The sequence below is a fragment of the Phocoena phocoena genome, chromosome 13 (genome assembly GCF_963924675.1).
Source record: "Phocoena phocoena chromosome 13, mPhoPho1.1, whole genome shotgun sequence".
NCBI classification, from domain to species: domain Eukaryota; kingdom Metazoa; phylum Chordata; class Mammalia; order Artiodactyla; family Phocoenidae; genus Phocoena; species Phocoena phocoena.
The window spans coordinates 90,458,843-90,530,931 of record NC_089231.1 but is presented as its reverse complement, the minus strand read 5'-3'; the positions used below and the strand labels follow the sequence as shown (position 1 = coordinate 90,530,931).

The following is a 72,089-nucleotide window of genomic DNA, read 5'->3' as shown; positions in this document are numbered from 1 at the left end:
GGGGCCGGGGCCAGCTCCGGGGGGCTGGAAAAGGGACAGTATCAGGACAGGCCCTTTTCCAGGCCCTGTCTGAGGCTCACGCTGTTTACTGTGAGCGCCACACCCTGAGAGCTTTCTGCCCATCAGAAGCCCCTCCTGGAGCTGGACTCTCTTTTGGGAACGGCCTCCTCCTGCAGGGCCCTCAGGTGTGCAGGGTGCTGGAGGGGCCTGTGTGACACCTTGAGCAGGTGGCTCAGGTAGTCAGAGAGCACATCAGCACAGGCTCACAGAGGGCGGGGTGGTAAGCAGAGGCGTGAAGGGAGAAAAGGAACAGGCCTGAGGTGTGACGGAGCCCAGAGGTCCTCAGGACCAAATCCGGGGTGGCGGCAGGGGACGCGGATGCAGCCGCTCGGGACAATATCACGCGGTCCCTCAAAGTCAGACCACACTCACCCTGCGATCTGCTCAGCCCACTGCCACGTGCACTCCCCCCAGAGCCACGAGGGCAAACACGCAGGCCACCACGCGTCGGGAATGTGCACAGCAGCCCCAAACCAGGAGCTCCCAGAGGCCCGCCAACAGATGGCGACAATCCACACCAAGGGCTCAGCCTCAGCCATGAAGAGGAAGGGGTGCGGACACACACGGCAGCAGGGGCAGGTCTCAAAGGAGTCAAGCTGAGTGGAAGAAGCCATACCCCAAAAAAGAGTCCACACTGTATGAGTTCACTTATATGGACGCTAGAAAACGCAGCTAAAGAAAGCAGGCCCTCGTCCTGGGGTGGCAGGGGTGGGAGCAGCCCTGCGACCCATGACTAGCAGCACAGCTATGGTTTGCAGGAGATACGTAAGTCACGCTCGGAAAACTGTCCTGTGCACCGTCTAAACATGTTGCTTTACTCCAATGAAGCAGTTTTTAAACAAGGAATCAAGGTCACCAGATCAGAGCAAGGATGAGCTGGGGCACTGGAGTCCAAGGGTGATACAGCCAGTGGGGAGGCCCAGCAGGCCATGAGGGGCCCTGTGGCTGCTCTGTGTGGCTCCCGGTCATAAATGGAAAAGTGAGTCCATCAGCATGGTCTGGATTTTCCCACCATCTGGCTGTTTCCACAAGCAGAGCCTCTGACTTGGGAGGCTCCTCCCCTTCTCTCCCATGTCCCCCAGTAATTCTTCCCTCGCTGGGCACCTGGCCTTCTGCTCCCAGACTTGGGAGACCCCGAACCCTGGGGACCCTGTCCTGCGGTCCCCATCGTAGATTCCCTCTCCACCGGAGGACCCCTGGCCCGACATCGCCTCCTGTGAAGCCTCTGGACGCTGCCACGGCTGTCCCAAGCCCCTTTAAAACTCCAATTTGGAATATACAATCAGGATCTTGATGCTGTCCAGAAGCTAAAAGTCTTTGGGGAAAAGAAAATGCCTGAAAGAGGCTGCTGGGGCCCAGGGAGAGCTCTGGGGACGCGTGAAGGCCTAAGCACCACCCACAGAACGGACGCCCGTATCTGCTCCAATGCTTGTCTGAGGGAGAGACTACCACCTTCTTTCGGTAGATGTAGGATGGGGGACTGTTGAGGTTTCCAGAAATCCACAAGGAAAGGACGCACTCTGCACCGTTGGTGATGATGAGTCTGTGCACCAGGCACCCTGCCCACGGCCCGTAGGAAGCGTCACCTGAGCCCTGTGGCTCTGCAGCTTACCTCTGGGTGAGGGTGAACTCAGGACCCTGCAGTGGAAGCCGGGGCACCAGGAAGCCGCTCGCCTGTGGCTCCACTTGGCCACCGCTGGTACCTGGACCCTCTTCCAGGTATGTGCTCCGGGCGTTGCTGCTGGGAGGGTCAGCGAATCCTGCACGGGAAGCAATCCCACAACCCAGTGCTGGGGGAAGGGAGCACAGTCTACATGCAGCACAACACAGGCCTCCGTGGAGAGGCAGCCCCCAGCCTCGGCTCCCGCGCGGAGGGAAGAACAGCCACCACTGCTGACCTCAGTGGCCTCTGCAGGCTCCCAAAGACCAAAACAAGGTCAAGTTTTGCTGACCTCAAATTTCTCTTTGTCTTTCTAGATCTCATGCCAGCCCCAGTGCCAAACAAAGAGACTCAGCACCCCAGTCCGCCCTACGCCCACCACGGCTGTCTGAGGAGAGACCCCGCGGTGTCCCCCGTTCACCACAGGCTGGCCCAGCCCACGGCCATTGCCCTCCCCTTTCACCTTGGGTTTCACCATGATTTCACTGCAGTGCCAGGTGTTACTACCTTACCTTGCCTTTTCTCTCTACTTAAAATATTGTAGAAAATCTCTCAGCGTGTCTGTCTTTCACCCTAAAAGGCAAGCCCCTGTGGACGTGATCAATTCTGGGTCGACAGACGTTTAGGAGCAAAGTGAGCTAAGAAGGAAGGTCCATTGCTGCCCTAAGTCTATCTGGGTGGTAAAACTAGCATGCATCCCCGATCTCAGACCCCAAACAACAGTCCTCCCTCCTGTCTGCCAGAGCCGAGACCTTCCTAACCATTTGGTGCATGACTCCCCCTCCGCCTTCTGCTGTTTCCCCTTTCCTGCAGAACTTTACAGATAGTCTGAGGTCCAGGAAATATGGTTAACTGCTAATTTGAACATTTCCAGTTTACACAGAATAGATCAGTGTGTTTTATCTTCTTCCTCCAAGAAAAACAGAAATAAAAAGCCCGAAGCCTAGAACAAAGGGAGTGTCATGGGAAGGGTAATTGGCAGGTGAGAGATGTCCATGTTCTACAGATGCAGGGCACAGGTCTGATCCCATGGTGGGGGCTGTCTGAAGGGAAGCTGGGGCATAAGCAGGGGCCAAGGACCCTGAGAGGTTTGCAGGGAGGGAGGGAAAGCAAGGTGCTCAGGCAACCAGCAGGGAGCTCTCCAATTCCCAGAGAACACACCCCTCACATAGGCTGGACATGGTGTAAAGACCAGCTTCCCTCCTCCCAGTATGAGGCTGGCCACTGCCCATCCCAACTCCAGCCTTGTTAGTAAACATGGACAGGGAAAGGTCTCTGAAATCAAAGACCAATTCGATCAGATGGAAAAGCTGCCTCGGAGAAATGAGTCTCCAGGCTCTTCCTCTTTGGGGCACCTCTTCCTCCTCTGTTCAAGGAAGGGCCTGAATCCACAACCCCAACATTCCCCCCTTCAGGCAAGAAAGCACATTTTCTGAAACTACTAACTAGGATACTCTGAGAAATATAAGATACTGCATCTATAAAAAGTAATGCAATCGGGGCTTCCCTGGTGGTGCAGTGGTTAAGAATCCACCTGCCAATGCAGGGGACACAGGTTCGAGCCCTGGTCCCGGAAGATCCCACATGCCACAGAGCAACTAAGCCCGTGCACCACAACTACTGAGCCTGTGCTCTAGAGCCTGCGAGCCACAACTACTGAAGCCCATGCACCGAGAGCAGATGCTCTGCAACCTCAATGAGAAGCCCGCACACCACAACGAAGAGTAGCCCCCGCTCGCCACAACTAGATAAAGCCCGTGTGCAGCAACGAAGACCCAACACAGCCAAAACTAAATAAATAAATTTATTTTTAAAAACTTATTAAAAAAACAAAAACAAGTAACATGATCTATGAAGAAAGGAAAATCAGAAATAAGAAAAGAGAGCTTGGGGAACTTCCCTGGTGGTCCAGTGATTAAGACTCCATGCTCCCAATACGGGGGGCCCAGGTTCAATCCCTGGTCAGGGAACTAGATCCCTCATGCCTCAACTAAGAGCCTGTACGCGACAACTAGAGACCCCACGTGCCGCAACTAAGACACGGCACAGCCAAATAAATAAATAAATAAATTTTTAAAAAAAAGAAAAGAGAGGTTGGAGTTCTCTTAAAATGTATAATTGTCAAAATATCAGAAGACAAAGTTTAAGACAAAAGCACATACAATAAAAAAAGAAATTTTTTAAAAAAGGTAAGCATTTTGGGAGATTGGTCCAGGATTTCCAACATCCAAATAACATTTGTGCTCTAAAGAGAGAACTGGAAGGAGGAAACTATCAAAGAAAATCACAAAAAGTGCCCAGAGCTTAAAGAATACCTTGTTCTCTGGTTCTTTAAATTGAAAAGCTTAACAACAAAGTGAATTCAAAAGACTCACACCTGGGACCATCACTGTGAAATTTCAGAACACCAAGACTTCAAAAATAAAAAGCTCCAATAAAGGAAAAATATGTGAACATCAGAATGACATCTAACTTAAAATGACAACATTGGATGCTATAATTGGATGCTATGTTGCTTTCAAATTTCTAAGGTAAAAAGTATTTTAAACTCAGAATTCTGTCCCTGACAAGTCGTTAATCAAACTTGAGGGCGGATTAAAGACAATTTCAGAAGATGCAAGGAAACAGACACTACCTTGAAGGCACCCTTTCTTACAGAGTTAATTAAAGACATTCTCTAACATAACAAGAGTCAAGAAAGAAAGAACAAGACTTGCAATTAAGGAAACGCTGAAGCAAACCCAGGGAAGCAGTTAAAGGTGCTCCTGGGATGACGGCTCCACACCAGACTGGGAGCAGGAAGGAGGCCCTGGCAACAAGTCTTCAAAGGGGCTGCTTAAGACACTGCAAGAAGTTAGGGATGTGATAAAGCAGACAATGTAAGAAAAAAGGGAGGCAATGACAAACTACAAGACGACCTGTATGGAACCACAGAAGACTAAGAAATTCAGGTGACAGGCTGAGTTCAGTGCCAACATCCTCCTTGGAAGCTGGGATGTCACAAGATGCTATCGTGTTTGGTGCACGAAATATATACCTGAATACGTATTCTTTAAAGGTATTTATAGCGACAGTTACAACTAAGGAAAAAACTAGGAAGAGAGAGCTAGAGGTCTGAACAGCTCAGCCCTCCTCCGTTGTAGCAGCTGCTGACTGGTTAGTTACAGGGACTGGAGTACAGGGGTGGCAGTCATTTCATTTCATTTTAACTCTTTCCTCACCATCTTATTTTTTTAGTCACGTGCACATTTTATTTTGAAAACAAAAATAAAATGAAAACTATCCAGGCTGTTGGTGGGAAAAGCCTGTTCCAACTGCACTGGTTTGGGGTCTAATCAAATATGAGAGATTCAAGCAGAAAGTCCTGGCCCCTCAAAATTCTTCCCCGTCAAGTAACATACAAGCAGTTGAAGCATCTGATGTAGAAACACATGGTCTGTCTAGCGTAGACCCACCTGTGCGGCTGGCCTCACCAAGGGCGGTGATGGACACAGCCAGAGGAGCATCTGCAGGTCGCATCGTGAGGTCCAGCCCGTGACTGTGGATCAGTGGCCTAGTCTGGAAGGAAACTTCCTTGGAGGATTCCAGTGCAAGAGACGTCAGCCACGACTCGGGGGCACCCAGAGAGGGGTCCAGCATGTCGCTGCCAGCAGCCAGAGGGCAGAAACCAGAGCCAGGGAAGACGGGAGGAAGAGTGGCAGGATCGTGGCTAGGCCCCTCCTGGTACATCTCACCACCCTGCAGAGACCTGGGGAGCAAAGTGAACACCATCCCTCAGGCTGGGGTAGTGGGGCCTGGGAGGAGATTCCAGCCCAGTTTGGGAATCTGGGCTCCGGACTCAACGCAGCCACAGATGGCTGTGGGGTCCACCCCAATCACGCTGCCTCCACAGTTCTCCCTGGGGCTGCAAGGGTTCCAGAGACACAAAAAATACTAGCCCTGGAAACCTAAGATACGTTAGCAGTTTATTTACAAGGGCCTTCAATGGAACATTGCTCCACAATATTGAAGGCTGAAAATGATTAGCAAGAACCTAATAGGTGAAAGATTAAATGAAGGTGGATCTTAAAGGAGTGCTAGGCAGCAGTTATCAATTTAAAGAATTAAAATATTCCCCAAATGCTCCCTGTGTCTCAGACGGTGCTCCTGGGCTTCTGTTAACAACCCCCCGCCCCTGTAATCTGTGTAATGACATGCGTGGCAGGGTCCATCACTATCCCCATTTCACAGGTGAGAAAAAGCAGACACTGAGAGGTCACGGGAACCTGCCTAAGGCCACACACCTGGGTAGTGCCAGCCTGGACGTGAGGTGCCAGCCCAGGTAGTGTCATGAGAGATGCTTAAAACACAAGTGTAAATGGAAAAAGTGGGCACAGCTTGATGTTTACGCAGACGTGGACCTGGTCCCACACTCAGACTCAGTCCCGCTGCGGCAGACACTTTCCTCACAGCAGTTTGTGTGGCACCACAGGGGCAACAGGGTGAGGGAAAGAGGTTAGGCAGGGCCTGGTCTGTAGCAGGAACTCAAGAAATGTTGGCTGTTACTAACCTAATGATATACCAACCATACCAAATGCTAGAGAGAAGCAGACCATGAGGACAGTGGGTTTGCCTTTAGGAGATAGGTCTGCATGTTTTTCTTTCTGTTTTCCCCATTCACCAAAATTTACATGAAGTCAGGCTGTGAGTCCGGCTCCAGGGAACAAGTTTGGAGTCCATGACGTGGGCTCCTTGCCAGTGGCTCCCCTGTACCTGGGGTCTCAGCTGAATCTGCCCTCCGCCATCACTGAGCAGGTCCCAGTGCCCGGCAGGCATTCCTACGCCCACTCCAGGCCTGGTCTCCCACTGAAGATGGGGAATTGAACAGGGAATGGTCCCATGGGCCCACGTGGGTGGCAGTACCTGGGAGCCAGTGACTTTGGCATGGTCTCGTCTCCAGAGAAGTCTGGGGCCAGGACCAGTGGCTCCCACGGCCCTTGGGTGGTCTCCTGGGTCTGTACAGACCCACTTTCCTCAGGTCCTGCTAAAAGCCGATCAGACAGAAGGGGAAGCTGGGTGATCCTCAGGGTCCCAGCTTCCTTCCCAGCAGGTTAAGAACAGCCATGCTGGCTGCCCAGTATTCTTTGTTTGTCCCCTGATCTGTCTTTGGTCTGAATCAACACCCATAATTAGGAACCCGGAGCACCCTAAATTCTAGTGCTTGGCTCCCTTCCCACTGACTCCTGGCCCTGGCCGCAAAGTAACCTCTCAACGCAAAACGCTGCTGCAGCCCCACCTGGGCCCATCCTGAGTCCAACCTGACCCTCAGCTTCAGCGATCTTGCTTCCCACAGGGTGAAGTACCGAACGTGCAGGCAGGGGCTGGTGGAGAGGACCCTGTCCTGTAACCAGTGACCCTACCTCGGCCTGGCCCTAGACACAGGTTTTGGGAGAGGGGCCACTCACCCAACCACTGAGGCCTGTCCACGCACCCAGAGCCAAGGTGGGGCTGGCCTGTGGGCTGCGGGGGGATCGGGCCGGCCTCCCTCGCGGTGCGGTCCTCCGCCGAGTCCCGGGCTGGCGCCGCACGCTGCACAAGGGCCCTCTGGCGCCGCCGGTAATTGGCGAACCAGTTGTAGATCTGCTCCGTGGTCAAGCGCGTCTCCGAGGCCAGGTCCTCCTGCGCCGAAACAACACGCCGCTTGCCCAGCCCGCTCCTGAGACGCGGGGCCGGGACACCAGCGGGCCGGGACACAGGGCGGCCGGGGCATCATGCGGGCCGGCGCCGCGGCCTCTGGCCTTGTTCCTCCTCAAGCCGCCGCCCGGCCGACGGCCACTCGCAGCCAGGAGGGCTCGGCAGGGCTTGCAAACCGGACCCTCCCGAGGCGCCACCAAACCACTGACCGCCCGCCCGCCGGGCCGGTGCGAGAGCGCGTCGGCCTCGACCGACCCTGTGATCAAGCACCTGTCCTTCCTCAGGAGCCGGATCCGAACCACCACGGGCCACAGCACGGAGCTCCAGGAGGGCCCCGCTGATTGGACCCGGAGAGAAGGGGCGGGGCGATCACTGGGAGAGCCCCGCTGATTGGACCGGGAGAGAAGGGAGCACGCCAGCTTTATGAGCGGCAAGGCTCTTACTGCTGCCCCCTCCACCTGCTCCCTCCTGCTGGAGTCCCGGCCGCGGTGAGTGCTCAGTGAGCACCTGCTGAAGCCACACTGGATGACGGGGTATTAAGACTCCCGTGATGAAACTAACCCCGCCACGTGTTCAGGCGGCTGCCAGCCAAAGAGTGCCGTCCCCAGGGCAGGCGGAGAGCGCCAGCGCCCTGGCAGATAGGCCACTGGGGAGGCGGGGAGGTGCGGCTGAGGATGCGGGTCAATCCCCTAAGGGTGGTGATGTCACCTAAGGGTGGGAGTCCCCTAAGGACCGGGGAGGGTAGGCTAAGGGGAGGGTTGCCGGGCCTCGCTCTCATCTGCTCTTACCCGCTCGGCCTTACTGGGGTTGGTGCTCACACCCGAAGCAAACTCCTGCAGCTTCTGGCGAACTTCTCTGGGGAAGTTCCGGCTCTTGAGGCCGTCAGGGCAGAGGGAGGCAGGCGGTGGGTTCCTGGATGAGAACAGTGAGACCCCCAGCTTCTTCTGTTGTACCTGCTGTGCTCCCCTGGACTTCCTGTCCTTTCACTGGCCACCTCCCTCCCCTGCAGGACTGTGTGCTGCAGTCCCCGGGTCCATCCCCTGAACAAGGGTGGGGTCTCGTGTTGCCTGGGCCCACACCCCACACTTTCACCAGGGTTTCCAGTACCACTCACTGACCAGTGGCCATGACTGTTAAAGCTGGGGGATGAGGGTAGTGAGGTTGGTTATGCTACCCTCTTTACTGAGTGTATACTGGAATTTTTCCAAAAGAAAAAAAGTGACATATAAGCAAACAGCACCGGTCTATACAAGATTTGCTAGCCAAATGCCAATTGAACAAACCCCCATGAACATCGAAAACACACCCCACACATCCCAGTGGAGCTCAATCTCCCGCTCCCCACACCGTCCCCCAGCCCATCCTGTGCATCCCAGGGAGAGACCACCACGTCCCTGCCAATCAGGCCAAGAGCCCTGCAGCCAGGTTTTTTCTCTTTACCTTCTCCAGTACATTCAACCTGTCGTTAAATCCTCTAGAGTCAATCCTGACACAACCCTTTCCCCAGCCATGGCCACTCCCAGAAACTCCAAGAACCTCCCACCTCTGCTCCTGCATTAACCATCTGCTGTGGCTCCAGTGCCCCCCTCCTTATGCCCAGAGCACGCCTTCCCTGTGCTCAGGCTCCCCCAGGCTCAGCCCTGTGCTGCAGCCCGACCACAAGCAGAGGGCCAGTGAGTCACAGCCCTCTACTGAACGAGTTCCGTCTAGCATTCCTCGCTCTAAATTATGGGATCTGCTTTGTTTCCTGGTCTGCTGTCCATCATCCACACCCGCGGGCAGCTCCAGGACAGCAGGGCCCCAGCACCTCTAGTAACGCGCAGCAACCAGGGGCCTCTTCACAAACACTGCATGCTGGTCCCCAAGGCATTTACTTTGCTGAGCTACCCCCTGGCAGGCTGTCAGAGCCTACATGGAGGGACCTGACTGCATCCCTGAAGACCTCAAGGCTGACTAACTGCTGGGCTTTGAGGGCATATCTGGTGCGCACCATGAGAAAAATTCCGTCTGATCCAAAAGGAATCCATCTCTTCTTCCATCAACCAGGCCCATGGCTCAGAAACTCCTGTCACTTGGGCTTTCAGGAGCTCAGAGCAAGACCTGCAGCTCCTCCTGGCCAGTGGGGGACACCCAAGGTCAAGAACAAAGGCTCTCCAGTCTCGATGTCTACGCTGGAATCCTGCCTTTGCATCTCTGTAGTGTGTAACCAGGCAAGTGACTAACTTTTCTGTGCTTTGGTGTCCTCATCCACGAACGGTGATGATGGTAATGATGATAACTAGTAGTCGTAATGCGTACTTAGTGCTGATAATGGTCATGGTGGTAATTGTTATCAACATCCATCCAGCAGCCACTGTGTACCAGACGGCCTTCTAAGCACTACGTGTATCTCATGTGGTGCTTGCAGACCCTCACCTTTCTCTCTCTCTTAAAGGTCCTGCAGCCCTGAGGGGCCGTGCTGGGATCCGGGCCAGGCACCTGCAGAGCCTGACCATGGGCATTAGCTGAGCTGAGGGGCACCCATCCTGCAGGAAGCGAGCGAGGTCAGGGTGCCCACCTGCCGCCTCCCTCACTGCAGGGCCCTCACTGACAGGCAGTGGCTCCTGCTGCAGCTACAACTTTCGGCCTGGGTCCTGGGAACAGCTCCCTGTCCTCGCCCTGTGGGCACAGGTCGGAAAGCGTCCCCACAGCCAGCCGAGCAGTGGAGAGGAGGGCACCTGCTGCTGTGGAGCTTATTACCCTCTGTCTATCACTGCTTCCTCTTATCTCCCTGCCTCTACTTCACCTAAGTCCTTCTGTGGTCTTGGAGGGCAAATCCCTTGGGAGCCCCGGGGAATAAGCGCCAATAAAGGCTGGTGCATACCTCTTCCTGCACCGGAACTTCTGCACCGGGGTCAGCGTGTCCACGCCGAGCCTCTTCATGACCAGACGGTAGTGGATGTCATTCCAGAGCTGCACCAGCTTCAGGCTGCCACCCGGCACCCGGCATCCCTGTGGACAAGAGCCTGCTGAGACCCGGCACGCTCGCCTGCCCCGGAGCCCCGCCGTAGACCCAGACTGACCGCTAAGAACATCCGCTCGCTGGTTCCCCACGGCGAGGGCATGAGCCCCATGGCCGGGTTCCTGCCCCCAGCAGGCCCTCCCACGAATGGGAGGCGGGCACAGCTCTCCCTCGCCTCCCAGGTGAGGGCCAGGCAAGGGGAAGGCCAACTCCGGGCTGTGGCCATAGCACCCAAGAGGCCGAGCCGTGCTGAGAACCACATGCTCAGGTCTGAGGGGCCTGAGGCTTGATCCCCGTCCTGCGTGAAAGGCCTTTCTCTCCCACCAGCAGGGCGGGCCCCTAGGGCTCAGTGAGTTCAATCTGAGCTGAGGGGGATGAAGGGGTCCCGGTCTGTGCCAGTGACAGCTCCCCAACCCAGTGTGGCTTGGTCACGTAACCAGACTTTAGAGCTGGCCAAGGACGCTGAGTGTGGGCCTCCCCTGGACACAGCCCCTGTGGTATGTGGTTCGTGCCTCTAACCCCAGTGTTCTCAGGCCCATCTTGGTGAGGGAGGTGCTGAGAATCATTTAGCTTCCTCTCAACAGCATCAGAAAAAGCCCATTTTGCTGGGCTGAGGCCTGCAGTCTCCTGCTAGGATGCAGACGTCAGCACAACTGTCAGACAGGGAACCCACTTGGAGCCTCCCCACCTGCAGGAGTGGCCCTTGGTGGGAAATGCCCTTTCTTGATGTGGTAGCCCCATCCTTTCTCTCAGGTCTCAGAACACATCGCTTCCTCAGAGACATTTCTGGACCATCCTGAGTTATTCCCATCCTGGGAGTTTTCCATCACTGATGTCACGCTCACATTCCATCACTGATTGCCTTCACGGCAGCTACTTCAACTCTGTGTATTCACCCCATTTATTCTGACATTTGGAAGGCTGAGCCCTCTTATGTTCCAGGTGTTATGCTGGGTGTTGGGGATCCTTTAATGGGCAGAACTAACACGCCCCTGCTCCTGGGGCCTGCAGTGCAGGAGGGGAGACGGATCACAGATCGAGAAATAGACAGGTTTCTAACCGTGAGCTGAGGAAGGAGCCACAGAGGGGGATGAGGGCTCCCTTAAGTCCTAGCTCGATGGGGTGACGTTTAAAGCAGAAACCAGACAGGTAGGAAGGCACCAGCCACACAGAGTGGTGTCCAGCCTCTGGCAGAGGGAACGGCATGCACAAAGGTCAAAAGACAAAGATCTCGGGAGTTCCAGGAGAACGGCAAGCAGCCAGCACAGCCACCGTGCGGGAGCCAGGACGGGATGGCAGGCTCTGGACCCGCGCCTCGGTGCGTACCGTGGTCCCATCTGCAGTTTTAAAACTGCCTCTGGCTGCTACGTGAAGACTAATAGAGGGGGCAGGAGAGGACACGGTGGTGGGGCGTGAGCGCCAGGAGGGTGCTGCAGGGCTTGGGGGAGAGGGAGCAAAAACAAAGAACTGGGCAGAGTTCAGTATCTTGAAGGTAAACTCAGCATGAGTTATGCATGGACTGTATTATGGAGTGAAAAAGGGAAACACAGGCCCCCAAATCTCTTATTAAAACCTTTTGATCCAGATGTATTTTGGAATTCAGAATTCCTCACACTTTAGGAAGTAACACAGGTATATACTACATAATTTGCACTATCCCAGTACGATCTAGGGCAGGAAGCATCCTGCAAGCAAACACACCAGGATTTGGGTAGCAAAACGTATGGCAGTAACATTAAGTGAATAAATAAAGACAAAAATAGTTTCCCATCAATGCAGCTCAGGTTTGATGCCAACTGAGTTGAGGTTCAAAGTACCACCGGAGGAGTGACAAAGATACTTGTGGTCTCAGAGTTCCCGGATGCAGACCCGCAGCTAAGGGACTGCGGTCCTGGGTCTGTTTGATTGCTTGCCTCACTAACTGGAGTGCCAACTTTCCAAGCCAGGACCACTGGTCCAGGACCAGAGGGATCCGACAGATGGTCAGTTCTGTCTCGGGTTAGCAGGCAAGTTAGAACCTAGTACAGTGAGAGTGGACGGCCCTGGCTCGGCTTATAGCAGCTCTCCCCAGGCTCCTGCTGACTCCTGGGCACTTCTGTCGTCTTCAGGCTGCTGTGGGATGCTGCCCCTCTCCCCGCCCCAGCCCGGTCCTACCTCTAGCAGCTGGCAGGCAGCCCGGTTCTGCTCCTGCTGGGCCAGCACGCTGGCGCACACCAGGGCCACGTCCGCGTTGTCCAAGAGGTACAGGCGGAGCTGGCTGTCCAGCACGGCCGTGACCAAGGTCTGCACCTGGGCGGGGTCGTCCTGGACCTCCCGGCACAGCCTGCCTGCGAGGGTCACCAGGTCCGCCAAGGGCAGGCCAGCACCTCCGCTTCCCCTCAGCAGCTGCAGGAAGCTCTGCATCCCGAGTCGGGTTGGACTCCTCTGCAAACAAGACGAAAGTCAGGACCACCACCAGCGCTGATGGGCTGACTGCACATCAATCCTCAGACCAACAATGCGAGGCCTCTCCCGCCACAGGTACTTGTATCGCGGCAGCAGTGAGAGAGGGCGGCGCGTCAGGGCCCGCCAGACTTTCCTTGTAGTCGCCACAACAGCGTAGACCCTGGGGGTGCACCAAGGCCCAGCTCGCTGCTCTCGCTGCCAGACTTCTCACTCCGCAGGCCTGGAACCTCTATCTGGTGCCCTCGTGCCCCTCACCCGCCGCACCACCTCTCTGTTTCCCCCACTTCTCACACCGCTTGTCACTGCATTTCCTCCTTCGTTCTCCGGGGTCTATGGGGGACAGGCCCACCTGCGCTGGGGTCATCAGATCCCCCCAGCATCTGCCAGACGGAGAGCAAGGCCTGGGAGCGGGTGGGCAGAGCCGCGGGCCAGGGGTTGCGCAGACGCCCTAGGCGCTCCTTCGGAGGGGAGTCAGAGGACCGCTGAGGCGGGACCAGCAAAATTCGCTTTTAACTATTTTAATTTTGGGGGAAAAAAACCTTTATATCTGAAAACCACAAACATTTAAGGGTTGCTCTAGTCCGAAAAATTAATAAAATTAGAAAGGGAAGGGAAGAAGGAAAGAAGGAGGGACGAAGACAAGGAAACAGAGAAAGAGAAAAGGAGGGAGGGAGGGAAGGCACCCAGACAAAGAAATGAACACGTGCCGGCCTCCGGCACAGTCCTGCTGGAGTTTGGGCTCCCTGCCCTCACACCGCCTCGGGCACCAAGCTTCCCGCTCTTCCCGGTGAGGGCACAGGCTGAGAGCTGAGGTAACCTGCAAAGGCCCGAGGGCGGGGGCCTGGCCAGACTGGCTTCCGTGCGGCCCGTTGCACCCCAAAAGCCCGCTCTGCCGCCCTCCCACCCCGACACAAACAAGGTGAGCCACGGCAAGCTGGACCGAAGGCTTTGCAGTGTTCTAAAAAATGACCGTCTAACTATGCAAACAGACACCAAGTTTTAACAGCAGAGGGAGGTTTTTTTATGGCGATACTCAGTCGGGCCAGCACCGCAGGCATGACTCCCGGTCTGCGCCGGGTCCTGCAAAGCACCCGTGCGAGGCGCGGCCATAACGGGCGCCGGCAGCTTGCCAGCCGCGGCCGCCGAGGCGGCTGGCGATCGCTTTTTCAAACAGCACGTGCAGACCTGTGTCCACAACTACCTCACTTCTGTGGAACAGGCTCCTGGAGGCGAGGGTAAGGGCGCGTTTTCGGTCGATGCTGCCAAACCGCTGTCCGCAAAGGTTGAGACAACCTGCGGAGAACTGCCGCGCTCCCGGCGGAGGGTCTGGCCTGCTTCTAGCTCTTTCCTCCCGGCAGGGCTTCCCGGGCGCCCGCCAGGGGACGCGCTCTCGCCGCCGCTTCCGAGCCTCAGCGCCTTGTCACGGGCTCCTGCCTCGGGGCCCCACGTTTCTTCCCGTCGCGACTGGCAGGAGGCCCGCGACCCCGCACCCTTCGAGCGACCCGGGTGTGCCCAGCGCCGACAGCCCCGCCCCACGCTGCTCCAGGAAGGGCGGGAAGGAGGCCAAGGGCCGAGCTCATGGAGAGAGTCCTGGAGTTCGGGAAGGAAGTGGGTTCGGGGGGCACCCCGAACACTGAGGGGACCCGGCCCGGCGGGGACAGAGGGGGCGGGGGGCAGGCGGCTATGCCCTGCGTCCTGCCCGTACACCTCCGTCTGGCCGTGGCCCTGCGCCGCCGGACCTCTCCCGGCGCCCTTCTCCCCGCGGGGCCCGAGAAGCCTCCCCGGCGGCCGGCCCCGGACGCGGGACTCAGTCACCGTCGCCCGGACGACCCCCTCGTTCACTCACCTTCATCCGCACGCCACCAACACACCCCAGCCAGGCGCCCGGGGCCGCTTCCACGTTCGGCGCGCACGTGCTCCGCCCGCACGTCCGGGGAGGTGGCGGGAAGGCGCGGTTGATACAGAGTATCCAGGCCTCCGCCAATCCCTGCAAGGGCCCCGCCCGATGACCCCCGCCCGTGCCCTGCGCCCCCTAAGTCCCGGGGCCTGCGGTTCCGCCCACCTGGGTTCGGGGCATTCCGGTGGTTCTTGGGGAGCCGAGAGGTTCTCGGGGGTCCATGGCATTCGGGGGGCTGCACGGGAGCCGACAGGTGGGGGGGCGAGGGCGGGGCATCGGAGGCGCCATCCAGCCTGGTTCTGCGCGTCCTCAGGCCCCAGAAGGAGCAGAGCCGGGGTCCTGGGGGTCCTGGGCTGGGGTGGAGGAGAGGGCGCCACGACCCCCGCCCCTGAAGCAGGAGGAAGCTGTGACCCTGGATTAACCCCACGCCACCGCCCTGGAGCTCTGCGGAGACAAAGCCCGGCTGGGGTCGTAGCCCTGGGGGCAGACACCCCCGCCCTTCCCGTGCCCCCGCAGCTCCAGCCGGAGGCCCCCGGTGATCCCACCCCCGCCTGACCCTGGGGCGCAGCTGCGCGCGGCGGAGAGGCCTTCGCGACGGTGGAGGCCTGGGGACCCGAGTTCTCGGTGACCCTGGTCAGCCACGCAGGGGAAGCCTCTGAAGTGCCACCGTCCTGGCTCGGACACGGTCTGGCCTCTCCCCTGTGCAGTTTTTAGTTTGGAGAGATGTTGCACACAGCGAACCGGAAGGCGCTCTAGAGAGGAGACCAGGAGGGTTTCGAGTTGCTTTTGAAAGGGTGGTCAGGGCAAAAATTCTCTGACGTCAAAGCTCATGCCTGAACGTATGCAAAAGACTTAGGCAGAAAGAGAAACATTTCAGCGTTTGTTCACTTGAAAATCTGGAAACGACCCAAGAGTCTGGTGGAATATTGCTAAACACATCACACTTCAGAAACAGGATGGGCTCCTGGAGGGTAATTAGTAGTTGCCGGGAGAAAGAATGCTTCCTGACCGGACTAGTGATACATTTTACAATAAAAACGGCTGTTACAAAGCAGTGTGGGTGAGACGAGCCCATTTGAAAAGTACAGACACAAAATGATGTATGCCACATCGTTAAACCCTGGTTGCCACCGGGTGACAAAATTATTGTTTTATTACTTTTATTTGGCTTTTAAATTTTCTTCTTTTGCTTATCCATGTTTCCCAATTTTTATACAAAGATAATCTTCTGTTTTTCTCGTTTTAAGGTTCTTTTCAAGAAGTGAGAGAAAAAACATTGACAACAGGGTTGGGGGAAGCAATCCCCACCGTCCAAGTATACTAAGGCGGATATGGGTGAACAGAGAGGAAATTGGAGATTTGCTGCAGGAAACCCTCCTGTTGTGGGAATGTGATCACAGGCCCTTTCTCCAGGACCGGCTGGTGCTCAGTGAGAATATTCCTGGTTGCACTCCACCCATGAAGCATCAATGAAGTTAAAACCTCAATGGAAACCAAAATGTCCAAGTACCTACCTTACTAAATTTAAATGTAATTCAACAAATTTTATGTTTCTAGTTCATTGTTATAAAATCAGTTACTTTTTTTGGCTGCCAGGTGAGAAGTTACTGTTTACACACATTGTCTTATTTGAGCCTCCCAAGCCACCTCTGAGCGAGTTATGTTCCCTTGTTACTAAAAAGGAAATAGGTCCAAGTGCATTTAAAACACTTCCAACCAATAAGTGGCCTCCTTTAACTGTCAGACACAAAAGCATACATTCTTAATGTAAGCACATAATAATTCCAAATATTCTAAATCAGGGCAAATTCTTCATAAGCTTCATTTTTTTTTTTTTTTTTTGCAGTATGCGGGCCTCTCACCGCCACAGCCCCTCCCGTCGTGGAGCACAGGCTCCGAACACGCGGGCCCAGCAGCCATGGCCCACGGGCCCAGAAGCTCCGCGGCATGTGGGATCTTCCCAGACCTGGGCACGAACCCGTGTCCCCTGAATCGGCAGGCAGACTCTCAACCACTGCACCACCAGGTAAGCCCCATAAGCTTCATTTTTAATAGAGGTCTGATCTTCCAACAAAAGGTAGGCCAAAAGGTGATTATCCAATACCCACTGTAAATAGAGGCTGCCTCTCTCTTCCATGCTCACTAGTCTGAAATGCAATCATTACCACATAAAGCACCCTAAGGCATACTTACCTGCTGTTTCCGGATTTTCTATTCTCTCTGGACCCAGGCTACCTGGGGCGGACTCCCAGTTTAATTGCTTAATAGCTGTGTGACTTTGGACAAGGTACTGATCCTGTACCTTCTCTCCTCTTGGTAAAGTTTATGATTTGTAATAATAACAGGCCCTCTTTCCTCTTTGGTTTGAGATCATTAAATGAGTCAGTACTCTGCACGCGCTATCTTCTTTACCATTTTGTTTCTTACCGGCGTTGTTCACTTTTAACACATTCAAAATCTGGGAACTTCCACCTTAGTCCTAAGGGAACTTCCGCCTTAGGACTTCTCCTTTTCAGAAATGTCCTGGCCACTCATGTACTTTCCCCCATAATGAGTAGCTGAACACATTTTTAAAAATCCCTGATCCACGGAAGGCTGCAAGCCCATCTAGATACAGCCTCCTAAGAACCTCTGCTTCACCCTGAACCCCTCTTCCCTCCAGGGAATTACCTTCGTTCCCAGAGGTCCCCCTGAGGGAGTTGCTCGCCCACCTGCACTGCCCCAGGAAGCCTTCTCGAAGCCCAATCTGTCTGTATATTGGGGTGCTTGTAGCCATGGGAGACCAGTCCTTTGGGCCGTTCGTGGGTTCACAGAACTACGGGGAGCAGGCCGTCTGGGGAACACCCTTGGGAAACCGGTGCCTGACAGAAAAAGAGAGAGGATGTGTGACGTCTTGGGTACAGTGCTGAGAAGGACAGAGGGAACGTAAATAAGAGCTTGAAAGAGTGACTCAGCTGTCCTTCCTTTCTTGGAAGATGGCAGATGCAGGTGGGGCAGGGAACAGGAAAACCCTCCCAACATACTGACCCAGAGGCACTAGGAATGCTTTTTTTTTTTCCTAGAGAAAATATTTAAAAAAATTTTTTTAAAGATGAGATGAGTATTACCGATTTCTCCTTCTGCTTCAGGCTCAAAGGTGGCTGGGCAGTGGTGCTGGGCCCAAACAAGACCCACTTCACCTGCTACAAACCTTCGTTCCCTCTGGTGGTAGGTCAGGTGCAGGGAGGGGGACAGGGACTCAGAGCCCAGGGTCTATTTACTGAGCATACGGGACTCTGTGAAGTGGGTATTTTGCCATCATTCCCATATGACAAGATGCCCATCAGAGAGGTTAAGTCACTGGTCTAGTCACAGAACTGGTAGAGAGTGGGTTTGAGGTTAGCCCGCTCCCATCTGGCCCCCAAGTGTTGGTTTTCACGTCACCCAGCAGCACACTGACTCGGAGGGTGGGAGAGGAGGGAGGTCTCGCTGCGCACTACATTATCGTTACTCAGTAACCATGCTTGTTACACTCCAGGTCCAGGCTGGACGCTGACATCACAGATGAGTGAGTGTCCCTCCGTTTGAGGAATCCATCCTCTCAGGACCTGTTGATTGCCTACTCTGTGAAGAGCTGGAAAAAATCGATCTATTTTGTCATTGAAACAAGCCTAAATAGATACTTAACCAAAAGCATTTTAAATTAACATAATATTACATGTGAAAACTTGAACAAACATACAAGTCCAAGAAAATGAAAGCACGTTGTGTAAGTTCTTGATGAATTTGATTTTCTGTCCTTGTTACATAAAGTGCACAGATCTTTAGGGTTTACCTCTGATTTTCCCATACATGCAGATACTGTGTCCTCACCGTTTCCAGCATGCTTCAAGGCTCTCTCATGCTGGTTTCCAGTCACTATCCCCCCACGGTGACCACGCTGGACTTAAGTCACCAAATGTTAGCTTTGCCTTTTTTGCACTTGATCTGCCTTCTCAAATGCTACAAAATTTCCCCCATGAAACCTTCTAGAAGGTCTATTTTTTCCCCCTTTACATTTAGGTGTACAATTAATCTGGAAATAATTTTAACTTATGGTACGAGGTATGAGTGTGTCAACCCCCCACACACCCTGTAGGACATCCAATTCACCTGATTTATTGAAGAGTCTTCACCATTGCACTACAGTGGCACTTTTTGTCTTAAATCAGATGATGGTACATGTGTGGGTCTGCCTCTGGGCTCTCTGATCTGTTGTTCCATTGTTCTGTTTGTCTAGCTTTACATAAAACTATACTATTTTAATCATGGGATAAGTCGATATTCAGTGTGTATCCTTCAATTTTCCTCCTCTTTGTCTTTGCTATGCTTCACCCTTTGCATCTTCACAGGAATTTCAGAATTGGCTCGTTAATTTTGACAAAAATGCATATACTAGGACTTTGAGATTGCACTGAATTTATAGATCAATTTGGGAAATTTTTAATATAAATTTAGTTAGTTAGTTAGTTTTGGCTGCCTTGGTTCTTCGTTGTGCACGGGCTTTCTCTAGTTGCAGCGAGTGTGAGCTACTCTTCGTTGTGCTCTGCAGGCTTCTCATTGTGGTGTTTCTCTTGTGGAGCACGGGTTCTAGACACGTGGGCTTCAGTAGTTGTGGCACACATGCTCAGTAGTTGTGGCTCGTGGGCTGTAGAGCGCAGGCTCAGTAATTGTGGTGCATGGGCTTAGTTGCTCTGCAGCGTGTGGGATCTCCCCAGATCAGGGCTCGAACCCATGTCCCCTGTATTGGCAGGCAGATTCTCAACCACTGCACTGGGAAGTCCCTGGGAAATGTTTGAGAACAATATTGAGTCTCCCAATCCACAAATACAAAATAGATCTCATTTATGAAATTTCAAGCAATATTTTGCAGTTTTCTGTATAGAGGCTTTTCACACCTTTCTTTAGACTTATTTCTAATCATTCAATATTTTTGATGCTATTGTCAATGGTATTTTTAGTTCAATTATCTAATTGTTTTGTAATATACAGAAATACAGTTGACTTTTGTATACTGACATTCTACCTAGCAACTCTGCTAAATTCACTTAATTCTAACAGTTTATCTTCAGGGGGTTTTTTTTTTTTGGTATTGTAAGTACATAAACATATTGTATAGGAATGGATAAGTTTTCTTTCTTTCTTTCCAATGGTGAATTAAAGAGGTAATAGTGTCATTTTTTCTATTCTTATATGCAAGGAGAGAGCATTATTTCACCTGAAATGAAATCATGGTGTGTCTGCAACATGAAGTGTCTGTGATAGATTTCTTTTGTAAATATGCTTTATCAGATTAAGGAAGTTCCTCTCTATTACTAGATTTAAGAGCTTTTGCTATAAATACCTGTTTAATTTCATCACTTACTTTTATTCTGTGTCTCGGGTTGGTTTTTCTCCCTTATTCTGTAACTGTGATGGATCTCAGTGTGTGTGGGTTGTTTGTTTGTTTGTTTTAGCTGCACCATGGGGCATGTGGGATCTTAGTTCCCTGATCAGGGATCAAACCCGTGCCCCCTGCACTGGAAGCGTGGAGTCTCAACCACTGGACCACCAGGGAAATCCCCTGTTTTTGGGGTTTGTTTGTTTTTGTAACATTAAACCATCCTTGCATGGATACAATAAACCATACTTGATCATGAAATAATTTGTATATATCACTAGATTCCATCTGTTAATTCATTGTCTAGGATTTTTGCATCTCTGTTCATGAGAAATAAATGTCTACATTTTCTTTTTTTCTAGTGTGTTTGTTGAATTTTGGCACCAAAGTTATGCAGGTCTCAAAAAAAGTATTGGGAAGCATTCTCTCACTTTTTCTATTCCCTGGAAAATTTTATAGAATTGGAATTATTTCTTCTTTAAATTTTGGAACAATTCACTAGGGAAGGCATCTAGACTTCAAGCTTTCTTTGTGGAAAGGTTTTTAATTTTGGATTCAATTTCTTCAATAGATTTAGGACTGATTTGTTTTTTATTTCTTCTTATATCGAATTTAAGTTGTGATTTCTAAGGAATTTGTCCTTACTATCTAAACTGTCAAATGTGTTTGCCTATTGCATAACCTTCTTTTACGTTTACTTTATTTACTTTCATGTAAAATCTGTTGTGATATCCCATTTCATATTGGATACTGGCAATGTATTTTTTTTCCTCTTTCTTGCTTTTTCTTTCCAGTATTTTAACATCTTTATTGGAGTAAAATTGCTTTACAATGGTGTGTTAGTTTCTGCTTTATATCAAAGTGCATCAGCTATACATATATATATATCCCCATATCGCCCTCTTGCATCTCCCTCCCATCCTCCCTATCCCACCCCTCTAGGTGGTCACAAAACACCGAGCTGATCTCCCTGTGCTATGCGGCTGCTTTCCTGTCTTGCTTTGTCTTGATCAGAAGTGAATTTTATTAATCAAAGAATCAACTTTCAGTGGCAATTTCTCTTTTGTACATTTGGTTCCTATTTAATCAATTTCTGCTCTTCATTATTGCCTTCCTGCTACTTTCTCTGAGTTTAATTTGCTTTTCTTTTGTGGCTTCCTGAAATAGAAGACTAGATAATTGGTTTTCAACCTTTTTCTTATTACATTAAGGCTATACATTTTCCTTCACTTTTTACCATTGTATTTTACCATCATTTATGTAAAAATATTTCCTAATTTCTGAAATTTCTCAATCTAACATTACTATTTTTGTAATTAAGAAGTATCTGAAAGGAAAATACTTTGAGACTAATATTTGTTCCTCATAATACTTTTGCTTACAAGTTTTAGTACTAATTCCTGCCTGAAACAATCTTTACTATAGTGGCTGCCTAATGACAATTTTCTAATTTCATCATTTCTTCTACATTTATCAGTTGGAATTCACCCACCATAAATGGTTTTTCTCCGTCCCCCTCCATCATTTCAGTGTAACCTATTTATATTTACTTTTTTCTTCTGTGTGGTTCTTCTTTCAAATAATTTCTTTTGTAATTTAGGCTTCATATTGTTCCAGTTGTTACTTTTATATCTTCTTATAGTGCCCTGAATCCCACTTTTCTCCATCTGTTATTATCAGCCTAAGAGTTAAAGTGGTATCCTTTGCTTTCCTCCTAATATCAATGGCAGTATCTTACTTCCCCCAACCCTCTTTCTTCTTATGCTCACTTCATATTCTTACTTTACCAGAAAATATCTTTATATAGTATTCTTCCATCTTTGCTCAACCCTCATTTTAGTCTTAGATGTAAAATTAAATATATTAAATGCTCACCATCAGCCCTTTAGCTGGAAGCTCAACCTCTAGTATATTCCTCAAAAAATTAATTTTTGTATATGGTGTAAGTATAGACCAAGACACATATTTTTCTCAAACAGATGTGCAAGTGTTTCAGCACCTTTTTCTTTGTAAACACTATTCTCTTTCTAATGAATTGATTTTGTAATTTTGACAAAAATCGGTTCACTATGTAGTGTGTAGTTTTATTCAGGAGTCTCTTCTGTTTCACTAATCTGTATGTCTGTCCTTTCACAATACCACATTGTCATAGCTGTTGTAGCTTAATGACAGGCCTGGAAATCAAAGAGTATATGTCTTGCAACTTTGTTTTTCCTTTTCAAAATTGCGAGTATTCTAGTTCCTTTGCTATTCCACATAAATTTTAGAATCAGTTTGTCAGTTTTCACAGAAAATCTTCCTGGGAATTTTATTGGAATGGGATTGAGTCTAAAAATCCGTGTGGAGAACACTGACACTTTAACGACATTGAATCTTCCAATCCATTAACAGGGCACCTCCTCCCATTGTCCAGGTCATTATTATTCCCTTCTTCATTGTTGTTCTCAGCATACATTTCATGTCACTCACATTTAACTATTCCATGGTTTTTGGTGCTATCATAAATAGCTGTGCATTTTAACCCTAATTTTCCATTTTATATTGCAAGTATGTAAAAATAGAACTGATTTTTGAATATTGATTTTACATTTTGCTGTCTTGCTAAATTGACTTGTTATGGTGGCTTTTCTAGTGTGTGTGTAAAGTTTTAAATGGAGTTTGAGTGAAGGCAGTCATGCTGTCTCTGAATAGTTGTCGTTCTTCCTTTCCAATCTGTATCTTTTTAATTTCTTTTTCTTGCCTTATGCAGTCAGCTAAGTCTTCCAGTACAATGCTGAAATAGAGTGGTGAGAGTGGATATAATTGACTTGTCCTCAATCTTAAGGGAAGCTATTCACTCTTTCACCATTATGACATTAATTGTAGACCAGCGGTCCCCAACCTTTTTGGCAACAGGGACCAGTTCCACGGATGACAACTGTTCCATGGACCAGGGGGTGGGGGGGATGCTTCAGGAGGTAATGCAATTGATGGGGAGTGATGGGGAGCAGCAGATGAAGCCACGCTCACTCGCCTACTACTCACCTCTTGTTGTGTGGCCCAGTTCCTAACATGCCGCAGACCAGTACTAGTACTGTGGTGCCCCCTGGGGGTTGGGGATCCCTGCTGTAGACACTTTTCAGATGTGCTTTATTAGTTTGAGGAAGCTACTTCCTATTCCCAGTTTTCTCAGGTTTTTTTTTTTTATCATGAGTGCTGTGGAATTTGAACAAATGCTTTTACCACACCTGTTGATGTGACCATATGATTTTTATTTTTTAGTTGGTCAGGTATGAATTAGTGATTGGATTTTGAATATTGAGCCAGCCTCAGCTTTGTATTCCCAAGATAAACTCAAATTTGCCTTCATGTATTACCCTTTTATATATTATTGGATTTAATTAACTAATATTGAGGCTTTTTACATCTATGTTCATGAAGAACATTTGTAGTTTTTTAAGAAATTGTAGTTTTTTCTTTTAATCAGTGTGACACTGATTTCATAAAATCGGTTAAGAAGTATTTATCATCTATTTTCTTGAAGAGTTAGTATAGAATGGCTATTACTTCTTTCTTAAATGTTTGATAGAAATCACCAGTGAAATGATCTGAGCTTGGATTTTTCTTTCTTGGGAGAATTTTAACTATGAATTTAATTTCTTTAATAAATGTAGCACTATTCAGGTTACCCATTTCATATTAAGCTTTGGTGGTTTGTGTCTTTCAAGAATTTAGTCCATCAAAGTTGTCAAATTTGTTTTGTGTTGCTTACCCCTTCCACTGTTTTAGTTTCGCTGGTTTCTGGTCTTATCCTTACTATTTCATTCCTTTTTACACTGGGCTTTACTCTTCTTTTCCTAGTTCCTTAAGGTAGGACTTTAGATTATTGATGTGAGACCTTTATTCTTTTCTAATGTAGGTATTTAGTGCCATTAATTTCCCTCTACACGCTGCTTTTTCTGCATCTCAAAAAATTTGATATGTTGTATTTTAATTTGTACATGTTGTATATAATAATTCAAAATATTTCCCATATTTTTCTTGAAATTTCTTGGAGCCATGAATTACTTAGAATTGTGCTGCTTAATTTCCAAGTGTTTGTCGATTTTTCTGTTCTTGTTGCAATTGGTTTCTTGTTAAACTGCACTATAGATGGAAAAAATTTTGAAAGGTTTCAATTATTTAAAAAATGTTAAGATTAATGACTTAGGACATGACCTGTATTGATGAATGCTTCACATGTAGTTGAAAAGAATACATACTCTGCTGTTGGATATTCTAGACATGTCTACCAGGTCTACTTTATTGATGGCATTATTCAGTGCTTCTATAGCCTTGCTGATTTTTGGTCTCCAACTTATGTTACTGAGAAATAACTGTTGAAGTGTCCAACTAAAATGGTAGAGTATATTTCTCATTTCACCCTGTTTTTGCATGATTTTGAAGCTTTCTTGTTAAGTGCATGCACATTTAGGATTGTCTTTTTGGCAAAATGATGCTTTTCATTATATAAGGTACCTATATATTCCTGATAATTTTGTTTGCTCTTTGAATATATATTTACTTCCAGAAAAGGGTACATATTTTCTAATGACAGCTCTTAGGCTGGGAGATAAGGTGGGGCTGAATCAATCTGATCTGTATTTCAACTGACCGAGCTTGGTTGAAGCTTTTGGTTGATTTAGTGCAAAACTGCCTTCAGATATTTTGAGGGCAAATCAGAATGTTTCCCTCAGCAGGGCCTGGAATCTGAGCATGGAGACGTTGTAGAGATTTGCTTGTGCTCACAGCCAAGCTGCCAGCTCTCAGAGCTGTGCGAAACAACTCCTTGCCTTACAGCCTGTAGTTTAAATATTTGCTTGTAGTTTATTTTGGTTTTTCTAAATAGACAATCACATGTGCAAACAATACGATTTTTGTTTCTGCCCCAAACCCCAATTCCTTACAACTTTCTGTTCTCACATATTGGCTAGAACTGTCATTATATAGCTCAATAAAATTGATGGGCATTCTTTTTCTTAATTTAAAGGTATACATTTACTGTTTTATCATTAAATATGACATTTGTCAGTTTTTGGAACATACTCCTTGCAAAGTTAAAGGAGTTAACTTCTATCTCTAATTTAATAACATTTTAAAATAATCTATGGGTATTATAGCCCATTAAATGATTTATCTACACATACTGAGATATTCATATGGCTTCTTTCTGGTAGTGTGGTTAATTTTACAAAAAGAATTTCTAATATTAAATCTTCCAAACACCCTAATGAGTTTTAATTAGGATCAGGTTCAGGTGCACATAACAGAACCAACTCTCCTCCCAACGAAAAAAGAAAAGATGCCATGAACAAGACAGTTCATCTCTCTTTTGTGTAAAAATATGCCCAGACTTGGTGGTCTAAGGGCTGGCACAGCAGCTCCATCATTACCAGAGAGCCACATCACTCTTATCTCTCTACTGCACTCAAGCAGACAGCTTCCACCCTCAAGAGGAATTCAGGTTCTAAGATGGCTGCTGAGTCTCCAAACATCCAGCATGTTGCATATTAAAAAGAAAGGATGAAAGCACACTAGGGGGCTTTCCCCACTTGTTTTCCTTTTGAAAAACCTTCCCATTATCCCTCTCAGTAACTTCTATGTCCATTTCATTACTCAGAATTAGCAGCAGGATCACACTTAGCTACAAAAAGAATGGAGAAATGCAGCTTTTTAGCTGAGCACATCACCATTATGAAAAATACAATGATACTGCTGGTAATGAAGAAATATTGGATTCACTACTAACAGTCTACTACACTTAATAATGTCATGACTTAAAAAAATAAAAACTCTACATTACTAGATGCATTTTTGCTATAATTCCATTTAGAATTTTTAAATCTATGTTCACAAATGACTTTGTCATTTCCCCCCAAAATGTCTACTTCCTGTGAAATATTGTAAAATGTTAGAATTATCTTTCCTTTAACTTTCCTGAAAATTATCAACTATTACTGAAAGTCTCTGGAACCTCTTTCTTTTCTGGGGCTGGGGCAGAGTTAGAGGAGCTAGGTAGATTTTCAAGCCAGAAATTCAATTTTTAACTTTCCTATTGTTTTTTACTGGTTGCTGATCTACTGATTTTTGTTAAGTTTCATTTATCTGGAAAATTTTCCATTTCATTTAAAATCAGACCCAATCCATCATTATCCTTTCACACAGTATTTGATTTATGCCTTCAACATTATGCTGACATCTCTGGCTTCTACTGGGAGAGGCTGAATGTGGATTTGCATCACACAATACAGAACCTTTAAAATCTAATTGACCCTGGATGGTAGGAAACAGAATATGTGTTTATTCTTTATTTTGTGCATATATCTTCCTTGGAACATCAATGACAAAATACATATTCAGATTTTCCAGGTTTAAGGGACAGACTGTAGCAGATATCTGAAATTCTTTCCTTATGCAAGCCTTCTCTTCCCTTCTGTAAATCATCATTCTTCACCCCAGGTCTATTAACATTGGATAATAATAATGAACTGAACACATAAGGACTTGGGATTCAGAAATCATTGACTACGTCCTTCAAGGAAGATGCAGTTTCTTTGGGTAAGAGATGGGATTCCCCACTGAAGTAAAGAGCACAAAGTAGTGGGTGTTTCAGAAATATTTGCAGTTTTGAATCCTCATATTCCTCCAAGATAGCCTAACCTAATTTTCAGATTAATGCTCATTCACATAAGGTAATTGGTGAGGCTGTGAAAAAAACTGACTTTGTAAGTAAGCAACTGGTAGAATGACTTTTCACCGTCCTGAATCTATAGCTATACATACACATTTCAGCAGCATCACTTAAAGGTATCACTTAAATGTACTGAGAGGATACAAGATAGTTCAAATTAACAGAGAAGTGAACTAGGATTAAAAAGGGACAATAACTAAAGCTATTCTGTGTAATCTATATAGAAGGAACTAATTAATACTAGCAGTAAGATGCTACCTGAGAACAAAAGCTAAGTTTGATTTACTGTACTAAGGAGTCCATTAAAAATTTATATTCTGAACTATCTCAGCCAAATCCTGGCAGGGCACCTTGAATGATGATCCCATCATGACTGCATACACTGTGAATTCTCTTAAAGGAAATCAAGGTGTTCTAACCAGAGAAGGTAGAACAGATTGCAGATACACAATCACATGAAACTATATTGCACTATATTGATTATATAACTAAAGAGGTAGCTTTCAGGACCATTTACAAAGGGTACAAAATAAAAGGTTTAAAGTATGGAAATGCATTTTAATGCCATATTATTCTAGTAAGAAGTTGTATTTTTAAATAAGAATGTCTCTATGCAGAGTAGAAACCCCTGGAAAATGGTATTGTTATCTAGCTAATTTATCTATCAAATGCGGCATTCACAAGAATATGCAAAACTACACAAAACATATTTTATAGTACAGAAACGAAGATAACACCTAAATCTCCCTGCAGGTCTTATGATGTCATCCTTATTGTTATCCTGATTGTTACATTTATTTACACAGATTAAAAAATCTTTATGTTGTACTATGAACATACCCATCATTGATAGTTGAATACTTTCTCCAATTGTTTCCTAAAAGTTTGGAACATTTGGAACATAATTTCCCTTAATTTGTAAAGGAAATTATTTTTTTCCAAATGAATCAAAATAATAGTAAATAAACCTTCCTGCTGAGGCTTTACCCCATCTGAAATATTCATAGATCTTCATTCATTCAAATTTTTTCTTTTTTTTTTTTACTAGAAGTTTGTCCTTCTAGACGAAGAATTTCCCTAACTTATAGCATGGTTTCTCCAAGGTATGAGCTTATGATACCTGCAATTCATTCATTTATGTTTTCTCTCATTAAAATCCTAATTCTTAGTAAACTATGAATTTCAAAGGACTGTATTCTATATTCATTTGCATTATGGAATTTCCTCTTTGTGGATGTTAGCATATCAAAAAATGGCTTTCTGACATTCATTTCATTCATAATGTTCCTCACCTGCACAAACTTACAAGACTTCCTGCTAAGAACTTTCATAGGGTTCACTGAATTCAGAGTCCCTTGTGCACATGTACTGACTTTTTTGTGTGTATAAAAAACAGAGTTCCACATGCCACATATACATGGTGTACAATGAGATGATTCCATTTACAGAGTTTCTCTTCTGTACAAATTTTCTGGGAATTCCTGTGACTTGACTTTTGAGAGAAAGTTTCTTACATTTACTTCACCAATATGTTTCTCATCTGTGTGAGTTCTCTGATGCATAATGAGCTGTGACTTCCAACAAAAGGCCTTCCCACATTCACTGCACTTACAGGGTTTCTCTCCTGTATGAGTTCTCTGATGTGCACTGAGAATTGATTTCTGAGAGAAGGTTTTTCCACATTCACTGCATCCATAGGGTTTCTCCCCTGAATGAGTCCTCTGATGTACAATGAGCTGAGACTTCCTAATGAAGGCTTTTTCACATTCGTTGCATTCATAGGGCTTCTCTCTTGTGTGCATTCTCTGATGTACAATGAGCCGTAATTTTCCACTGAAGGACTTCTCACATTGACTGCATTTATAAGGGTTTTCCCCTGCATGAGTGCGCTCGTGTACAATGAGTAGCGACTTCCAAATGAAGGTTTTCCCGCATTTGTGGCATTCATATGGTTTCTCTCCAGAATGAGTTCTCATGTGTATAATGAGGTATGACTTGCTACTAAAGGCTTTCCCACACTCACTGCACCCATAAGGTTTTTCCCCAGCATGAGTTCGCTGATGTGAGATGAGCTGATCTTTTCTATTGAAGGCTTTCCCACATTCACTGCATTCATACGGATTCTCCCCCGTGTGAATTCTCTGATGTACAATAAGTTGTGAATTGAAACTGAAGGATTTCCCGCATTCACTGCATTCATGTGGTTTCTCTCCTGTGTGAGTCCTCATATGTATGATGAGGTAGGACTTGCTCCTAAAAGCTTTCCCACATTCAATGCATCCATAGGGTTTCAACCCTGTGTGACTTCTCTGATGTACAATGAGCTGTGACTTCAAACTGAAGGCTTTTCCACACTGATTACACCCATAGGGTTTCACCCCAGTGTGTGCTCCCTGATGTACAATAAGCTGTGACTTGAAAGTAAAGGATTTCCCACATTCACTACAACCATAGGGTTTCTCTCCCGTGTGGGTTCTCTGATGAACAATAAGATTCGACTTTGTGTTAAAGGCTTTCTGACATTCACTGCATTCAAAGGGTTTCTCTCCTGTATGAGTTCTCTGATGTATCACGAGCTGTGACTTCAAACCAAAAGTTTTCCCACAGTCACTGCATTCATAGGGCTTCTCCCCTGCATGAGTTCTCTGGTGTGAGATGAGCTGGTATTTCCGACTGAAGGCTTTCCCACATTCACTGCATTCATAGGGATTCTCCCCCGTGTGAATTCTCTGATGTACAATAAGTTGTGAATTGAAACTGAAGGATTTCCCGCATTCACTGCACTCATGTGGTTTCTCTCCTGTGTGAGTCCTCATATGTATGATGAGGTAGGACTTGCTCCTAAAAGCTTTCCCACATTCAATGCATCCATAGGGTTTCACTCCTGTGTGACTTCTCTGATGTACAATGAGTTGTGACTTCAAACTGAACGCTTTTCCACACTGATTACATGCATAGGGTTTTACCCCAGTGTGTGCTCCCTGATGTACAATGAGCTGTGACTTGAAAGTAAAGGCTTTCCCACATTCACTACAACCATAGGGTTTCTCCCCCGTGTGGGTTCTCTGATGTACCATGAGGTTAGACTTTGTATTAAAAGCTTTCCGACAATCACTGCATTCATAGGGTTTCTCCCCTGTGTGAATTCTTTGATGTATAATGAGTTGTGATTTCAAACCAAAAGCTTTCCCACAGTCATGACACCCATAGGGTTTCTGTCCTGAATGAGTTCTCTGGTGTGAAACAAGCTGGTCTTTCCTACTGAAGACTTTCCCACATTCACAGCATTCATAGGGATTCTCCCGCGTGTGAATTCTCTGATGTATAACAAGTTGTGAATTGAAACTGAAAGTTTTCTGACAAACACTGCATTCATGTAGTTTCTCTCCTGTGTGAGTTCTCTGATGAACAATGAGGTAGGACTTGCTGCTGAAGTCTTTCCCACATCCATTACATTTGTAGGGTTTTTCTTTTGCATGAGTTTGCTGATGCACCACAAGGTATGACTTGCTGCTGAAGGCCTTCCCACAGTAACTGCATTCAAAGGGCTTTCCTCCCATACGTATTTGCTTGCATATGAGCTGTGACTTTCTGTTGGCAGTTTTTCCAGATTTATTACTTTCACAGTATTTTATCCCAATAACAGCTTGCTCATGTTTAGAATGGAAGGACGATTCCCTATGTGCATGAAACCCATTAGGATTCTTTCTGGAATAATTATTCCCGAAATCTGTACTATATTTCAAACTCTTTCCATTTGTGACACATTTATGAAGTTTTTGTCTTGAAGAAACATAATTTGTACTAAGAAGACATAGTTTTCCAAATGCAGTACACTGATAGCCTTTTGACATACTTCTTAGCTTGCCTTGATTTTCCTTATGCCATTCCATATGACCATCAATTTCCCAGACTTCGTCTAGAAATGAAAATACTCATGTTATAAATAGTAACATGATCCTAGTATAGCATAAAATTGCCTTAAAAAATGCCATATCATGAGGTTTTTCTTAGTTTCAGATATCAGTTCTGAATGTAAATAAAATCTCAAGTGTAAATGTACCCAAACTCCTGAGCACTCAGGAAAACAAAGCAAATCAAAACATGTATGAGGCAAAGGGAACTGACAATAAATAAAGGTAGTCTTGAGTTACAAAATTTTGCAAAATGCCTTCTTTAGAAAGCAAAAGAGAAATGAGCAAAACAGAAAGAGGTGGGGCCTTCCCTGGTGGCACAGTGGATAAGAATCCGCCTGCCAATGCAGGGGACATGGGTTCAAGCCCTAGTCCAAGAAGATCCCACATGCTGCAGAGCAACTAAGCCCATGTGCCACAACTACTGAGCCTGCGCTCTAGAGCCCGTAAGCCACAACTACTGAAGCCCATGTGCCACAACTACTGAAGCCCGTGCACCTAGAGCCCATGCTCCACAAAAGGAGAAGCTACTGCAATGAGAAGCCTGCGCACCATAAGGAAGAGTAGCCCCCGCTCGCCACAACTAGAGAAAGCCTGTGTGCAGAAATGAAGATGCAATGCAGCCAAAAATAAATAAATTTATTTATTTATTTTAAATATATATATATATATATAAAGAGGTGGGAAAGGATCTCTGAGCATTAGCTTCATTCAACGAATAACCGTTAAATATCTATTATGTGCCAAACACTGTGCCAAGCTCAGGAGAAAGAGCAGAACCACTGCAGATTGGTTTACAGTCTTCTTGGGAATAAAGTTCCACTGAATACCCAAATAGATGAAAATAAACTCACAAGAAACATCATCAAGATGTTTCAGAATGCTGACAAGCAGCAGCTAATAAAGCTTCCAGAAAAACCAAAAAAGTTTCATATAATGGGTCAAAATTTAGAGTAGATCTGACTACTCATTAGCATCGCTAGGAGAGAAAAAACAGAGCATTCAGGGGTAAAGTATAAACATTTTCAGTGGCACATGTCTCAAATTTTATATCAAATGCACCCTTTCACAGGAAGCTACTATGAAAGGTGTTCCTTTCACAGGAAACTACTATGAAAACAAACCAAGAAAAAAGATGACACAAAAAAATAGAAAAGAAAATCTGAAAGGAGATTCCAGGTTAAAAACTGTACAACCAGGTCTTGAGAAAAATCAGCTTACACTGGAGCAAGTCAAAAGACATGGGAGTGATGTCACCAGGAAGATGAAATTGACAGAATCACTAATTTAGCTGAATGTACCAAAAGAATATTTAGACATGTGAAGAAGAGTCTGGGGTTAAATTAATTATAAATACATTAATGATAACACAGAAAACTGGGCACGGAAGTAATACAACTCAAGAGAAAAAATGATTTATGAACGAAAACTAGCCATTGTAAACTTGCATGATTTACCTGTAAACAGAAATTACATGGTCGTAAAGATATAAAAACTGAAGACTGATCTAAGTATGAAACAGCTTGATTAGGATGATGGAGGTATGGAAAGAGACAGTGTGTATATCATGGGGAATATGAGGGAAGAAGGATGAAAGAGAATTAAATCTTTACCCTTCACACTAAGTAATTAGGAGGAAATCAAGGTGCAAGAGAATAAGTTGGTTATTTAGAAAAACATGGACGTAAATACCATAAGAAAGAGCTAAAGAGATGAAACTGGTTTTCTCTGAGGGGAATGAAAAACAGACGGGGCAGGGTGGCCAGAATGCTTATAAACATAAACCCAACCCAACTCCCACCCCCCAACCAAATTCCAAAAATACAAAGTGGATAGGGAACTAAACACAAGACTAAGTCCTCAGTCATAATCAGAAATATCTGGAGGTTGAACAGAAGAGAGAATGGGGAGAGTTGACCTAGATGTCCCAAAGTTATTGCTGACCAAGGCAATGGACAAAAAAGTGTATTAAGAGAACACAGAAGCAGGTCAGGTTTGAAGACAACAATATCACAGGATCTTAACATCCCATTTCAGGTTTCCCTACATCTTAAATCTGAACCCTCTTATTCATTTTGTACACAACCTCCAAATTATATTTTCCCAAACATCAATTCCCAACTGGGACAGTACCCACCCCCATGCAGTGAGAAATGAACAGGAGCATGTTTGACTATTACAGTGGCTTTGGAGGGAACATTACTGGCTATTACTGGGTTGGCCAAAAAGTTCCTTTGGTTTTTAAGTAAACATAAAAGATACATTTTCCATTTTCACCAAGAACTTTACTGAACAACATATTAGCCATTATGGGTTTTTTTGTTTGCGGTACGCGGGCCTCTCATTGTTGTGGCCTCTCCCATTACGGAGCACAGGCTCAGATGCGCAGGCCCAGCAGCCATGGCTCATGGGCCCAGCTGCTCCGTGGCATGTGGGACCCTCCCGGACCAGGGCACAAACCCATGTCCCCTGCATCAGCAGGTGAACTCTCAACCACTGCAACACCAGGGAAGCCCTCGCCATTTTGTTCCACTACCTTCTGCCATATTTCAGGCAACTTCATAATTCCATCTTACCAAAAGGTTTTATCTTTTTGAGCAAAGAACTCTTCCAGGTGCCTTTTACAGTCTTCCAGGGAATTAAAATTTTTTCCATTAAGAGAATTTTGTAAAGACTGAAATAAATGGAAATCCAAAGGTGCATTGTCTCGTGAATATGGCAGATGAATCAGAACTTCCCAGCCAAGCTGTAATGGTTTTTGCCTCGTCATCAAAAAAACATACGGTCTTGCATTATCCTGATGGAAGATAATGTGTTTTCCGTTGAGTAATTCTGGATGTTTTATCTCGAGTGCTGCTTAGAGTTGGTCTAATTGGGAGCAGTACTTGTTGGAAGTAATCATTTGGTTTTCCAGAAGAAGCTCATAATAGAGGACTCCCTTCCAATCCCACCATATATACAACATCATCTTCTTTGGATGAAGACCAGCCTTTGGTGTGGTTGGTGGTGGTTCATTTCACTTGCCCCACGATCTCTTCCATTCCACATTATTGTACAGTATCCACTTTTCATTCGCCCATCACAATTCGTCTTAAAAACTGAACGTTTTCGTTACATTTAAGTAGAAAATCGCATTTGAAAATATGATCAAGAAGATTTTCTTCGCTTAACTTACATGGAACCCAAACATCAAAGCAATTAACATAACCAAGCTTGTGCAAATGATTTTCAACCCTTGATTTGGATCTGGGTTTTGCATATATCGGCTATGTCCCTTGTGATATAACGTTAATTGTCCTCAATTAAGGTCTCAATCCGATTGCTATCAATTTCAACTGGTCTACCTGACCGTGGAGCATCATCCAGAGAGAAATCTTCAGCATGAAACTTCACAAACCACTTTTGACATGTTAGATCAGTCACAGCCCCTTCTCCATATACTGCACAAATCCCTTTCTGCATTTCAGTTGCAGTTTTGCCTTCCTTGAAATAATACAGTATAATAGGCCAAAAAAGTTGCTTTCTTCCATCTTCAATATTAAAATGGCTACACAAAAATTCACCAATTTTGATAAGTTTTTTTTAATGCATGCTGATACGACAGCTGTCACAATACAATCTAACAAAACTGTTTTGAATGAAGTTAAAGACAACTAAGTGCTACTAGAGCCATCTTATGGAAAAAACTGAATGAACCTTTGGCCAACCCAATACATGGTCTTAAAGTCAGAAGTGTTTCCATCAAGAAGAAAACAGGCCAGTGAGTAATTAACCTTTGCCCTCAAATCATATTTGTTCATGTTTGGCTGTCAGTGTTGTCCCTGTAGACTCTGAAAGTTCGTGGATACTGAATCTGTCAGTTTCTGTACTTCACCCTTCCAATCCTTCTGTTGCTGGCACCACACTCCTGCTTATTTTCCCTTGGTTCCCACATCTCTGGCTTCCTTCATTTGATTTCCCAGGAAATCTAATGAATTTGCTGTTGAGCATTTTCTTTACAACAATAATTGCGGGAAATTAATCATTGCTGGTATCTCAAGGAAGAGCACAAAGAATTCAAGAAATTAGAACAGAATACCAGAGCCAGTGAGTAGAAGACAGGAATTCACAAGATTAAAGATTATTTAAACATGATTTAAGACTGTATTAAACATGATTACTGGCTGTGGCCCATCTTGAGTTTAGCCACAGAAGACAATGGAAGAGGAAATCATGCTAAGCCAGCAGAACCCGGGCTCACCAGGCCACGGCCACAGCAGGATGCCCCGGCACAGCCTGCCCAGCCCGGGTTCCAATGCTTCTCTGTTGTGCCACTCCTGCTGCTCTCCCAGAACGAGGTTCCTGTTGTACCCACCCTGTACTTCCCTCTGTCACTCTACCTGTCTGGCTGGTTGTACGTGGATAACTTATCTTTAATTATAGATCACCGGACCACGAAGAACCACCACGTCTGATTAGAAACAAGGATCCTAGACTTGCATTAATATACTAGAAGAATGACAAGGGGGTGATAGAATATTTTTGAAGATGAATGGATGGAAAGAGAGGTGTCACTGGATGATACCTAAACAGAGAGGTAGATGGAGGTGGACAGCGCTGCCTACCCAGCCGTTCTGCTGCCCTTTCCTGGCTGGCAGAAACCTGATCTTATTTCCTACTTCCATTTGTAAGGCCGTGTGCTGCAGTTAGGAAAATGGGACCCACTTCCAGACCCCTGCCGAGAGTGAAGCATGATATAGCTGAGCCGACAGTGATGGCCCCGTTTTCCTCACCAGAGTCTTCTTTACACAGGGATATGTGATGAAAATCTAGCCTGCTCAACATGGTAAGTCTGCTGGGGCTTCCTGAAATAGATTTTAATGCCTGATTAAAAAGGCCATGTGGGAAGAAACAGTCTCTCTTATTCCACCGCCCACTGGTATATCTGCAGGTGTTGGCTGGAACTGTAAGAGGCATCTGGTGACCATGAGGGGAGGAAATCTGAGAAATACTGACATAGTTAGAATGGCGAGGCAGAGATAGACGTTTGGGGATTTAGTAAGTCAAGCAGTCCCACATCAGGACATTTTGTGATGTGTGGTAATAAATCACTTCTGCCTAAATAGTTTGATTTAGGACTAATCAAAAATTGCAGCTGAAACAATCCTAATAATACAAAGATTATCTGTTGGTTTATCCTGCCACACTTATGACAGAATACGTAGTTGTTTAGGGAAATATATCTGACAGTAACATCAGGATGAACTCACAGTATAAAAAGACTAAAAGGTATAAATTTGGCTAATAAGTAGAATAAGCAAGAAATGAAATAATGGAATTCCCTGGCGGTTCAGTAGTTAGGACTCCATGCTTTTACTGCCAAGGGCCCGGGTTCAATCTCTGGTCAGGAACTAAGATTCCATAAGCCGTGTGGTGTAGCCAAAAAAAAAAGAAAAGAAAAAAAAGATAATATTGGGAATTATCTCATTCCCAATGAGAAGGAGGTGGGAATTGAGAAGATGGAGGCCTTAAAAGACTTATTTTTGAAGGACCAAGATACTAACAGATTATAGCAAGACTAGTGAAGATAACTGCATAAAAAGAATATTTAGGCTCACGCCCCAGTGCCAGGAAGAAAAACCAGGAGCATAGCAGAACTAACAAACAGGAAGGTGAGAAGAAATTATCATACAGCTATGGGGCAGCAGAAAGGACATTCCAATTCCAGTTTCTGAAAAATGAGACAAGGGAGTGGCCCATGCAGGGAAGATGCCCTGTGGAACAATCAAACCCAGTACCAAAGGGCAGATGAAAGAGGGATGGAGCTGTCAGTCACCAATACAGAAAGAAAAAGCGTAAATCTTCAGAGTGGAAGTCTTTTAAAACTTACAGTATACAAGGAAAGTGGGGAATATAAGAAAGACCCCTTTGGACTCAGAGGAAAGAGCACGCGAGGGCAGAAAAGCACGAGGAGAATAAGCACTGCGTCGTGCAGTGTGAGAGTGGGTTCCACGGGGTTCACTTGAGTAAGGTGTGGGGGAAAGGCTTCAGGCAAGAGAACTGATATTATCAAATGATGCAGGAATACACTCAGAAAGAACAGTGATGACAAAGCCATTAGGAAGGAGAAGCAGAAAGGGTAGAATCTCCTAACACGTAGGTTTCAAGGGGAAGGAAATTGGAACTGTGTTGAATATGAATGTAAGTAATTTTAGAAAAATAGAAAAAAAGTAGAAGGGGTGTGAAAGTCACATGAAAAGAGGTAAAGAGGAAAAGCTTGCTTAAATGCGTAATGAAATGCATCTATCACCACGGGAAAGTAAGAAGGAAGCTGAGAATGCCACAGAGGAGATTAACTAAGAGACAATGGTTACAAATGACCCGAAAGTACAAACACAAAGGGAACATCACGTCAGAACTCACACCAATTCTAAGGAGGAAAAGATCTAAATGTCCTGACGACTCACCCATATGGCTCTCACTTGGAATTTGCATCATCCACAGCTCTTCTTGTTCCAACTGGAAAATGATATTCGGTTTGGTGTGTTGATACCCTGTGAATAGAAAATTACAGACAACCTGGCCCCAAACTGCCTAGGACCATGGGATTCAGCAGAATGGGGAAGACTCGGTTTAGAGGTGGCGTGACCAAGCTGCCCTTTTGCACTTTGGCAAAGTGAACATCATTCAACCAGCAGATTCTGATGGCAAAGGGAGAATAAGAAAATGTGGCCTCTAAATATAAGCCCCAAATCACCAAGCATTTTACGAAAGTGCCCCAGCTTTCAGCACCCAAGAAGGGGAAGCCTGGAGATGACACACACTCCTTTCAGGGAAGTGGTACTTACCCAGGGACACCAGGTTACTATAGTTCTCTAACATCACACTCCTGTACAGGTGCTTCTGAGCTGGGTCCAGCAGCTGCCACTCCTCCCAGGTAAAGTCCACAAACACATCCATGAATGACAATGGTCCCTGAAACAGCAATATCCCCATCCAATTGCATATCATTTTACTGAGTTTGTAGTAAACAAAAGGCTGCTAAGGGTGTCCATTATTCACATTCTACTTTGGGAGAAAAGCAAACGTTTACTGAAAATATCCCATCAATATGCATTAAATCAGTCAACTTCTCATGCAACATATAAGAATACCATGTGCCAGGTTTTCAACTAGGTGCAAGTAATATAAAATGGATGAAAGACAGAAGTGTTCAGCATTGCAGAGAACAGCAAAGATTAAACCCATAAAAATGTAACAGGCAGTCAAAGATGCTATGACAAAAGAACATGCAGAGAACATGGGCACAAAGGGGGAATGCACCAGGAGCTACCACTGAAGAGAAGACGTTAAAATTTCGTGAAATAAAAAAGGCAACCGCTGTAAGTAGCAACCACGGTGTGGGGCGACAGATCTGAACATGAAGATACACTGATGGTAAATCAGCATATGAGAAGATGCTCAACATCATATATCATTAGGGAATTGCAAATTAAAACAGTGAGACACCATTACACATCTAGAATGGCTAAGATTTTCAAAAATGGACACCAAATTTGAAAATGAAATTCCAAATTTGATGAAGACATGAATATAAACATCCAAGAATCTAAACAAACTCCAAAAACAATGAACTCAAACGCATATGCTCACACTTTCAATAGACAAAGAGAGAACCCTGAAAGCATCAAGAAAGCAATGACTTGTTTCCTACAAGGGCTCCTCAGTAAGATTATAAATAGATTTCTCATCAGAACCTTTGGAGACCAAAAGGCAATAAACCCATATATTCAAAGAGCTAAAAGAAAAATAAACTACCAGCCAAGAATCCTGTATCTGACAAAACTGTGCTTCAAAAGTGAGGTAGAGGGCTTCCCTGGTGGCGCAGTGGTTAAGAATCCACCTGCCAATGCAGGGGGCACGGGATCGAGCCCTGGCCCAGGAAGATCCCACGATCCCACATGCCATGGAGCAACTAAGCCCGTGGGCCCCAACTACTGAGCCTGCACTCTAGAACCCATGCTCTGCAACAAGAGAAGCCACAGTAATGAGAAGCATGTGCACTGCAATGAAGAGTAGACCCCACTCGCCAGAACTAGAGAAAGACCACATGTATCAATGAAGACCCAACGCAGCCAAAAATTAATTAATTAAGTAAGTAAAAAGTGAGGTAGAAACGAAGACATTCCCAGAAGAACAAAAGGTAGTTTGCTACCACTAGACCTGCTTGTTAAGAGATGCTCAAGGGAGTCATGTATGTGAAATAAAAGAACACTAGACAATATTTTGAAGCTGTTTGAAGAAATAAAGATCTGAATAAAGGTAAATATCTGGGTAATTATAATGGTAGTATATTTGTGCCTCTACATTTCATTCTCTACATAATTATAAGAGACAAATGCATTTGAAATGATTATTAGTTTACATTTCGGGGCACACAATGTATAAAGATGTAACTCTGAGACATCAGCAATCAAAAGGGGTGGGACAGAGCTGTAAAAGAGCATAATGTTTGTATGTTATTGAAGTTAAGCTGGTATAAATTCAAATCAGAATGCTATAACTTTAGGAAGTTAAATGTAATCCCATGGCAACCACGAAGAAAATAGTTATAAAACTTACACAAAAAGCAAATGAGAAAGGAATTTAGACATTTCACTATAAAAATTCAACTAATCACAAAAGACAGTGATTGCAGGAACTGAAGGACCAAAAAGCTATAAGGTATAAAGAAAACAGCAAAATGACAGAAATAAATCCCTCCTTATGAGTAATTACTATAAGTGTAAATCAATAAAACTCTCCAGTGAAAAGACAAAGTTTGGCAAAATGGATTAAGAAACATGACTCAAATATGCTGTCTATAAGAAACTCACTTTAGATCCAAAGACACAAACAGATCAAAAGTGAAAAGATGGATAAAGATATTCCATGCAAGTAGTAACCGAAGTAGAGCAGGGGTGGCTATACTAACATCAGACAAATCAAAAAGGTTGTAAGAGACAAAGAAGGAAATTACATATTATTAAAGTTTCAGTACAGCTAGAAGATAGACAATTATAAACAGTTACACCTAATAACAAATCATCAAAATACATGAAACAAAAACTGACATAATTGAAGGGAGAAATAGTTTTATAATAATAGTCGGAAACTTCAATATCCCACTCCCGATAATGCATAGAACAATCAGAAAGAAAATAAGGAAACAGAATTTAAATAAACTACCTCTAACAGACATATACAGAATATTCTACCCAAGAACAAAATATACATTCTTCTCAAGTACACATGAGACACTTTCCAGGACAGACCATATGTTAGACCACAAATTAAATCTCAATAGATTTAAAAGATAAATATCATACAAAGTATCTTCTCTGACCACATAGGATGAAGTTAAAAATCACTAAAAGCAGCAGAAAAAAAGGGAAAATTCACAAATTTGTGGGAATTAAACAACATGGTCTTAAACAACCAATGGATCAAACAAACCAAAAGGGAAATTAGTAAATATTTAGACATGAATGAAAACAAAACACAACATAAAGTTGTTGGGATGCAGCAAAAGCAGTGTTAAGGGAAAATTTTACAGTTAAAAACACATATTTAGGGGCTTCCCTGGTGGTGCAGTGGTTGAGAATCTGCCTGCTAATGCAGGGAACACGGGCTCGAGCCCTGATCTGGGAGGATCCCACATGCCGCAGAGCAACTAGGCCTGTGAGCCACAACTACTGAGCCTGCGCGTCTGGAGCCTGTGCTCTGCAACAAGAGAGACCGTGACAGTGAGAGGCCCGTGCACCGCGATGAAGAGTGGCCCCTGCTTGCCAAACTAGAGAAAACCCTCGCACAGAAATGAAGACCCAACACAGCAAAAATAAATAAATTAATAAACTCCTACCCCCAACATCTTCAAAAAATAAAAACCAAACACATTTAAAACAAGAAACATCTCAAATCAATCATCTAACTTTACAACTTAAGGAAACAGAAAAAGAACAAATTAAACACAAAGGTAGCAAAAAGAAGGAAATAAGATTAGAATACAAACAAAATAGAAACTAGAAAAACAATAGGAAAAAAAATCAATGAAACCAGAGCTTAGTTCTTTGAAAAGATAAATTTTGATAAACCTTCAGGTAGCTAGACTGAGGAAAAAAAAAAAAGAGAGAAGACTAGAATTACTAAAATCAAGAATGAAAGTGAGGAAATTAGTACTGATTCTACAAAAATAAAAATGATTATTGGAAAGTACTATGAACAACTGTATGCCAACAAATTGGGTAACTTAGTTGAAAGGAATGAATTCCATTTGTGTTTCTATCAAGATCAAATCACAAAGAAATAGGAAATCTGAATAAATCTATAACTAGTAAGGAGATTGGGTCTGTAATCAAAAATCTTCCCCCAAAGAAGAAAAGCCCAGGCTTCACTGGTGAATTTTAACAAATATTTAAAGAAGTAATAACATCAATCTTTCTCAAGCTTTTCCAAAAACCTAGAGGAGGGAACACTTCCTAAGGATCTGATACCAAATCCAGACAAAGCCACTGCAAGAAAACTACAAACTAATATTCCTCATGAACATAGATGCAAAAATCTTCATAATAATAGCAAATCAAATTCAACAGCTTATTAAAAAGATCATACACCATGACCAATGGGATTTATTTTCGGAATGCAAGGATGGTTCAACATTTGAAAATTGCTCAATGCAATACATCACACTAACAGAATGAAGTTAAAAAAATGATTATCTCGATGCAGATTACCTCAATTGAAGGATCTGACAAGATTCAACACTCTTTCATGATAAAAACACTCAACAAAGTAGAAATAGAAGGAAAGTACTTCAACATAATAAAACCCACATCTTAAAACCACACAGTGAACATCATACTCAATTATGAAAGACTAAAAGCTTTTCTTCTAAGATCAGGAATGAGGCAAGAATGCCTGGTTTCAAGACTTCCCTCGTGGTCCAGTGGTTAAGAATCTGCCTTCCAATGAAGGGGACGTGGGTTCAATCCCTGTTCAGGGAACTAAGATCCTGCATGCCACAGGGTAACTAAGCCCACACACTCTAGCGTCCACACACCACAACTAGAGAGAAGGCTGCACGCCACAATGAAAGATCCCATGTGCTTCAACTAAGACCCAATGCAGCCAAATAAATAAATAATTTTTTTTTTAAAAAAGGAACGCCGGGCTTCCCTTGTGGCGCAGTGGCTGAGCGTCCACCTGCCGATGCAGGGGACACGGGATTGTGCCCCGGTCCGGGAGGATCCCACATGCCGCAGAGCGGCTGGGCCCGTGAGCCATGGCCGCTGAGCCTGCGCGTCCGGAGCCTGTGCTCCGCAATGGGAGAGGCCACAACAGTGAGAGGCCCGCGTACAGCAAAAAAAAAAAAAAAAAAAAAAAAAGGAACGCCTTCTTTCTCCACTTCTATTCAACATAGTGCTTCAAGTTCTTGCCAGAGCTATTGGGCAAGAAAAAGAAATAAAAGGCATCTAAATTAGAAAAGGAGTAAAATTATCTCTGTTCATGGACAATGTCTTCCTATATATAGAAAATCTTAAAGATTACACACACACACACACACACAACCTAGTTAGAACAAATGAATTCAGCAAATAACAGGATACAAAGTCACACACCAAAATCAGGTGCATTTCTATACACTAACAATGACCAATCTGAAAAGCAAATTATGAAAATGATTCCATTTATAGCATCATCAAAAAGTAATAACTGAACCTAGGAGGTAAATGACTTGTAGAATGAAAACTGAAAACCTTACTGAAAGAAATTAAAGAACACATAAATAAACAGAAACATACCCTATGTTCCTTAATATTAAAATGTTAACACTACCCAAAGTGATCTACATATTCAATGCAATCCCTAATAAAATTCCGACGATGTTTTTTGCAAAAATAGAAAAACCCACCCTAAAATGCATATGGAAGCTCAAGGGACCCTGAATAGCCAAAACAATCTTAAAAAAGAACAAAGCTGGAGGACTCATAATTCCTGATTTTAAAACTTACTACACAGGATTTCCCTGGTGGTGCAGTGGTTAAGAATCCTTCTTCCAATGCAGGGGATGTGGGTTCGATCCCTGGTCAGGGAACTAAGATCCAACATGCTGTGGGGCAACAAGGCCAGCACACCACAACTACTGAGCCCGCACACTATGGAGCTTGCGCACCACAACTAGAGAGAAGCCTATACACCGCAACTGGAGAAGACTGCATGCCACAACAAAAAGATCCTGCATGTCACAATGAAGATCCTGCATGCCGCAACTAAGATCCAATGCAGTCAAATAAATAAATAAACATTTTAAAAAAACTTACTACAAAGCTACAGTAATCAAAACAATGTGGTACTGACATAAAGGTGACAATGGAATAGAACAGAGCCCAGAAATAACCCCCTGCATATAAGGTCAAATGATTTTTGGCAATGGTTCCAAGACCATTTATGGGGAAAGTCTTTCCAACAAATACTACTGGGAAAACTGGATATCCACATGAAAAAAAATGAAGTTGGACCCTCATCTAACACTATATAAAAATTAGAATGGATCAAAGACCTAAATGTAAAACCTAAAACTATATAAGAAGAAAACATAGGGCAAAAGCTTCACAATGTTAGATTTGGCAATGATTTCTTGAAAATGACACAAAAGGTACAAGCAACAAAAGAAAAACCAACCAATTGAACTTCATGAAAATTAAAAAAATTTTTGCATCAAAACACAACATCAACATAGTAAAAAGGCAACTCCCAAAATGGGAGAAAATATCTGGAAGTCATATACCTTATAAGGGATTAATATCTAGAATATATAAAGAAATAAAACTCAACAAAAAACAACCTATTCAAAAGTAATCAAAGGACTTGAATAGACATTTCCCCAAAGAAGATATACAAATGGCCAATAAGCGTATGAAGATGCTGAACATCACTAATCATAATAAAAATGCAAATCAAAGTTACAATGAGGGACTTCCCCGGCAGCGCAGTGGTTAAGAATCTGCCTGCCAATGCAGGGGACACAGGTTCAAGCCCTGGGCCAGGAAGACCCCACATGGCACGGAGCAACTAAGTCTGGGCACCACAACTACTGAGCCTGTGCTCTAGAGCCCAGGAACCACAACTACTGAGCCCATGTGCCACAATTACTGAAGCCCGTGCACCTAGAGCCCACGCTCTGAACGAGAGAGGCCACTGCAGTGAGAAGCCCGTGCACTGCAACGAGGAGTGGCCCCCGCTCATCACAACTAGAGAAAGCCCATGCAGCAGCGAAGACCCAACACAGCCAAATAAACTAATTAATTAAAAAAAAAAAACTATAATGAGTTTCTGCTCACACTCATTAGGATGGCTATCAAAAACCATAAAAATAACAAAGGTTGGCGAGGATGTGGAATAATGGGAACACTGCTGGTTGGGGATACAACATGGTGCAGCTGCTGTGGAAAACAGTTTGGTGGCTCCTCAAAAAATTAAAAATTATTATTACCATATGGTCCAGCAATTTCATCTCTGGGTATATCCCCAAAGGAAGTGAAAGCAGGGTCTTAAAGAGATATTTCTACATCCATGTTCATAGCAACGTTAATATTCACAGTAGCTAAAACATGAAAGCAATCCAAGTGTCCATGGATGGATGAATGGAGAAGCAAAATGAGGTATATACATACAACAAATTATTATTCAGCTTTAAAAAGGAAGAAAGTTCTGCAATATGCTATAACAAGGATGAACCTTGTGAACATTATGTCAAGGGAGATAAGCCAGTCACAAAAAGACAATTACTGTATGATTCCACTTATATGAGGTAACTAGCGTAGCCAGAATCAGAGACAGAAAGTAGAGTGGCACTTGCCAGGGGTTATGGGGAGGGGGGAATTGGGAGCTATTGTTTAATGGATTAGAGCTTCAGTTTTTCAAGAGGAAGAGTGCTGTGGAGACGGATATGGTGGTTATGACTGCCAATGTTATTAATGTATTTAATACCACTGAATTGTCACTTAAAATGGTTAAGATGATAAAAGAAAATATGTGTGCAGAAATACGTATGCTCCAAAATACAAACAGTGGTTTAAAAAATCAAAGATCTAAAACATGGAAAGCTATAGTGTGTTCATGGATTGGAAAACTCAGTATTGTTAAGATGTAAGTTTTCCCTAATTTGACTCATAGATTCACTGTAATTCCAATCAAAGTCCTAACAAGTTTTTTTGTAGCTATCCACAAGCTCTTCTATAATTAATACAGAAAGGCAAAAAACTAGAACAGCCAAAACAATTCTGAACAAAGGTGCAGCACTCCCACTAGCCCACTTTAAGACTTCCTATAAAAGCAAGAAAGCATGATACTGGTAAAAGATTAGACAGAAAAATCAATGGAACAGAAAGGAGAGCCTAGAAATAGACCCATATAAACACTGTCTCTTGAAAAAAAATTTTTTTTTCATAAAGACACAAAAGCAATTCAATGGAGAAAGGATCACCTTTTTCAACAAAGGGTGCTGGAACCCTTGCACATCCATACACATAAAAAATGAACCTCAACACATACCCCACACGCTATACAAAAATTAACTAAAAATGGATCACAGACTTAAATGTCAAAGCTAAAACTTTACAAATTCCAGAGAAAAAATTTTTTTAATTTGTGCACTTTTGTTTGGGCAATGAAATTTTAGATATGACACCAAAAGCAAAACCCATTTTAAAAAATTAAAATTCAGAAAATAAACTTTATCAAAATTAAAACATTTTGCTCTGTGAAAGTTGGTGTCATGGAAATGAAAACACAAACCAGAGACTGGGAGAAAATATTTTCAAATCATTTTTCTTATAAAGGATTTAAATCTAGAATAACAAAGAATTCTTAAAAATCCATGACCACAGATGGCCAAAAAGCACATGAAAAGATGCTCAATATCACTAATTACTAGAGAATACAAATCAAAACTGCAATGAGGTATCACCTCCCACCAGTCACAGAATGGCCATCATCAAAAAATCTATAAACAATAAATGCTGAAGATGTGGAGAAAAGGGAACCCTCCTACACTGTTGGTGGGAATGGAAATTGGTACAACCACTATGGAGATTCCTTAAAAAACTAAAAATAGAACTACCATATGACCCAGCAATCCCACTCCTAGGCATATACCCACAGAAAACCACAATTTGAAAAGATACATGCACCCTAATGTTCACTGCAGCACTATTTACAATAGCCAGGACGTGGAAGCAACCTATGTGTCCATCAACAGAGGAATGGATAAAGAAGATGTGGTATCTCTATGACATAAATCACAGCAATATCCTTTTTGACCCACCTCCTAGAGTAATGGAAATAAGAACGAAAATAAACAAATGGGACCTAATGAAACTTAAAAGCTTTTGCACAGCAAAGGAAACCATAAACAAGACGAAAAGACAACCCTCAGAGTGGGAGAAAATATCTGCAAACAAAGCAACTGACAAAGGATTAGTCTCCAAAATATACAAGCAGCTCATGCAGCTCAATATCAAAAAAACAAACAACCCAATCCAAAAATGGGCAGAAGACCTAAATAGACATTTCTCCAAAGAAGACATACAGACTGCCATCAAACACATGAAAAGATGCTCAACATCACTAATCATTAGAGAAATGCAAATCAAAACCACAATGATGTATCACCTCACACTGGTCAGAATGGCCATCATCAAAAAGTCTACAAACAATAAATTCTCGAGAGGGTGTGGAGAAAAGGGAACCCTCCTGCACTGTTGGTGGGAATGTAAATTGATAGAGCCACTATGGAGAACACTATGGAGGTTCCTTAAAAAACTGAAAACAGAACTACCATATGACCCAGCAATTCCACTACTGGGCATATACCCTGAGAAAACCATAATTCAAAAAGACATATGTACCACAATGTTCACTACAGCACTACTTACAAGAGCCAGGACATGGAAGCAACCTAAATGTCTACTGACAGATGAATGGATAAAGTAGATGTGGCACATATATACAATGGAATATTACTTGGCCATAAAAAGGAACAAATTGAGTTATTTGCAGTGAGGTGGATGGATCTAGAGACTGTTATACAGAGTGAAGTAAGTCAGAAAGAGAAAAACAAATACCGCATGCTAATGCACATATATGGAATCTCAAAAAATGGTATCGATGAACCTAGTGGCAGGGCAGGAATAAAGACGCAGGCAGAGAATGGACTTGAGGACACAGCGGGGGTAAGGGGAAGCTGGGATGAAGTGAGAGAGTAGCACTGATATATATACACTACCAAATGTAAAATGGATGGCTAGTGGGAAGCTGCTACATAGCACAGGGAGATCAGCTCGATGTTTTGTGATGACCTAGACGGGTGGGATAGGGAGGGTGGGAGGGAGGCTCAAGAGGGAGGGGATATGGGGATATATGTAAACATATAGCTGATTCACTTTGTTATACAGCAGAAACTAACACCACATTGTAAAGCAATTATACTTCAATAATGATATTTAAAAAAAAAAGAATAAGAAAGCATGATTTTGTAGCCCCAAATCCTGAAGAGCCGTATGTAATATCTTAATGTCATGCCCATCAAACTCAGTAAGTTTGGCTTCTGCCCTCTCAAGACAAAATAAATAAGGTAAAGAATTAAAAAAAATTTTTTTAATGATACGGTACATATATACAATGGAATATTACTCAGCCATAAAGAAGAACAAAATAATGCCATTTGAAGCAACATGGATGGACCCAGAGATTGTCATACTCAGTGAAGTAAGAAAGACAAATATCATATGATATTGCTTATAGGTGGAATCTAAAAAATGGTACTAATGAACTTACCTACAAAACAGAGACAGAGTCACAGATGTAGAAAACAAAGTTATAGTACCAGGGGATGGGAAGAAGGATAAACTGGGAGATTGGGATTGACATATACACACTAGTATATATAAAGTAGATAACTAATAAGAACCTACTGCACAGGGAACTCTACTTAATACTCTGTAGTGGCCCATATGTGAAAAGAATCTAAAAAAGAATGGAGGGACTTCCCTGGGGGTCCAGTGGTTAAGACTTCACCTTCTAATGCAGGGGGTGCGGATTCAATCCCCGGTTGGGGAGCTAAGATCCCACATGCCTAGGGCCAAAAAAAAACCAAAACATAAAACAGAAGCAATATTGTAACAAATTCAACAGACTTAAAAAAAAAATCTTAAAAAAAATTAAATTAAAAAGAGTAGATATATGTATAACTGATTCACTTTGCTGTACACCTGAAACTAACACAACATTGTAAATCAACTATACGCCAATAAAATTTTTGTTTAATATTAAATTTTAAAAAAATCAATGACAAGAAAACAGATACTTCACCAAAGATATAGAAAGAATAAAACACATAGAAATATACTCAATACCACTAGCTAGTCATTAGGGAAATGCAACTTAAAACTACAGTGAAATATCACCTCACATCTATTAGAATGGCAAAATTTTTAATAACTTGACAATACCAACAACTGGTCAGGATGAGGAACAGGGACGTTCATTCACTGCAAGTGGGAATGCAAAACTGCAAGGCACTCTGGAAGACAGTCTCTTACAAAGCTAAACATAGAATCGCCATACAATCCAGCAATCATGCTCCTAGGTATTTACCCAACTGATATGAAAACTCATGTCCACACAAAAACCCACATGTGAGTGTTGACAGCATTCATAATCACCAAAAACTGGAAGCATCCAGATATCAAGACTTATTATAAATCAAGACAGTGTGAAACTGGCATAAGGATGGAAAAGTAGGCCAATGGAACAGAATAAAGAGTTGTGAAACCAAACTATATTTATGGATGCCTGATATATGACAAGGTGGCACCGCAGAGCCATAGGTAGAGGTCAATCACTTCAGTGGCACTGGGGCAATTAGGCAACTTGATGAAAAAAATAAAGCTTGACTCCTACTAACACTAAACATAAATATTAATTCTAGATGTATTGTGAATCTACATGTGAAAGGTAAATGTGAACAAAGAAAACTGTCTTCATGAGCTCTGGATAACAAAAAAAGTTCTTAGATTGGACACAAAAAACACCAGTAATAAAAGAAAAAATTTAGAAACTAAATTAAGTAAAAATTAGAAGTAGCTGTTCATCAAAAGGCAGCATTAATTAACAGAATGAAAAGGCAAGACGGGGAAAAAACCCAGCTTGTAAACAAACACTGAACAACAGTTAATGCTGTGCACACTGAAGTATTTAGGGAGACGCATGCTGATGTCTAACATACATTAAGAAATACAGCAAAAATAAGATGGGGTAAGAGATGCAGAGGGACGGAAAGATGGATAATGTGATAAAGCAAGTACAGTAAAATGTTAAAGGGAAATTCAAGGTGATGAGTATACAGATGTTCACTGCAAAATCCTTTCGATTTTGCCCTGCGTTTGAAAACTGTCATAACAAAATATTGGAGGTGAGGGAAGCACCCCAGGTAAATATGGATTTGGTATCAAGTTTGCTTTAAACTTCAATGTGCATGAATCACTGAATCTTGTTAAGATTAAAAGTCTTGATATAACAGGACTGAGGTGTGGCCTGAAACAGCATTTCTGGTAGGCTTCCAGAAAATAAATAACTCCTTTCAGTCAATAAGAAACAGACAGAAAACACCCACAAAAGGTAACAAAATGTCCAAAAAGCATGCTAGCAGGAAATGCAAAGTAAGCCCATACAGAGACACCACCATACCTGAATGGCTCAAATAGAAAGAACAACAGTAATTAAGAGCTGGCCGAAAACGTGAGGCAAGTGGACACCAAGACACCGCTGACGGCCATACACGAGGACCAGACGGTGCTTAACGAAAAACAGAAGCAGGACAGCAGGACACACATGCGCACACGCCACCAACATAAATTAAAAATGCGTTCACACCAGAAACAATACACAGTTTGTAAACACATTTAAACAGAACAATATCCATTTTAAAAAAGGGGGGGGGGCGTGGAAAAGGAGCTGAAAATTGAGTCTGGGGAAACCAGGAAACAGGGACCTCAGGGACCTTATACGACCTCCCACCTGAGGACCTCCATCCCTCTCCCCACCAAAAAAATGAAAAAGAAATAAAGAAAAGAAGTGGAAATGAACAAACCAGTAACTCACCCAGGTCTTCTTCGCTTTCGGCTGCTCCTGGGAAATAAACAGCCACTCTAGGACTTGCTCTGTCCCGGGACTCTTGTGCCTCTGCCGGGGTCCTCCAGGGAGAGGCCTCTGGTCAGGGGTCTCTTGACCCAGGATGGATTCCTCCCCCTGGAGCTTTCTGATGCCATCGCATGTGCTCTCTTGCTCCTGGAGAGGTGGGACCTGCAGACCCAAGAGCAAGCTCACTTTTGCGAGCACCTTTCCTCTGGGCCCCGACCTCGGTCTCCTTTGCTGGTGAACGCGCTCACCCAGGCTGGACTGGGGGCTCTGCGGACTGTGGTCAGTGCGGCTTGGGGGGCACAAGTGAGAGGAAACGGAAGTGGGGAACCCAGCACACAACCACAGCCCCCCGCCCCGCCCAGACTCTGCACAGGCCCCCAGGATTCCCGAAAGTGCAGTAACCACCCAGAGATTTAAACAACTCCGAGCAGACACTCAAGAAGAACATGACGCCAGATGGTAAGGAGGGAACGACCCTGCTGGAGGCGACGTACACGAGAAATGGGCTGTGGACAAAACAGTCTGTCTCAGTAGAGCTTCTTCTCTCAACATCTGGATGTCCGTGAACAATTCACTTCATCTCTCTCGCTGAGTCTTACTTTTGTTGTTAAACACTGAGAGTAGGATGAGATCAGGGGAACAGTGTAGTCTTTTAATCTCCCAATAAAAACAAAAGAGGCCTACCAGAATAGCAAAAGAAGAAGCCCAGAGATGTCCACAGACAGACAAAAGGACCCAGGTGACAGGGTTCCTCACAAAGCCAGGATCCAGGCAGATGTGACCTAACTGCAGAACTGGGACGGGGGACCGGGGGCCACATGCTGCCGATCTCCAAAGTCACCCCCAACAGGAGAGCACCTCCTGAGGGGAATCTGAGCCTCTCAGGCTCAGAGTTGCAGGTGACTAAAAAAGACATTCCCAAAGTCGCTAAGTGACCTAACAGCACTGTGGTCACCTAGGAACACGAGGGTCTAAGAAATAATGGGCAAACCGCCCCTTCTACAAGGACGGGTCTTCACTGCGAGGGGAAGCTGCTGGAAATGGAGCCCAAATTGATCAGCACAAGAAGTGAGAAAACAAAGATTCAGACAAAGAGAGGGACCAGAGAAAAGAGATTCTGAGAATGAGAGGGGAAGGAGAGAAAAGGGAAGAGAGAAAGGCACTCGGCAGTCAAGGGGGAGGGTCCAGAGGGTGCTCATTCCAGAAGCTAGTATAACAACAAAATACAAGGGGTAAAACTGAGAGAAACATGTTAGGATCCAAGGCATGCTGAACTCTAGGAAACACAGGGCTAGAGGCAGAAGAAAGGCTTCCTGACAAAGCTTAGCGTTGAGTCAGGTCAGGTATGTGTGTGTGTGTGTTTGCTTGTATTTCCAAAAGAATCACTGAGAGGATGAACTAGGAACTGTAAAAAGGTTCCCTCCGGGGGCGGGAAGGGACAGAGCAGGAGGGATGGACGCTTGTCTGAATGACGCTACACACTTTCTACTTTGAATGACGTAAATATTTCACATGATCTAAAAGAGGAGGGAGGGCAATCCCTAACATTGAAAATGAATGTCAACAGATACATTTATTTATACAATTGGAAACAAAACTACAACAGACAATCATTTTACCAACTGACTTAACATGCGGTATTTAACTGTGCATTCTTTGGATAAAATGGGCTACAAAGACAGACTGAACCTCATTTAGCACCCTTGTTAATGGTAACAAATTGTTATTTTAAAACAGTCTTATGTATGTTATAGGACATGACACTTATATCACTCTTTTTAAGAACCAAGATATCTAGCACATGACAAAAAGTTGCAAGAGTAAAGCTTTTAACCCTCACGCAGAGCTGGTGGGAATGTAAAATGGAGCAGCCACTTTGGACCCAGCTTGGCAGCTCCTCAGTGTTAAACCCAGAATTACTGTATTAGCCGGCGATCCCATTCTTATCTATCCGCTCAACAGAATAAAAGCCTACATCCACAGAAACGCTTGCACACAAATGGCTCTAACAGCCTGATTCCTAATAGCCAAATACCCATCAATGGATGAAGGGATAAATCATATGTGATCTATATATACAAAGGCACGTTATTTAGCCATAAGAAAGAATGAAGCACCGAAAAATGCTACATGATGAACTTTTGTACTATAGGTACCTGACAATTAGCTTTTGTTGACTGTAATGCAAGTGCCTGATCGTACTGAAAGCTTCTGATTTCTGAGGCACCACTTCAAAGACATCCGTCTTAGATAAACGCACTGCCAGCCACACAGCTAGATAAGGAGACAGGCCGCCCCACCTGACGTTCTCCTCCCAGAAAGCCCTGGGTGACCTAGATAACTGCTCACTTGAGTGACCCCGCTCTTCCCTTCCAGTGCCTGAATTCTCAGCCTTATTTTAAATTCACCAATAAATAATGAACCTGCAACCCCCCCTTGACCCCAATAATAAAGGCAGAACCTCACCCCCCCTTGACCCCAGCAAAGGCAGAACCCCAAGTCCGCATTCTCGTCCTCTCCTCTCTCTCTCTGCTGTGTGGCCCCCGGTGTGCCACGTACCCCGCAGGGTCTGTGAGTAGTAAACCTTATGTTTTCAGAGTTCCCCGATGGCTGCTGATGAGAGGCGCGTTGCAGTCACAGTAAGAACCACAAGGGCTGGTCCAGCCATGACGCTGGCTCCAGTCAGGGAAATGTCTGTGGGGCTGCCACAAGCAGCACGGGTCCGGGCGAGCCCCACCCCAGGCGCTCTGCGTCACAGCATCACTCCTGCCAGGCTGAGACCAACACAAAGCTACCTTGAAAACACTACGCTAAATGAAAGAAGCCAGATACACAGGGCCACCTCTGACATGATTCTGTTTATATAAATGTCTAGGATAGGGAAATTCTTGAACACACCAAGTAGATTAAATGGCTGTCAGGGGATAGGGGAAGGAGGGGATGGAGAGTGGCTTGTGAATGGGGACAGGGTTTCTTCTGGAAGTAATGATAATGTTACGAAATTGGACACGGCGATACTTAGGCAACTCTGTGAATACTACAAATGACTGAAGGTACACCTTAAAAGGGTAAATTCTACGGTATATAAATTATACCTCAATAATGCTTCTATATAGAGTAATTTTTTTAACTTCAATGATTTTTAATCAATTGAAAGTTCTGCAACAGTCCACACATCCAGGTTTACAGCGTTCCTACTGCCTCAGAGAGATTCCTCTGGAGCCGAGGCCCACGCTCACCCCCAACCCCCAGACAACCACGGCTCCGCTCCTGCGTACAGACCTGCCTGTTCCAGACATCGGGACCACACTAGGTACAGCGTCTACATCTCACACGACTGGGACCACACTAGGTACTGCGTCTGGCTTCTCCAGACATCTCACACGACTGGGACCACACTAGGTACTGCGTCTACATCTCACACGACTGGGACCACACTAGGTACCGCGTCTACATCTCACACGACTGGGACCACACTAGGTACCGCGTCTGGCTTCTTCAGACATCTCACACGACTGGGACCACACTAGGTACCGCGTCTGGCTTCTTCAGACATCTCACACGACTGGGACCACACTAGGTACCGCGTCTGGCTTCTTCAGACATCTCACACGACTGGGACCACACTAGGTACCGCGTCTGGCTTCTTCAGACATCTCACACGACTGGGACCACACTAGGTACTGCGTCTGGCTTCTTCAGACATCTCACACGACTGGGACCACACTAGGTACTGCGTCTGGCTTCTCCAGACATCTCACACGACTGGGACCACACTACGTACTGCGTCTGGCTTCTTCAGACATCTCACACGACTGGGACCACACTAGGTACTGCGTCTGGCTTCTTCAGACATCTCACACGACAGGGGCCACACTAGGTACCGCGCCTGGCTTCTTCCGCTCAGCACAGCACTTTGGAGGTTTATTCTTGTTACAGCGCACACCAGCGGTTCGCCCCTTAATTACTGAATAGTGCTCCATTTCTTCTATACGTTCACCACTTAATCCACATTTAGATTCTTTTTAGTTTTGAGCTACTATACAAGTCTTTGTGTGAACATGTCTTCCTTTATCTTGGCTAAATTCCTAGAAGTAAAACTGCTGCTCTGTACAGTAAGTTTACGTTTAACCTTTTAAAGAAACTGCCAAAACCTTTACAAAGCGACTGTGCTTTATATCCCACCAGCAGTCTACAGTGGTTCCAATTTCTCTACATCCTTGTCAACACTTACTGTCTGCCTTTTTGGTTGTAGCCATTGGGTATAAAGTGGGACTTCTTTATGATATGAATTTTATTTCCCTAGTGACTCATGATGTTAAACATCTTTTCCGGTGCTTACTTGCCATCTATACATCTTCTTTGGTGAAGTGTCTGTTCAAATCCTTTGCCCATGTTTTAAATTGGGTTGTCTGTCTTCTTACTGAGTTGTAAGCATTCTTCATATATTCTGGATATATCCCTGTTATCAGGTACATGATTTGCAAATACTATCTCCCGGACTTTAAATACTTGAAGTCCCGGTCTGGGACTTGTGTTTTCATTTTCTGAATGGTGACTTTGAAGTTCAAAAGTTTTAATCTTGATGTGGCCCAATTTCTATCTCAAAAAGCACAACCTATGAAAGAGCTTTCTAAGAACTTTAGCCTAAGAGAAGGTCATGAATATTTTCCTCTATGATTTCTTCCAGAAATTTTATAGCTTTTGCTCTTAAAGTCTATGTTCCATTTTGAGGTAATCTTTTGGTATTGGGTGAGGTAAGAGTCACGGCTCATCTTCTTAGAAAGTTTTTCCTTGTGATAACATAAAATACGTAACATAAACTTAGTGTCTTAACCATTTTAAAGTGCACAGTTCATTGGAATTCAGTACCTTCGCAGAATGTGACTGCTGTGACAGCAGTCACATTCATCTCCAGAACTCTTCATCTTGCAAAACTGAAACTCTATATCCTCTGAGCAGTAACTTCCCATTCTCCTCCTACCACGGCTCCCTGACAACCAGCATGGACCACACTTTCTATGATCTTGACTCCTCTAGGAACGGAAACCACGTTCCACAGGGTTAGCAGACAGTGGTGACTAACAGGAATTCTCGAGCTCGTCTTACAGAGCAGCAGCCCAGGGACAGCCTGGTAAACCCCCGCCGGAACCCGCCCTCAGTGACCAAGCTTTGCCTGAGTTACTAACTGTCCCGTATAGGTTACACCTCGGACGTATGGGTCACTATATCAATGGGCACTTAAGCTGTTTTCCGGAAACCTAGAGTCAGCTCTTGTCCAGTTCAAGGCAGCCAAGACCGGTTGGGACCGCTGACCCTAAAAACCGGGCCTGCACACATGTCTGATGAATGACCGCCTGATGTCAGAGGGCCAAAACCTCCACCCTCGGATCATGCTAAGTGTCTCCATTTTTGAACACATATCCCACGAAAAAGCATGTACCCTGATACACCTGCACAGAACACTGATTACCTCACCTTTTCCCTACTTCCAATCACTTCCCCACACCTAAGACCTCCCTGCTTCTTTATCCCGTGAATATCTCAAGTCCCTCACCTGCGAGGAGACAGATCTGACATTTGTTCTCCCATCTCCTCACTTGGCTGTCTCGTGAATAAACTCTTTCTCTGCTGCAAACTGCAGCATCTCAGCATTTGGCTTGCTGCGTGTTGGGTGAACAAACCTGGTTCAGTAACAGAACCTCACGTAAGTAGAATCTTACAGTATTTGTCCTTTTGTGACTGGCTTATTTCACTGAAAATAATGTCCTCAAGGTTCACCCATGTTGTAGCATGTGTCAGAATTCATTTCTTTTTAAGATTGAATATACACATACACACCCACATCCCATTTTGTTTATCCATTCATCTCTTAGTGAACAACTGGGTTACTTCCACCCAAAAAAGAGTAATTTCAAAAAAATAAATCTTTTAAACTCTGTAATTTGAATTGGAAATATCAACATGAATCATAATTTTTTTCCTTTCCAAAGATCCCTAGGTCTGCCTGCTGAAACAGCCCAGAAGTAATGACATTCCAGTATCAACTGTGGTCCCTGAGCACACTCCCTACGAAAAGATACAGGCTCCTGGAGAAAAGGTTGATTCCAGATCTGGGATGGGAAATACTCAAATGAGCAGAGACTATCTTCTTGGGCCCCAAAGCAAGGAAGCCAGGAAGTCAGCTAAGACTAACAGAGTCTTTCCAAAAAGCCTCAGAGCCAAGCTGAAAGGCTCCCTTTGGCTAAGGCTGGGACAATGAAACCCTCTAAAAGAATACTGACTGCAACTGATTGAAACTAACTGTAAACAGTATTAAGATTTACGAGCTTTTTAATCATACTCAAATTAGCAAAAAGAAAAAAAATCAAATGAAAAACTCACTGCGTCATCAATGGATGTAACTAGGGCATCATCTCCTTAGTGAAAACTGGCAATTAAAGGGAAAGAGTTAAGCATGGACCTGCCATCCCTAAACAAATTGTGTCTCTGGGTAACCAAATGGTTCTGTTGACGAAGAAATGTTCTTTTTTAGAGAAGGATTCTGTAAATTCTTTCAGAGAATTCCTGCTACAAAAATGGAAAGAATGATAGAGTTAGAAAGTCACCACTTTGTAGATGCTATGAAATAACTGGCCGAGGGAAGGTCATAACTGATGAAACCATTAGAAGGACTGATGGGAAACTTCACAACAATACCACACTGCCACCCCTGACCCCACCAATCGATCTTTGCATCACCTAGAGCGAGTCAACGAGACATACGTGCCTCCTGAGGTGACAAGACAAAGCACTATCAAGTATTCTTGCCAAAAGCATTAATAAACGAACCTAAAGTCTCTAAAGATAAATTTCAGTTTACCAGAAATACTGGTGACAGGAAACATGTTAAATGTGACCACAAGGAAACAGAGATAAATCTAAAATGAAGGACATTCTAAAGGACAAATGGCTCCACATCTTTAAAAAGTCAATGGGGGAAAAAAAGAAAGAAGGATGGGTTACTTTGGATTAAAAGAGACTTAAAGTATGTAACAGTAAGAAGTGTGTACCTTGTTTGGATTTTGATTTTAACTTGCCAATGTTAAAAAGGAAAATGAAATCTGAACATGGAATAATTCCATGATACCAAGGAATTATTCTGTTAGGTGTAAGAGTGGTATTATAATTATATTAGAAAATGTATGTTTTTAATGCTTAGTGATGTACAGATAAAATAACATGAGAACTGAATCTGCTTCAAAATACTTCAGAGTATTTTGGAGTAAGTTACCTTTATCCTACGCCTTAAATTTTTCCTTTGAAGAATTTTTCAAGAACAGTGACCACCACACAAGAAAATAAAGCTTTCAGAAAGCAAGACAACATGAACAAGAACCAATGAAAATCAACAAACAACAGAAAGAAAACCTTGTAGCCAACAGACAGTGCAATTGATGGACACTCATTATAAATCAAATATTATATTCAAGGAGAGAAAGGCAAGCCTTATGATTTGGCAAGGAGTTGGACAAATAACTTAGCAAGCATATTTGAAAAAGAACTAGAAAGAATTTATAGGAATGATAAAAACACATCAACTGAAGTCTCTTTAACAGCAGGTTCGGAAGAATTAGTAAACGAAAGGACAAACCGGAAGAAATTATCTAGAAAGTAGTATGGAGAGACAGATGGGCAAGAGAGGAGAGCAGTGACACACAGACTGAGAAGGTCTATCATAAGCTGCACTAGAGTCTAAAAGGAAACTACAGAGCACATTTAAAAATGGGGGGTGGGGCACAGCTTTCCGACAGCAGGCAGGTATCTAATGAACGTAGAAAGAATAATGAAATTAGATAAAACTCATTTGTCAACTAGCATAATAAAAACACACACAAGAATCACCCATGCAGGCTAAATGAGTGGGTGAAAGTTTGAGGACTAAAAGGTATTTATTTCATCTCAGTTATCTCCCAACAGATACTGACTTACAAAGGGAAGAGAAAGTGACTACAGGGGAGAGAACACAGACACCACCTTCACCAAGTGAGGCAAGTTTACATCAGCAGCCACGAGTGCCCCGGATGTGACGCAGGGAAGAATGCAGCACTTCTGAAATGAATCAGGAGGAGCAAACAACCCGAAACTGAGGAATATTCCACAGAACACCCTGGGCTCCGAAAACACCACGTCATGACAAAGAAGACTGAGGAACTGTTCCGGGTTAGATGAAAGAGCCAGCACAGCCCATTGCAACACATGATTCAAGTTACTCTTCTCCCATAAAGGACGGTATTTCCAAACTTTCTATAAAGGAACAATTGGCAAAATCACAATAAGACCTGTAAATGAAATAACAGCATTGCATTGATGTCAATTTCCTGATTCAGTGGCTATGTAAAAAACTGTTCTTGTTTGTGAGATGTACTGCAGTATTCAGGGGTAAAGGAACATCATGTCTGCAAATTGGTTTCAGTTAAGAAAAAAAAATGTGTATGTACGAGGAGAGAGAAAGAGGAGAGGAGCTGGGAACAGAGAGAGAGAAAATGATAAAGCAACTGCAGCAAAATATTACTATTTGAGGGACCTGGGTGAGAACCTGGGTGAAGGGTTAGAAGAACTTTTGTATCATTCCTGCAACTTTTTTAAGATCTAAAATTATGTCAAAATAAGTGAAATTAAAAAAACTTTACAGCATAAATAATGTGTATAATGCCCAAACATCTTTACAGAAAGAAAAAGAATAAAAATTATCAGTCCAAAAAAAGCCAAGAGAGGAGAAAAAAAACAGATCAGGTACAGCAAACACAGTATAGAAAAACACAGTAAGATGGTAGATTTAAACTCAAATATAACAGTAATTACGCAATCATAACAGACCAAGTGTCTGAGTTAAGTACAAAGATTGACAGACTGATTTAAAAAAATGATGCTATTTTAAAAAGACACATCTAAAAGATAAAGATACAAAAAAGTCAAAAGCTAAAGAAAAATATACGACAAGCAATTAACCAAAAGGAGGCTCCTACAACTATAAGAATACAAAACAGACTTTAAGACAAAAAAAGGATTCCTGGACATAAGGTGACTCCACAATCATCAAAGGCTCGAGTCACAAGGACAATGTAGTTTTCAGCTTGTCTGGAAGGGGTGAGCAGCCTGCTCCAAGTCAGCCAAGCGGGTGACAGGCCCCCACGTTACCTGACACCCCCCCCGCCCCCAGACCCTACAGCTGAGTGCTGAGCCAGCTCCAGAGCCTGATGGCGGCCGGCCACTCCCGGCCCACTGCTGGCAGCACACAGGGGCTCCCTCTACCCACAGCCTCCTTCTCCCTCGCCTTCACACGGCTAATTCCACAGGTCCTTTGAGAGCAGCTGCCAAGGTCACTTCCTGGGCTTCCCTCTGCCCCAGCGCGAATCCCGTGGCCACCTGGCCTGCCCTCTGTCCCCTCTCTCAACTCCCAGGGCTGCCTTTGACCCGTGTATCCTCCATGCCTAACCGGTACCTGGAATATATAAACAAGGGTGCGTGAGGGTTGTTAGTTTTGAAAGACTAATTCATGAACACTGCCACATTTTAACAGGAAATTATCGAGGCTTCCTTGGTAGTGCCGTGGTTAAGAATCTGCCTGCCAGTGCAGGGGACACGGGTTCAATCCCTGGTCTGGGAGTATCCCACATGCCGCGGAGCAACTAAGCCCGTGCGCCACAACTACTGAGCCCACGAGCCACAACTACTGAAGCCCACACGCCTAGAGCCCATGCTCTGCAACGAGAAGCCAACGCAGTGAGAAGCCCGCCCACCTCAACGAAGAGTAGCCCCCTCTCGCCACAACTAGAGAAAGCCCGCGCACAGCAACAAAGACCCAACACAGCCAAAAATAAATAAATAAAATAAATAAAAATTTATATTAAAAATAAAAACCGGGAATTATCATTTTAACCTTTAATTCGCCAAGAGGGTCAGTCTGGGCGCAGCTGAAGACACCCAGCCTGGTATGCACGGGAGCACGGGCCAACCTTCCTCAGAAAGGCTCCGTCAGGCAGAATTCCCTTCTCTCTCCCACACCCCCTTGCATCAGTCTTGAAGCCCCAACTCACTGCACTGCAAACTATGCTATTAGCATGTCATGGTGGTGACCGTGGTGACGGTGTTTGGCAGTGGTCCATGGGAGCAGAGGCCCTGCCCAACGCTGGAGAAAAAGGGAAACAAGGTTCCCTGGTTTAAAATAAGTCAACTAGGGCTTCCCTGGTGGCACAGTGGTTGAGAATCTGCCTGCCAATGCAGGGGTCACGGGTTCGAGCCCTGGTCTGGGAAGATCCCACATGCTGCGGAGCAACTGGGCCCGTGAGCCACAACTACTGAGCCTGCGCGTCTGTGCTCCGCAACGAGAGAGGCCGCGACAGTGAGAGGCCCGTGCACCGGGATGAAGAGTGGCCCCCGCTTGCCACAACTAGAGAAAGCCCACGCACAGAAACGAAGACCCAACACAGCCATAAATAAATAAATAAATAAAATAAGTCAACTCCTACAGGAGAGGAGGACACAGAAAATCTTTCCAAGCCCCTAGGAATGGAGACTCCCTGAAGTGAATTTGTAATGACACATTTAAGGTAGGGAAGTGTCAACAGCAGAAAGTAGCCAAACTGAAAAAAGAAAACCTGCCAGTAAGTGCCCAGCATCCTCCGAGGAAAGAAACAGAGACTTAGGGGCTCACAGGCCTCAGTGCAACGTACATCACTGCCGAGGACCACCTCCCTCTGCTCTGAATTGACACTCGTCTACTGCCTTCTAATTACTAGGTATCTCCCTGGATACCCAGGAGGGGACACCCAGAATATGGGTCGAGGATGTCACCGGCCACAGGAGAGAGACCCCTGTGTTGCACAGTTTTAAAATGTCTTGCATATGGGGCTTCCCTGGTGGTGCAGTGGTTGGGAGCCCACCTGCCGATGCAGGGGACATGGGTTCGGGCCCCAGTCCGGGAAGATCCCACATGCCACGGAGCAGCTGGGCCCGTAAGCCATGGCCGCTGAGCCTGCGCGTCCGTAGCCTGTGCTCCGCAATGAGATGCCACAACAGTGAGAGGCCCGCATACCGCAAAAAAAAAAAAAAAAAGAAAAAAAATGTCTTGCATATGATATCCTTTCCGCTTTCAGCGCATCCCTGAGTGGGGTCATCCACATCTCTCATTCCCCAGGGACTGGGCCACACACACCCACTGCGACCAGGGCACGGCAAGGGACTTAACTACTCCTGAGTCCAAGGAGCAGCTGATCAGTGACCCACTGTGGGTAAACAATAACTACTCTTAGGGCCCAGGAGGCTAGAATCTCTGTCTCTTGAGAAATTCTCAGGCTATACCCTGAGGCAGTAGAGTACACTGGCCAGGGAAATGGGTGTAGGGCCATCCCACCCAGGTTCAAATCCTGGCTCTACACAAACCAGCAGTGTAACCTGGTCCCAAGAAGAGGTACTGATGAATGCCTGCACCAGATGCAGCACAGAACCCCATGCACAGTGAGCACTGAGCATTCACACTGGGCTGGAATGGTAAGAAATACAGGACTACTTACACAAGATAAACCACTCTAAAAAGGGACAGTGGACTAGGTGAAAAGCATAAGCTTGTTGCCAGAAAAGAGGACTCACGTTTCAAACACCCCCAATTCTGTCTAGTCTCTCTGTTTCCACTGCTCCAGGCAACACCTCCTCCGCCTCTCGTCCGCACCCCTGCAGTCGACCATTCTCCACTGAGCAGCCAGAGGGACTCTGAAAAGCCCAATCTCCTTTCCTAACACAACAGCTTCCCAGCCTGATCGGGCCTCTGGCCCCCTCCGTGTCTGTCTGTTCCCCTCCCCTCCCCGCCAACCCCGGCCACACAGGCCTTCCTTCCCTGCTACAAAGGCACGGACCCTCCCCCACCTCGGGGCCTTGGCGATGGCTGTTCCCACCCTGCACGTTCATGCACCTGCTCTTCCCAAGGCTGGCTACTCTGGTAACTCACATCATCAACCAATGTTGATTCCATGTACAACACGACAACGACGTTTCCTGTTCACTTGTAAGTAGTTTCTCCATCATTTACATGGCATCTGCCTTCCTCCACCAGAGTGCAAACTCCCCAAAGCATGGATCCTGTCAGTCTCGTTCACCACCACATGCCTGGACCTGGAAGGGGGCCTGGCACAGAGTGGGTGCTCAATAAATACCTGGAGACTGGAAACATGATGAACACTTCAAAGACCAAAGCCTGGGATTTGTATCTATCAGTTCACTCTTCCGCCCGAGACGGTACATGTTGTCCTGTTAAGAACTCAGAGCAGGGAGGGCTTCCCTGGTGGCACAGTGGTTAAGAATCTGCCTGCCAATGCAGGGGACACGGGTTCCAGCCCTGGGCCAGGAAGATCCCACGTGCCGCGGAGCAACTAAGCCCGTGTGCCACAACTACTGAGCCTGCGCTCTAGAGCCCTCAAGCCACAACTACTGAGCCCATGTGCCACAAGTACTGAGCCGGAGCTCTAGAGCCCACGAGCCACAACTACTGAGCCCACGTGCCACAACTATTGAAGCCCACACGCCTAGAGCCCGTGCACCGCCACGAAGAGTAGCCCCCCCTCACCACAAGTAGAGAAAGCCCATGTGCAGCAACAAAGACCCAACGCAGCCAAAAATAAATTATAAATAAATAAAAGAACGCAGAGCAGGGAGCGTGAGCCCCTGGGTTTGAATTCTGTCTTCTGCTGAATGATCCTGGCAGACTGCCTGCCTCTCTTTGTCACCTTTCCTTGTCTTTAAATGGGGCTAAGAGTCCTACCTTCCTATGAGGCTGCTGTGAGGATCAGTTTGTGTCTGTAAAGTGCTGAGACCCATGGCTAGGAAGAGGAGACACTGTAGAAATGTTAACTAGTGTTACTGAAGGTGTAAAGTTTTCCTTATACAAGTCCTCTGCATTGCTCAGGTTTTTAGTACTTTCACCTGTTTTACTGCCATTTGTAAATAGGCTAATTTCCCTCATTATAACTTCTAAACAGATACAATTTATAAACAGGAAACACACTGACTTTTAGACTGATTTTGTACCAAGGAATCTTCCTGGATTCTCCTCAGGCTACCACTCTCTTCCCGCAACCACAGGGCACACTGACTCAGCCCACACGGCTGTCTTCCTGCCTCACTCCCATCTCTGCAATGGACTGCTGCTACCTCTACCCCACTCCTTCCTCTCCTGCCCAGCAAACACCCACTCACACTCTGCTCTGGAAACATCACAGCGAAACCCACCACTACCATCACCACCAAGTCCGATTTGGACTTCTGTGATGCAACAGTACTTGACCTCCCTGGGGCATCTCACATGGCAACCATTTTTGAGGTTTCCTTTTCTTTGACTCTGACACACAAGTCTCTCCATTTCTCTCATTCCTATGGGGCTGCCCAACCTCCAGCCCCTCCTCCGCCACCTTCCCTTGCCCACCCCCGAGCACTGCCCTCGGTGCTCTTCCCAGGGCACATGTGCTCCTTGAGCTAATCTGGCTATACCCACTCAGTGATACCTGTCCAGACCATTCTCTCGAGACAGATGCCTACCCACGTGCCCACCAGCACCCGCAGGGTCCCACCGTATCTTAAGGAAATGTCCACCTAGCCCTCCGTAACAACTCTGACGGTCTTCCCTAACTCAGGGAATGGTACCACTCCCAACGCAGGCCCACAGGGCAGACCTCCAGCACTTATGCCTGGCTCTGCTGGCTTGCTGACCACCAGCACCCAACTAGTTACCAAGTCCAGTTGCTTCTGACCCTTTATTCTCCCTAGAGGATAAAATCCAAGTGTTTTTTTTTGGCCGTGCCGTGCAGCTTGCAGGATTTTAGTTCCCCGACCAGGGATTGAACCCGGGGCCATGGCAGTGAAAGCACCGAGTCCTAACCACTGGACCACCAGGGAAGTCCCCAAATCCAAGTTTTTCATGTGATCCTCAAAGCCCTCTACGATCCAATCTCTGCCTATGGCTCTGGCCTCATTTCTTAATACACACTCCACCACCACCGTCACCTACAAAACCATAAACTCTACATTTCAGCAACTGTAAAGTGTTCCAAGGTCACCAACATACTACATTACTTTAAGCCTCTCAAATTTGCACGTTGCTTCCTTTTCCTAGGCTGACCTTCAGTCCCTTGTTCACCTCATTCACCTCTCAAATCTCAGTTTAAGACTCCCTTATTAATCCCTGAAGCATTTCTTGGGGTGTCCTTACTTCCAAAAACTGGCCCTGTGCTGTGTGTCTCCATACACTTCCACGGCCGACTCTCGGAGGACCCCTAACGTGCCATTGTGCTCATACATTTTCTTGCCCACAATTCCCACCAGACCATAGCTCTTCCAAAGCAGGAACGACCTACCTTCTCACTTTTAGCACCTGCCCCAGGGTGCTCAACAAAAGACAATAAACTAAACTGTTGAATAACCGAAGGGACAAATGTATAACTTCCCAAATGAGGCCCCAAAATCTTAGACACGGAAAGAAAAAACTAAGAAAATGTGTCGAAGAAATTGGAAAATGCATGATGACCCCTCGTTTAACTCAAGGCCCAAGGTACAGAATTGGCAGAAAAGAGTCTGAAAGAAGGAGTAAAGTAACAGTCTGACAAGAAGCACTTCTGGACGGGTCAACGTCATCTTAAAGGAGGCGCAGTGGCTTGGAAGCCCCACGCAAGCTCCGACCCTGGAAAAGATGGATGAGCACACGTCGGTGTTCAGGGCTTTTCATAAACGAGAGAAAACCCCCCGACTCACCCAGACGGCAGCCGTCCGGACCCTGGTGGCCATCCTCACGGCCAGTTTTGTGCGCCCTGCGGGGGGTGGCAGGACCCGACGGCTGCGCGAGAAGAGAACCGTGAGGGAACCAGTCTCCCCGCCACTCCCACGCCCACGCGGGACCCTCCTGCCCCCCCCCCCCGAGGACCCGCCCCTCCCTTCCCACGGCCGGGCCTCCTTCCCTCACGCAGCGGCGGGATTCCCCAGCTCCGCCCCCACCTACACACACGCGATCGGCTCAGGGCAGGCGCGGGGGAGGCCAGACTAGTCTGCACGGTCCCGCCGCCCTGACACGGGAGGGACTCGGCGCGCGCGGCTCCCCCAAGCCCTGAACCGGCAGCGGGAGATGCGGGGGAGACCGGCTCCGCAGCCGACCTCCCGGATCTGCAGCCAGAGCCGCTCGGTCCTCGCTCTCGACTGTGCGGCGCCCGCCCCGGGTGCTTCGGCGACGGCCCTCGGGCAGATGAGGTCGGCACGCTCCAGCTCAGGTCCCCACGACGGGTAGGGAACGCAAACCACCCACCACGACTCTCCCGGCTGGTGCCGAGCCGACGGCGGCCGCTAGGGACGCACAGGAAATGCGTCAGGGCAACCCGAGGGCAGGACGAACTACAACTCCCGGAAGCCTCTGCGGGCGTTCCTCCTGCTCGGGGCGGCTCCAGCCGAGGGCCGCCGGGAGAGGGCGCTGCGGCCGCGAAGCGCAGGCCCTTCCCGCCCCACCTCTGGGCGCGGGCGCGCAGACTTTCAGTAATACAGAGGATTAAAATAATTGACAGCAATAGCGCAAAGGCTGGAGGCGTATAAATTCAGTTAAAAGTGTTCTAAGGTTCCTGCTTTTCCAAATGGTAAAAGTCCTAATTTATACTTTAATAACGCAAAGATTCGTTCCGTTGTATAAGTGACATTTATTTTCCAGGAAAATTAGGAGTGGCATTGTCTTCCTTTGGGGATGGGGGTGGGGGAATCCTTTAAATGTCTGGCTTAATATAAAACAGCTGCAGTCTCATATGTGCTTCTGCATTCACTCTGTTGCATGTGTTTCTTATGTGTAAGTATCAATATATAAAAAAATCTGGCCTCACATAGGTATGTATCAATAGTTGGAAAAGGACAGGGTATTTTAATATACTTAGATAACTGCATATTCTTTGTAGTAAAAGCTGAACAAGGAATAGGTCAGTTTCAGTGTATGATCTGAAACCAGAGAGGTGAGCTTTTTCTACTCTATTATATTAAAACCCATTGGTCTGTCTTGCACTTTGAATGCATAGTTTTATCAAGCATGATTTTGTAACAACATGCATTGGTCATTTGGAAAATATTGGTTCACTGACTAATGCAGATCTTCCAAACACTGACACCTCTCCTTATACAACATGAAAGCTCGTATTCATCAATATCATTATTGATCTTAAGTACTGGGAATCTGTGAAGTTCACAGTGGCAGATACAAGATTTCCAGAATTCTGTTTGCACTTGAAAACTCTAGCTTTGTATTGGCAGACAATGCTGGCTGGCACTTGTTCCCCTTGTGTGACAGCTTACTTGGTTGGCAGTTGAGAATGTGTCTGCCTCACCCACGTCTGCCTCACATTTCAGTCCTACTTTCACGCAAAGTTCAGCTCCCAACTCACATAATCACAGAAGTGCATTTTCTGGAGACAGATATGGAACTTCAGGATGCAGCACAGAATATCTGTTGCATACATACTAAAAAGATATGGACTCAAGAGTTAAGATTTAATAAAATTAGTCTTCACTGCTCCATCAAGGACATCCAGAAGCAAAATTGGTCCTTTTCTCTTCTTTTTTTAACTGTGAATGTGATGATGAAGAACATAACAACGACTAATAAATGTCTTTGATGCCACTTCCTGGATGCAAGGGGAGTGCCCATAGTGGTACCCCTATGGCTTTTGCACCATCAGAGCAAGTTCAACACAGTAGGCAACATCTTGAGTTTGGAATATCAGTACTCACTGTAAAACTCTTTCAACTTTTCTGTATGTTTGAAAATTTTCATAATAAAATATTGGAGGAAAATATTGTGGAAGAGACAAACTTTTCAATAAATTGTGCAAGCCAAAAATAAATAAATAAATAAATAAATAAAAATTGTGCAGGAACAATGAGATAGCTATACAAGAATAGAAAAAAACTGCTGTCTCACAATATATTTAAAATAAATTCTAAATAGATTAAATATGGGACTTCCCTGGTGGCGCAGTGGTTAAGAATCCTCCTGCCAATGCAGGGGACATGGGTTCGAGCCCTGGTCTAGGAAGATCCCACACACGGTGGAGCAACTAAGCCCGTGAGCCACAACTACTGAACCCGTGTGCCACAACTACTGAAGCCTGAGCACCTAGAGCCCATGCTCCACAACAAGAGAAGCCACCACAATGAGAAGTCCGCACACCACAACAGAGAATAGCCCCAGCTCCCCGCAGCTAGAGAAAGCCCGCATACACCAACACAGACCCAACACAGCCAAAAATAAAAATAAATAAATTTATTTTTAAAATATAGATTAAATATTAAACGTGGAAAGGAAGGCTCTACAGGTTCTAGGTTGAAACGTAGAGTTAGCATCCTTTGCCCACTGATTTGTTAACCAATCCCTGTTATCGGCTAAGTTCTCATGTTGTGTTAGTTTTCTGTGCTGCTGTAACAAAACAAACTTGGTGGCTTAAAACCACACACATTTATTATCTTACAGTTCTGAAGGTCGAAGGTCCGACACAGGTCTTCCCGGGCTAAAGCAAGGCGTTGGCAGGGCTGCATGCCCTTCTGGAGGCTGCTGGGGAAAACCCTCTCCTTGCCTTTTCCAGACTTTAGAGGCCACGAGCATTTCTTGGCTCAGGCCCCCGTCTTCCACCTTCAGAACCAGCAACAGAGGGCTGAGTCCTCCTCGCGCTGCATCGCTCTGGTCTCCTTTTCTGTCTCCCTTTTCCACCTTTAAGGACTCATGTGATGACATTCAGCCCACAAAACAATCCAGGATAATCTTTCTATTTTAAGATCTGCCGGTTGTTTTTCTTTCTTTTTTTGTTGTTTGGCTGCATTGGGTCTTTGTTGCTGCACGCAGGCTTTCACTAGTTGTGGTGAGTGGGGTCTACTCTTTGTTGCAGTGCGTGGGCTTCTCATTGCAGTGGCTTCTCTTGTTGCAGAGCACGGGCTCTAGGCACGTGGGCTTCAGTAGTTGTGGCACACGGGCTCAGTAGTTGTGGCATGCAGGCTCTAGAGCGCAGGCTCAGTAGTTGTGGCACATGGGCTTAGTTGCTCCCCGGCATGTGGGATCTTCCTGGACCAGGGCTCGAACCTGTGTTCCCTGCATTGGCAGGTGGATTCTTAGCCACTGCGCCACAAGGGAAGTCCCTGCTGGCTGTTTTTCAAATGAAGCTCTACCATTTACTAGCTACATGATTTGGGGCAAATTACTTAAAATTTCCAAACTCTAGTGCCCTTAACTGTAGGGGAATAATATTATGCTCCTCATAGGACTATAGACAGAGAAAAACCTAATGCATTAAGGGGCTTCGCAGATTGGCTATCTCATATCAAGCTGTCTATGATGAAGATGCGTTACAAAAATAAAAACCACCATACATTCGTTATTAGCGTTCGCTTCGAGCTGCAGATTTTCTTGTTTCCCAGAAATCCTTTGTTTTCCGATTTTTTAAAAACAACTTTATTGAGGTTAAAGGTTACACACAACAACCTGGATCCAGCTAAAGTGTCCAGTTCAATGAGTTTAACAGATGAAGACAGTCATGGAACCACTACCACAACCAAGACACAGGTCACTCCCAGTGGTCCCCTTGTGGTCCTGTTTGCAGTCAATTGCTCTCCCACCCGGGCCACAGGTGACCCCCGACCTCTCTCTTTTATCTATTACGCTTTCTAGAACTTTATACATGGGAGTCATATAGTATGTACCCCTTTGTGTCTGAATTCTTAGAGTGCTTTTAAGATTTAAACATTTAGCCTTGTAGGGCTAGACTACAATGTGTTTTATCTACTCACATGCTATGAATTATTATACATGACATCTGTTGAGTTTACTGTATTTGTGTTTGTTCTGGTTTTAGGCGATCACAATGCTTAACATTCAGGCACACATTTTTGCATGGACATATTTTCACTTCTCTTGGTTATTTACCTAGGAATGGAATTGATGGGTCACGTGGTAACTGTATGTTTAGCCTTTTGAAGACATGCCAAACTGTCCTCCAAAGTGGCTGTACTATTCTATAATCCCACCAGCAACGTGTGAATGTTCCAATCTCTCCAATCCTCAATAACTAGCCTTATCTTTTTTATCTTAGTCATGCTACTAGATGTGAAGTCCTATATCCTCCTGGTTTTGACTTGCATTTCCCTAATGACTAATGCTGTCGAGCATTTTTACAAGGGTTTACTGGCCATCTATACACATTCTTTTGTGAAGCATCTGGCAAATCATTTTGCACATTTTTTTGTCCACCTTCTTACTGTATAATTTATGAGTTAGTTATGAGCATCCTTTGTATTCTGGATACAAGCCCTTGTCAGATATACATATTGTTAATATACCAGCCTATGGATTGCCTTTTCATGTTCTTTTCAAAAGAGCAAAAGTTTTAAAATTTTTATTAAGTCCAATTTATCATTTTTCTTTTATGATTCATGCATTTTGTTCTATCTTTTCTTATACACATAAACATTTTCTCCTATGTTTTCTTCCAGATATTGAAAAATTCTAGCTTTTGCATTTAGGTTTGCAATGCATTTTGAGTTATTTCTGGATGTGATGTGAGATAAGGGGAGGGTTTTTTCCATACAAATATCCAGTTGTCACACCACCCTTCATTTAAAAGAATGTCTTTTCCACATTCAGTTATTTTGGCTCTCATGTCAAAATTTAATTGACAATATATGTGTAGGTCAATTTCTGAACTCTCTGTCCTGTTTTATTGATCTATATCCACCCTCATGCCATCATTTTATTAGTATAGTTCTATAGTAAACTTTGAAATTAGGTATTGTAGGCCCTACAACCTTATCCTTTTAAAAAAATTTCTTTGGTGATTCTAGGTCATTTGCATTTCCATATAACTTCCTGATTAGCTTGTCAGTTTCCACACAAATGCCCCTGAACTTAAAGATTAGTTTGTGGAGAATTGCGCTCCTACTATATTGAGTTTGTCCATCCTTGACCATGGTGTATTTCTTCACTTATAATATTTATTACACGCTCTCTATTATGTGTTCTTGAATTTCTTTCAGCAATGTTTTATACCTTCACTGTACAGATCTTGTTCAATTCATTAAACATATCTAAGTATTTCATATTTTTGTATCATTGTGAGATTGTATTTCTGATTTCATTTACAAATTGTTCACTGCTTGTACATATCAATTTTTGTATATTGATCTTGTATCCTGCAACCTTGCCAAATTCCCTTATTAAAGTTCCAGTAGCTTATTTGTAGACAAGAACTTTTGAAGAGAAAATATTCCATCACTGAAAAGATTGTTTTCCTGATCCTAAAAGTAATATATATTCTCTGAAGAGACTTTCAAAAGTACAAAAAAAAAAAAAGAAAGAAAAGCAAACACCAATTCTCCCAATATGTAGGTTAATTGCTATTAATCTTTTGACAAATCTCCTTAGAGTTTTGAGCAAGATTCATTTCCGTTTTGTGAAATTCATTTATTTTTACATATCTGAGCTTACTTGGTATTGACAATTATTTATCATGCATTTTTTTGTACATCACAAGGACATTTTTTATGTTACCAAGCTTTCAGTTTGTGTAACCTTAATGTCTATAAATAAAAAATTTTCTATTATACAGTTTTAATATTACAAATTTTGCACTATTATAAGTACTGTTTCAGTGATCATCTGCATTCCATACATTCCTTAGAGTGTTAATAATAGTAATATTATAGTAATAATAGTAATATTATTATTATTAATAGCTAAGACATACAGTACTTCCTATGTGCCAGGCACTGTTTCAAGTACTTTACACAGTATCTCACTTAATCCACACAACTATCCTTGGACATAGGTACCAGCAGTATCTCCACTACACAGTTCAGGAAAACTGAGCCATACGTTATTGGAAATTCTAAGAGGCCCAGCTACGGGGCTCGTCTTTTATGCCCAGAGAGAACCACTGCTTGTAATGAAAACCACTTCTGGTAGGAGTACGTTACATACATGAATGGTGTGTAATCACTGAGGAGTTACTCAGCCATAACTGAGGCGCCAGGAGGTTCTCAAAACGTGAGGCCTTCATCCCAACTGTGCCAGAAGAGTGAGCTGTGGCCTCCTGCTCCTGCAGTTCTCAGGTCTCTCGAGTCTAACAAGCATTTCTAGATTAGTCCTGGGAGAGACAGCAAGGTCGTCGTCCTGTTATTCTCAACCATCTTTATATCATTCAACAATCAGTGAGCATCTAACATATACACATTGTTTGCTGGAAAGTGGCAAATAATGGTCAGTTCCTACACACACAAGATCCATTTACAGAATGAAACAGAGGATTAAAACAGATTCTCTTTCTAAATCTTTTTTGGGTCATGGACTTACCAGAGAATCTGAAGATTAGGTTCCTCTCTCTTAAAGGGAAAACCTCCGTACAAAGAGAATGCTTTTGAATGCAATATTAAAAGCTGTTTACTGATCCTCAGAAATGCATCCATATACCCACTATGGGTCAGTGATTTCCTTGGTTGGTAAGTTCTGATGCAGGTAAAAGGGAAGACATGTGTGACTGGAAGGGAAGTGAGAAGTCCATCAGTTCTTACTGGCAATCAAGCAGTTTAAAGTGAATGACAGACACTAGGGTGGGGCAATAATGTAATGTTAACAATCACACCTAATGTAATAAAGCACTTCATACACATGAGGCATGTTCTAAGCTCTTTATATGTTTACTTGATTGCTCCTCACCACGATCCCATGAGGTAAGTAATGTTATCCCTAATTTGCAGAGGAGGACATCTGTTAGTTAGGTACAGAGCAGCTAGGCAGCATGCCCAAGTTCACCCAGCAAGGGAAGGACAGAGGTGGGAGTTCAACTTGGGGAGCCCAGCTCAGACGCATACTCTTAACCACTGTTTTCTTCATAAAGATACAAGCAGTGCTGTGTCTATTTTAGGAGCATATTTGCTCCACGTATTGCCCGGGTACCTGCTCCCGCTCAAATGGAGCCTCTCCCTGGCGTGTTCAAGTATCCAATGCTCCTTTAGGTCCCAACATCCAGAAGATCATTGTGTTTAACCTCCCAAGAGTCTTTAGCAGCCTGTCCCAAGGAGCGCA

The 72,089-nt window shown here is 44.7% G+C and overlaps 2 protein-coding genes across 3 annotated transcripts in view; both read right to left on the bottom strand.

The window, feature by feature from the left end:
• ANHX (anomalous homeobox) overlaps nt 1-12,797 on the bottom strand; it is a 13,204-nt gene extending 407 nt beyond the window's left edge. The window contains exons 1-8 of one of the 2 annotated variants that reach the window (XM_065890504.1): nt 12,549-12,797; nt 10,257-10,384; nt 8,182-8,305; nt 7,165-7,378; nt 6,623-6,743; nt 5,176-5,468; nt 1,673-1,820; nt 1-24 (exon numbers count right to left, since the gene is read on the bottom strand). The exon at nt 1-24 is cut by the window's left edge and continues 61 nt beyond it. In XM_065890504.1, the coding sequence (XP_065746576.1) occupies nt 1-24; nt 1,673-1,820; nt 5,176-5,468; nt 6,623-6,743; nt 7,165-7,378; nt 8,182-8,305; nt 10,257-10,384; nt 12,549-12,797 (1,301 nt within the window). The remainder of the gene's footprint in view (nt 25-1,672; nt 1,821-5,175; nt 5,469-6,622; nt 6,744-7,164; nt 7,379-8,181; nt 8,306-10,256; nt 10,385-12,548) is intronic. The other variant, XM_065890505.1, reaches the window with a different exon arrangement.
• A 13,635-nt stretch (nt 12,798-26,432) lies between these two features.
• Nucleotides 26,433-65,472, bottom strand: ZNF268 (zinc finger protein 268). Its single transcript, XM_065890083.1, has 6 exons — nt 65,150-65,472; nt 64,754-64,809; nt 49,937-50,137; nt 37,585-37,711; nt 37,204-37,290; nt 26,433-30,762 (listed from the first exon to the last, which is right to left on the bottom strand). Exons 2-6 carry the CDS (start codon nt 64,784-64,786, stop codon nt 28,286-28,288), a joined length of 2,925 nt encoding a protein of 974 aa, XP_065746155.1. The 5' UTR covers nt 64,787-64,809; nt 65,150-65,472; the 3' UTR covers nt 26,433-28,285.
• Nucleotides 65,473-72,089: the final 6,617 nt, after the last annotated feature.

What these genes read in the sequence shown, in the direction of transcription:
- ZNF268 (XM_065890083.1), bottom strand. Translation starts at nt 64,786, where the DNA reads ATGGCCACCAGGGTCCGGACGGCTGCCGTCTGG. An exon ending in TAGTAACCTGGTGTCCCTGG is followed by an intron (nt 37,291 to 37,584) that starts GTAAGTACCACT and finishes TTCTATTCACAG; the next exon opens with GGTATCAACACACCAAACCG. An exon ending in TCCAAGTGAGAGCCATATGG is followed by an intron (nt 30,763 to 37,203) that starts GTGAGTCGTCAG and finishes TTTCATTTCTAG; the next exon opens with ACGAAGTCTGGGAAATTGAT.